At 37.8% G+C, this 72,089-nt stretch overlaps 3 protein-coding genes across 5 annotated transcripts in view; 2 read left to right on the plus strand and 1 right to left on the minus strand.

Annotated features, from left to right (window-relative positions):
* Positions 1-23,225: 23,225 nt before the first annotated feature.
* On the plus strand, positions 23,226-33,867 carry LOC126822575 (cilia- and flagella-associated protein 251; the record flags this gene model as incomplete). The annotated part of the gene is made up of 3 exons (XM_056100885.1): positions 23,226-23,301; positions 24,059-24,136; positions 33,857-33,867. Coding segments are annotated over 3 exons (165 nt in total), but the record flags the coding sequence as incomplete, so codon positions are not given.
* Positions 33,868-37,064: 3,197 nt separating this feature from the next.
* LOC126822580 (cyclic nucleotide-binding domain-containing protein 2) lies at positions 37,065-51,043 on the minus strand. Of its 2 annotated transcripts, XM_050551539.2 has the most exons (13): positions 49,732-51,043; positions 48,810-48,877; positions 48,212-48,344; positions 46,743-46,909; positions 46,328-46,401; positions 43,957-44,144; positions 42,808-43,037; positions 42,239-42,396; positions 41,567-41,725; positions 40,997-41,079; positions 40,422-40,538; positions 39,160-39,303; positions 37,065-38,337 (listed from the first exon to the last, which is right to left on the minus strand). In XM_050551539.2, the coding sequence occupies exons 1-13, from the start codon at positions 50,134-50,136 to the stop codon at positions 38,200-38,202; spliced, it is 2,064 nt and encodes a 687-aa protein (XP_050407496.1). In that variant the 5' UTR covers positions 50,137-51,043; the 3' UTR covers positions 37,065-38,199. The 2 variants fall into 2 exon arrangements, with proteins under 2 accessions (XP_050407496.1, XP_055957456.1); XM_056101481.1 differs by lacking the exons at positions 37,065-38,337; positions 39,160-39,303; positions 40,422-40,538; positions 40,997-41,079; positions 42,239-42,396 and having other exon boundaries at positions 41,604-41,725.
* A 6,399-nt stretch (positions 51,044-57,442) lies between these two features.
* Positions 57,443-72,089, plus strand: part of LOC126821641 (26S proteasome non-ATPase regulatory subunit 3) — a 22,452-nt gene continuing 7,805 nt past the window's right edge. Inside the window, exons 1-9 of one of the 2 annotated variants that reach the window (XM_056101203.1) lie at positions 57,443-57,722; positions 58,645-58,835; positions 61,219-61,359; positions 63,483-63,619; positions 64,599-64,789; positions 67,108-67,211; positions 68,424-68,538; positions 69,402-69,625; positions 71,605-71,760. In XM_056101203.1, coding sequence (XP_055957178.1) covers positions 57,596-57,722; positions 58,645-58,835; positions 61,219-61,359; positions 63,483-63,619; positions 64,599-64,789; positions 67,108-67,211; positions 68,424-68,538; positions 69,402-69,625; positions 71,605-71,760 — 1,386 coding nt within the window. In that variant the 5' untranslated portion in view covers positions 57,443-57,595. Of the gene's footprint in view, positions 57,723-58,644; positions 58,836-61,218; positions 61,360-63,482; positions 63,620-64,598; positions 64,790-67,107; positions 67,212-68,382; positions 68,539-69,401; positions 69,626-71,604; positions 71,761-72,089 lie in introns of those variants that run through there. The other variant, XM_056101204.1, reaches the window with a different exon arrangement.

Consider the following 72,089-nt stretch of genomic DNA (forward strand, 5'->3'; position numbering starts at 1 on the left):
CAGGGCGCAATTCTTCATGGATTTTCTTCAAACTTGGTATACTTATTCCTTATACCCCAAGGAAGATCCCTATTGTTTTTGGTGCATGCCCGACCCCCCGGGGCAGAGCCACGCCTATTTCTAGTATTTGTTTGTTTGTCGTCTACAGGCCACATTTCTTAACTAATAATCTTGAAACTTTGCATACACATTCTTTGTACCCTAAGGAACATCCCTATCGTTTGGGGTGCATGCCCAACCCCCAGGGGCAGAGCCACGCCCATTTTCTTTTCGTGTGTCTTTGTGTCGCCTACAGGGCGCAATTCTTACGTGATCATCTTCAAACTTGGTATACTTATTCCTTATACCCTAAGGATGATCCCTATTGTTTTTGGTGCATGCCCGACCCCCAGGGGCAGAGCCACGCCCATTTGTTGTATTTCTTTGTTTTTTATCTACAGGCCGCATTTCTTAACGTATCATAATGAAACTTTGCATACTTATTCTTTGTACCATAAGGAACATCCCTATCGTTTGGGTTGCATGCCTTACCCCCAGGGACAGAGCCACACCCATTTGATCTTTGTGTCTCTGTGAGTTGCCTACAGGCCACAATTCCTAATCGTCTTTGAACTTGGGATATGTATTCCTTATAGCCTAAGGACGACAACTGCTTGTCCCGCCCCCCAGGGGCAGAGCCACGCCCAATTTTTGTGTTTATCGTTTACAGGCCGGAGTTCTGAATGGATCAACTTTGTACTTGGCATATGTATTCCTTATAGCCTAAGGGTGTCAACTATTGATTTTGGTGAATGCCCCGACCCCCAGGGCCAGATCCACGCCCAATTTTTGCCTTTAGAGTCCGAAGGCCACAATTCTGAATGGATTATCTTGGAACTTGGAATACTTATTTCTTATACTCTAAGGACGGCACCTATTTATATTGTTCCCTATCCAACCGCCAGGGGCAGAGCCACGCCCATTTTTTGTATTTATCGTCTACAGGCTGCAATTCTGAATGGATCATCTTGGAACTTTGCATATTTATTCCTTATACCGTAAAGACAGCAACTATTTATATTATGGTGCTTGCCCCGACCTCCTGGGACAGTGTCACACCCACTTTTTGGTTATTATTTTGTCTGTAAATTTGGCAAAACAAACCCAACGCCTAGCCGTCTTTGCCTTTTATCATATTACAACCATTTCATTTTTCATTCTCTTCATTTTTAAAAGTACCATATCAATCAATGCTGGAATGTGGACGTATATTGCAGCGTTAGCGATGCTCTTGTTTAAATCATGGGATAAAGTCAATTAACAAACAATACGGGTCTACTTTATTACAAAAACATTGGTGAACTTACCATTTTGTCTAAAATCATAACGCTAATCAACAAACAATACTATTGTTCTTTATTACAAAAACATCGGTGAACTATATTGTTTTTGTACATATTGTATTTATTTATTTGTTTGTACTATATGTTATACCTGATGAGTCTTTGGCTTAAAGGAATAAAGAATTTGAACTCGAACTAATCGCTGTTGGGATGGCGAGCCAAGCTAGTTGATTATTAGGTAAATAAAACAATATAAACAACCAATGAGTAAAAGTGATCTATTCTAATCAATTAAATAATATACAAGTCAAGTACCGGTATTACCTTAACCGTGGACGGGTTAACGGACACTCAACTTACAAATATTAAATCATCGCCGTATTGGCACTGACTGACGGCACTTCGTGCAGGGACTGTTGAATTCTCGTTTAATTTATTGTGTTAATTTCACTAATGTTTAAAATGTAAACAAAATCTTATCTCGAGTACGTAGTACCGTATATCGAGCTAGTCTAGTAAGTAGTAGGCTACGTTAATCCAGACTAAAACGAAAGTCCTTTTATTGTATTAATAACATTGGCTTCTGGTAGACTCGATTGTCATCTAAGGGATTATATTTTCTTTACGCGGTCTATTTATAGAACAGTAAAACGATTGTAAATATTGGCGCGATAAAAATTTAATTATAAGACCAAGCTATTGTTGATAGAAAATAATAATGATTTACGTGTATCATAGATAATATTAAGTAACAATAGAATGAAAATACTGTTTGTTGTTTTTCGAGTTTTAGGCCATTATTACTTAATTTATGCATAATTTTGGTAGGAACTTTTTTGGACCAGTAAAATCTCATTCGGTCCAGCAATAGTTGGAATAATACCTGCCCAAATGTCCAGTAAAAAAAATATCATTTTGCATGGACTGCAGGGTACATGTATATGCAGTAGGAAATCGACAAGTTGGACGTACAAAAGAATGGAATCATTCAGAAAGTGTACTCAAAATAAGTAAATTATAACGGGGTGAAGACGAGAATTAACATACTCGTGGATATTGTATAAATATATGAGGCGCATGTAATGTACACGTATGTGTGTGTGAAATGGCTTTATTCAATATCTGCTCCCACCGAAATGAATTGGGTGACATAAAGTAGATGTATATTTTCACAGCGGATATTATTCGCCGAGTAAAACAGCGTAAGAATATACATGTAGTCCCAATCTTTTGGCGCATTTCTGACCACGTAACATACCGTTAAGCGACCCGCGGAGTGATTTACTGTACGTGCTGTATGGATGATTGATTTAGATTAACCGAAGCTGCGAGTAATGAAGTAATGTGTAAAAGCTCATCGTATATAATTTAAAGTTTGGATTTGATAGCAGGCCCAAGTTGACTGATTACATCTAAGTTATAAACGAAGATGAATTGATATGTTTAAAAAATTGTAAGTTGTTCATAGTTTGCATACATTTTGGCCGGCGCTATGTATGTATAAAGTGCGTTGGGGAAAAAATCCTAACCGATACAGAATGCCGGTACATGTCTTCCCGAGATTACCTAACTCATTTGTTATTCAAACCTGCCTGTACATTATACATGTACACGTTTCCCGGGAGCATTACTATATTACAACTCCTTTAATTTATTATAGACAATATTAGTTTGACCCTAGCTTAAGGTAGGCTCTCGAATTCCTTGCGGGAAGCACGGCAAAACAGGATGTATTCTTATCGAAACACAGTGAATTCCTAGAGAAGCACGGCGAATTCCTAGAGAAACACGGTGAATTCCTAGCGAATCTAGAGAAAAATCGCCGCGGAACCAAGCGAAATTTAACCGTGAAATCGAAGAGAATTCCGAGATTTTTTTTTCACCGTGTCACGACGATTTTGGTCCCAAAAATTTGGGAGGAACTGTAAGCGATTAAAATTTCCACCTAGCCTCGATCATCACCGCGGAACCAAGCGAAATTTCACCGTGAAATCGAAGAGAATTCCGAGATTTTTTTTTCACCGTGTCGCGGCGATTTCGGTCCCAAAAATTTGGGAGGAACTGTAAGCGATTAAAATTTCCACCTAGCCTCGATCATCACTACTAAAGTCAGTACGATAAACAGCAGTCTCGATTATCCATTTAATCGTTAAAATCGTGAAGGAAAGTTATGCAGTAAATCAGCTCATAATCCACAAAAGATCGCAGGTTAGCGATGCCATCTAGCGTTGATTATGGTTTGGATAAGTTAATTAATGTCTAATTAATAATTAAGATAACATTTCAGGCATAAAGAAAGACCTGCAATAGACAGATTTAGCTCTTGCATAGTGTATGGTTAAGGATACGAATAGCAAAAACAACACAACTCATTACCATATAAAAAAAAGCGACTACCATAAAACCCTGCCCAAATGAACTATAAAATACATGATCATGTCACTACAGAGCTGACATGCGAAGAAACATGTAGTTAACATTGAATTGAAGGTCAAACTGACTTATTTAATAAAGGGTTATGCTGATGTAATGCAGGAAGTTATTACTAGAGAATTAGCAAGTTTGGGCGACAGAATGGGTTAACGTCCATATAGTGTCAAGTGAACAGGTTAACGTCCATATAGTGTCAAGTGACGTGGTTTCAATTCCCTGCTTGTACTTGACAACACCTAGTGGGTTTACTACGGATCCTTCTGTTTCCTCCCACTGCTAAAGACCCCTACAGCGGCTACATGTATATTGTATGTTAGTCCCGAAGTTACCTAGTTTGTGTTGAGTATATGTTCAACCCCATTTCTCTCTCTAATATAGAATTAGATTATATTGTATGTTTATCTTACATTTCTAAAGAAAAATGAAATGGAATGGGGTTTAACATCCAACTGATAGTACTGTTCTGCATCATGGCTCTCAGATTTTTAATTCTAAGCCTGAAATGAAATGGGTTTTAACCAAGTGCTGAAATAAGCGTCCGGACACGGACAATGTCCAGGCGAATTAACCTCTTTTGACTGGCCAAATTGCCTTTGTCCGGACATAATTGTCCGACCGTGTTTTTGTAAAACATTAAGTCAAAAATATTCGAGTCGATCGCTATTTATCATTAGACTCGAAAGTCCAGGACCAAAAATATCAATGACCCGAGTCATAGTGAAAATGTTACTATTTATATCTCGGCCGCATGCAGATAAAATCTTCAATAATTTTTAGAATCAACTCTTTTACGCCGGTTATATCAACGACCTGAGTCATAGTAAAAATATTACTATTTATACATGTATCTCTCTCGGCCGCGTGAAGATAAAATAATGAATAATATTGAGAATCGGCTCTTTTACACTGGTTATTCGAGTCTCGTAGCTAGCTTTGCGTTACTTTCGTATATGATTAGCTCTAAATCACACCTAACATGACATGTAATTATATAAATTATTAGTAATAAAAGTAATAATATTTTAAAATTAGTTTACAAGAAAATGTTCAAGTTGACTATGGATGTAATTAGGGACAGACTTTTTATACGAAAATATCTCACTTTGTTGGACACTTCCGATGTGAATGTAAATAGAAGAGCCGTGAAAACATGTCGAATAAAATAACTTCTTACTTTTCCCAACCCTCGGACACGGATATCCCGGCTAGTGGGACCGTTCCAGAAAATTCAAAGACTGGTACTGTGTCTTAATCTTATGTCTCTCATAAAGACACTTCTAAACGGGGGCCGTCGCCGTCACCAGTTCGAAAATTACAAACACGAACCGTAGAAAAGTGGATCAAAAATGACTTGGCAGATTCTGAACCATTTACGACAACTCAAGATGTCTATTCTTTAGTTAAATTTGAATCTTAATCAGAGTTTTTAGGATTTAGTCCCCAGCCCAACCAAAGAGATTAATTACATTATTATATGAACTATAAAGTTGTATTCCATATACATATAAAAACCTAAAACTCCAGGTTGTATGTTAGTCATCAATTTATTTTATTAATAAATGTATGTATAATAATATATATGAACATAGTAAATTTCAACAGTTTTTTGGTTTAATATACTTTATAAAGTATTTGTCAGGCTGAAAATCTGAAATGTCCGGCTGAAAATCAGTTCAGCCTGACATGAACCTTAGCAGTTATTTCAAGGCTTGGTTCTAACACCCTACTCTTCTGCACCAAGTGGGCTAATGAAGACAGGCATATGCTATGCAGTGTGCTATGCAGGAATTTTGCCCAGACAGTGGCGCTACGGCCTATTGTTAAGTAATATCGAATTCCAATTGCCAAGGGATCTTTTACGTGCATGCCAATGTATACATGGGACCTCAGTTTTTCATCCCATCCGAATGACTAGACAACTGTCCTTGTCAGTCCCTCCGTCCTGCATTGATCATTTTGCTGTAGTGAGTTGACAACCTATTGAGCAAAAGACATATAAATAATTATGTTTTGACTTTCTTAGAAAATATGAAATTATCACTTTAAAGGCTAATATCTTCGCTCTCAATAGAGTAATTGGAATGAAATTTTTACATTATTCATTTTACATTATCTATTTTTGAACTATTATAGCAAGAATGGCTAGCTTTTTATCTAAATCTTACATAATGTATCTTTAATGTATGTTTAAACACAGAAAAGACAGACAACCTATCAAAAATAGCATACATGTACTAACAAAAAATGTGTACGTGTTTTGATTAATTATCCATAAAGATGAATATATCATGCAGTATAATCCAGCCATACATCATGAACAGGTAGAAACATATATTATTACCTGGGGGCAATATCAACTATATAATGTATATCATCATGAACAGGTAGAAATAATGTTATTACCTGGGGCTATATCAATTAAAGATGGGTTCCTGCATACAAACTGGGTGATTTAATGGTATATATGGACCAAAAACATATTCAAACTATTTAGTTTGTCATAATTATGCTTCAAATCCTTCTCAAACATTGTAATTGGGAGTCAGAGGAGAATTCATTGCAATCATAAGACGATGTTGTCTTTAATCGCTTATTATTTATTACAAATATCGAATCCTAATTAAATTCTCGGATTATCCACTAACCGCGTCTTTTTCCATCATTTTTATCTCAGAAAGTATTGTACGTCTAACTCTTCATAAAGCTTATCAACTTGTACATCAAGCCCTCAATGTTCGCGTGTGACCTGTGACATCACGCGTGCAGAAGTTCCTAATCGTCGGGCTGTTGATTAGGGGAACCCTTACATTTTTGTCCTGTATACGCTTCATGAGTGTTTTTCGGGGAATCCAGTATTTTTCTAGTAAGATTGGATATCTCTACTTTCCATATATACCAAAATTGCCATACTTTTATTGGAAATAACCACCCGATAAATACTTTTCTGGGAACCCATCTTTAATTGTTTACTGTACTACGATTAGGGAGGTAGGATGTCTGAATGGTTAGCGTGCGCGCGCTGTATCATAAAGTCTGTCATTGAGGCGACTGGCGTGGTTTCGAATCCCCCGTTGTACGTGACAAGGAGTAGGGTCGCCTGTCCAACCTCGTGGGTTTTCTCCGGGTCCTCCGGTTTCCTCCCACTGCTAAAGACCCCTATGCGCAATCGAATTATTGAAATAAAATTAAACCATATGTTAGTCCTGAAATGACCTAGTTGTGTCGAGTGGACGTTAAACCCCATTTCTCTCTCTCTCTCTGTACTACGATTAAGGCCAAACACATTTAATGTTTAGTTCATCCTTGTCTTGAGAAACAAATAGCCACCCATACTGCAGTCTCGTCAATCATGGTCTGTTTAAAATTTCAAAACTTAAAATATCTCCACTAAATACATTTGAGAAGATTAACCTAGAAGACCTGTTTTTTTCCAAAGAAATAGGGAGCCACGGTGGCTGGGTGGTTAAGACGCTGGCTCGCTAGCCTTTTAAATAGTCTAGTTGACAACAGGCCTTCATGTTGTACTTAGGCCCTTAGGCTATTTATTTAGTTACAGAGTTATAATACAGATTATTTGTTTATTTACACCAGAGTTGCTGTATTATATATACAGAGTATTTGTTTATTTATACTAGAGTTATAATACAGAGTATTTGTTTATTTAAACTAGAGTTATTATACAGAGTATTTGTTTGTTTACACCAGAGTTATTATATATACAGAGTATTTGTTTATTTATACTAGAGTTATAATATAGAGTATTTGTTTATTTAAACTAGAGTTATTATACAGAGTATTTGTTTATTTAAACCAGAGTTACTGTATTATATATACAGAGTATTTGTTTATTTATACTAGAGTTATAATACAGAGTATTTGTTTATTTATACTAGAGTTATAATACAATGTATTTGTTTATTTAAACTAGGGTTATAATACAGAGTATTTGTTTATTTAAACTAGAGTTACATGTACATCTATAATACAGAGTATTTGTAAAAGAACCCTTGACAGTTGTAATTACTGTCAGAGCAAACTTCTCAGATAGCACACTATATGCCCGTCTGCAATTGCCTGGATGAAGTAGGACGTTAAACCCTGTTTCATTTTATTTAATTTTTTGTAAAACAAGGTATTTGTTAACCCTTAAAGATACATTATGGGAGATTCAGTAACGAGTTGGCAGTTCTCACTATAATAGTTAAAAACTAGATAATATAAAGGCAATTTGGTGAAAATTTCATTCAAATTGATCCACGATGAACCGAGAACTAAGCGACTGAAATTCCCATAAGCCTTGGTCATCATTACTAAAGTCAGTACGATAAACAGCATAGTCTCAATTATCCATTTAATCGTTTAATCGAGAAGGAAAGTTATGCAGTAAATCGGCTTACAATCCACCAAAGATGGCAGGCTAGCGATGCCATCTAGAGTTGATTATGGTCTGGATAGGTTAATTAATGCCTAATTAATAATTTAGATAACATTTCAGGCCTAAAGAAAGACCTGCAATAGACAGATTTAGCTCTTGCATAATGTATGTTTAAACAACAAAAATTATAATCTGATCTGTATGCCCCAAATTACAGTACATACAAAAAAATAAATATACGACGACAACCCTTGTCGACCGCACGGACAATTTAGCTGCTGTGGGTGTATGTTTTGTTGCCTGGCAACCTATATTTTTTTTGTAAAACAGTGTATTTGTTTATTTACAGGTTGAAGAGGTATCGAAGATGTCGCGCTGGGCAAAACTCCAGCAATCAAATGCTCTCTTTACACAGATTCAACAAATATACAGCAATACTTTCCCACTTGAAGTTAGACATTTTCTATCAGAATGGATTGAAGAACAACCTTGGTATGTAATAATTATTGTATGTAGGGAGTAGAATTGTAAATAATGTGTGTTTTAATTTGCAGAATTTATCTCCATCCTGCACTCGTTCACAAAGCATTCTCAAAGTTAAAGGCTCAATACCACTCTTGTTGTAACTGAATAATATGTCCCAATCTTTATTCTGGTCAACAAATTGTACTATTTTAGAATATTTCAATTACATGTAATTGATGATACAAATTTCATCTTAACACACCTTATTTAAAAATTTTGAAAAATTCAACATAATGGTTTGAAACGTCTAACATAAACCTTTTCAAATGAAACTTTGATTTAAAAATATCTTTGAACCCTCTGGACAAGTAAAATAGGATGTAATGGTTAATTTACACAACAGGTAGGACACTTAATTAAACATCTAGTACTTAGAATAAGGCTATTTTTTATTTTCTGGAGCTGTGAAGCCAGCAAAAGTGTTAATGTCCCTTTAAGTTGAGAATTTATCAAACTTGTTTGCCTTATTTTAACTAAAATATAGCCCTTTATAATAATTTTGTTGTTTTAATGTATCAGATATATCAATAAGAAACTATGTGCAAAGTGTTGTGTTTCTGGATCAAAGATATTTCTCATGAACAGTGATTGAAAGTTGAGCAAATTCTCAACTTAAGTCTGAGAATGCTTTGTGAACTCGGGGGCCAGAGGAGTAATGAACAACTTTGGTATATAACCATGATAATCGAAGGCAGGCCGATGAAATATAACACCACTAATTGATAATATGTCAGCTTATTATAAATATATATTCCAAAAATAGGCTGTTAATCATCATTTTACTTTAAACAGGTAAAACAGGAAAATTATAGAAATAACACTGTAACATTGTAACATACATTGTACATACAGTACATGTATGTTCATCCCGAAATGATCTAGTTTGTGTTGAATGCATGTATTATTATTATTATTATTATTATTATGGATTTATATAGCGCCACTTCCACAGTAACTGTGCTCCAGTACGCTTTACAATATAGATATAAAAGCAAATATGAAAATAGAAAAAAAAACAAAAAAAACAAAAAAAACATAAATACAAAAAGGATATACAGGTAAGGTACAACATGCAATAGGAAAGACACATACATTTAAAATTCTTAAAACATCATCATGTAGACATGTGTAAAGAATATAAAAGAATATTAAAATAAAAGTAAGATAATTAGTAAAACACAGGAAAGACAAAAAATAAAAAAACCCAAACTATCACAGCTATAATTTATATTGTAACATCGTTTGGTGTAAATACAATGAAATTATTGAAATGCTTCATTAAAAAGATGCGTTTTGAGACGTGTTTTAAATGTAAAACCCTATTTCATCTCCACGATACTCAGTTAATGACATATCCCATGATTGTTTTCGTGTAGGTTTGAGGTCCAGGAAGACGACCCATCTCATAAACAGTACGCCCAGCAGCTGTTAACACAGTTATTAAACATAGTGGAAGCTAAAGCTGTGAGTTGTACCGGTGATCTTCTTATCATGAAATTTAAACTCCAGGAAGCAATTCTCATATTACGGGTAAGTCTAGTGTAAACGAAGAGGGAAGAGGCACTTAGGGGACTCTAAGGTCCCGTGTATACATTGGAATGCACGTAAAAGATCCCTTGGCAGTTGGAATTCGATATAAGAGTAGGCGATAGTGACGCTGCCCGGGCAAAATTTCCCTCATAGCACACTGTATGGCGTATGCCCGTCTTCCTTAGCCCAGTATAGGAGCAGACAGAACAGTAGGACATTAAACCCCATTTCATTTCATTTCCCTAGGGGACTAAATCTTATTGTAGAGTCATCCATTGAGATGTCTTGTGGTTTAGAGCGTGCGTGTGAAATCATAAGGTCTGTCATTGAGTCAAGTGGCATGGTTTTGATTCTCCGCTTGTACGTGATATAAAGAAGTAGGGTCGACTGTCCTACCTCCTGTGTTTTCTCCTGGTCTTCCGGTTTCCCCCCAATGCTATAGACTCCTAGGCACAAGCGAATTATTGCAATAAAATTGAACCATGTGTTAGTCCCGAACTGACCTAGTTTGTGTCGAGTGGATGTTAAACCCTAAGTCTCTCATTATAGCATCTATCTTTCAATAGTCTGTCAGTCGATGTGCAGTTGTCCAAAGAACAGACGTACCCAGTTTCATGTTGATCGTACTTGAATTCACAGAGCCTTGGGCTGTTTTTGAAGAGCATCAATGGGTCAGTGAGTAAGGCACTGGCTCGATAACCATAAGATCTCAGGTTTGCTCCTGGTGCTGATATATAATTATTGAATTTGTATGGGGATTTTATGTATGATGGGGGGGGTTGGATGGCCGAATGGTTAGCATGTGCGCACTGTATCATAAAGTTTGATGTAGAATTGTATAATTTTATGTATGATGTAGAATTGTATATTTTTATGTATGATGTAGAATTGTATAATTTTATGTATGATGTAGAATTGTATAATTTTATGTATGGTGTATAATTTTATGTTTGATGTAGAATTGTATAATTTTATGTATGATGTAGAATTGTATAATTTTATGTATGATGTAGAATTGTATAATTTGTATATTTGTAGAATTTGTATGAAAATAATGCAATGGGTTTGGTTCAAGTGATGAAACAATGTTTAAAGCAGGAAGAGGAATTAATACAACATGTAGAAGGGGTAAGTTATATTTTATTATCAGGACCACCATGATGGCCCTTAAAATAATCAAAATAATATTTAACATGCTGACCAAAGCCATTATTGGTTACTCCCCTTTGTCGAGGTAGCGTTGTTATATTTTATTAACAGGACCACCATGATGGCCCTTAAATTAATCAAAATGATATTTACCATGCTGACTAAATAAGCCATTATGGTTACTTCCCTTTGTCGAGGTAGCGTTGTTATATTTTATTATCAGGACCACCATGATGGCCCTTAAATTAATCAAAATAATATTTATCATGCTGACTAAAGCCATTATTGGTTACTTCCCTTTGTCGAGGTAGCGTTGTTATATTTTATTAACAGGACCACCATGATGGCCCTTAAATTAATCAAAATAATATTTACCATGCTGACTAAAGCCATTATTGGTTACTTCCCTTTGTCAAGGTAGCGTTGTTATATTTTATTAACAGGACCACCATGATGGCCCTTAAATTAATCAAAATAATATTTTCCATGCTGACTAAAGCCATTATTGGTTACTTCCCTTTGTCGAGGTAGCGTTGTTATATTTTATTATCAGGGCCACCATGATGGCCCTTGAATTAATCAAAATAATATTTACCATGCTGACTAAAGCCATTATTGGTTACTTCCCTTTGTTGAGGTAGCGTTGTTATATTTTATTATCAGGACCACCATGATGGCCCTTAAATTAATCAAAATGATATTTACCATGCTGACTAAATAAGCCATTATGGTTACTTCCCTTTGTTGAGGTAGCGTTGTTATATTTTATTATCAGGACAACCATGATGGCCCTTAAATTAATCAAAATAATATTTACCATGCTGACTAAATAAGCCATTATGGTTACTTCCCTTTGTTGAGGTAGCGTTGTTATATTTTATTATCAGGACAACCATGATGCCCCCTAAAATAATCAAACTAATATTTACCATGCTGACTAAATAAGCCATTATGGTTACTTCCCTTTGTCGAGGTAGCGTTGTTGAATTCCCTGGTTCACCAACTAGGTTGATTCCAGGGTCGAGATTGGGTATTCAATAATTTGTTTGCACGTGTAAGGAGACTGAAGGAGCCAGTGATACCCCACGAGGTATATAAAATGATGTTACTATGCTATAGTCTTGTGCTAACTACATAATACATTGTGATTACTGCCCTTAGTGATGGTAGGGCTGTTGAATGTCCCTGACTTACTAACTGGGTGAATTCCAGGCTCGATTAGGGGGTTGGTCCAAAAAATGTATATGGATTTTCTAGCCTGGTTTCATCTTGTTAGTGGGGCAGGATGTCACTGTAACCCAGGTATCATTTAATCTTGTGTATCTAGCACTAATTTCTTTCACATTTGTTTAATATCAACTCTTTGTTTAAAATTTGTAAAAATAGTTTAAAATTACTGATTAATTTTGATGAGTGTCCAATTTAAAAGTACTTAGCGATTGAATTGTAGGCCTGGCCTCGATTATCATAATTAAAGTTGGTAGGGTAAATTAAACATAGTCTCGATAATCCATTTTTGCATTTAACCATCAATGAATGTCTGGTTCAAATCCAATGAAAATCGAACACATAAGATGGATGGCATCAAGTGTTGATTATTATTATTATTATTATTATTGTTCGATTTATATAGCGCTTCATTACACGTGAAGTGTTTCTAAGCGCATATCACAAACATATACTTCCAACACACAGAAACAATCAAAATCAGGAGAACATAATTAAACACAGCTGCCTGTTAGGCGCTATTATTCAAAGGTTTATATCCAACAAAACCAACCGGCTAATCTCAATATTGAACTCAGTCGAGGTATTACCTGATGAACACCTACACCAAGTAGAGTTCAAAAATAAAAACAAAGTTTAAAAGAATCAACTTCATTAACAAAAATTAAACAATCAAAAACTAAACAGATAAATCAAATTCAAACGAAACAAATAAAACAAAGAAAATGAAAAGAGCAGTTCGTTACCATTCTACATTAACAAAATAAAGGAAATCAACTTGTGAAAATTTTTTCAAAAAATAAGAGCAAAATGGTCTAGATAAGTTAATTAACATTTGAGGCCTAAAGAAAGACCTTCAATAGACAGATTTAGCTCTTGCATAATGTATGTTTAATATATTGAAATGGTAAAGACTAATCTGTTATTTGTTTCAGAATGTACAGAATATGACAGTGGATCAAAGTACTCACGATCAAACAGGATATCTGATTACCATGGACTTAGAAAAACTCGCAGGAAAAACAGCTGTAAGTTAGTTTATTGTTAGATTATAATAAATAAACACAGGAATATGCTGACAATATCAGTAAAATTGATTCACTCTGAACGAGATATTAGCATTTGAATTTTAGGCCTAGTCTCGATCATCATTACTAAAGTTGGTATGATAAAAAAAAAAATCTCGATTATCCACTGTTACGTTTAATTATCTTTCACAAAATGTATTCCAGTCCGCTAAATATTGCAGGCTGGCGATGGCATCGAGAGTTTATTATTGTCTTGTTTTGTTAATAAATGTCTAATTAATAATTAATATAACATTTAAGGCTGAAAGAAAGACCCGCAATTGGCAGATTTAACTCTTGCATAATGCATGTTTAATTTATATAACATTTCAGGCCTAATGAAAGACCTGCAATAGGCAGATTTAGCTCTTGCATTTTGTATGTTTAAATAATCAGTTTGAATATATTTTATCATGTGTTAAGCCGTGAAAAATTTATTTTAAGAAAAATGCAAATGATACACAAAACTTTTTTTCCTTCCATTTTCAATTTTTGATTGTTTAAAGCCTTTGTGATTGGTTGAAATTATTTGTTACCAAGATAAGACGACATGTATAGTCACAAGAACATTATGGTTTAAGATTTTAGACATAATTTGGAATTGGCTTATTTTGATGGTTTATTTTTTTTTTTTTTACAGAAAAGCGATTCTGATTTGAAGAAATTACAAGAAAAGCAGGAATCCTTTATTATTCAATATCAGGATAATTTAAAGATTAATGGTAAATTTCATTTATTATTCACTTGTTGTCCGGTAGCCGCATGGTCTATCCCATGTGCTTTAGATCATATGGTCTGTTATTGAGCCGCGGTTGTACGTGACAAGGAGTAGGGTCGCCTATCCAACTTCGTGGGTTTTCTCCAGGTCCTCCGGTTTCCTCCCACTGTTAAAGACCCCTACGCGCAAGCGAATGATTGAAATAAAATTGAACCATGTGTTAGTCCCGAAATGACCTAGTTTGTGTCGAGTGGATCTTAAACCCCATTTCTCTCTCGCTATCTGTTATTGAGTCAAGTGGGATGGTTTCAATTCCCAGCTTGTATGTTAGAAAGTGTAGGGTTGCTTGATTAACCTTGTGAGTTGTTCCCACAAAACCAGGCTCTTGGTCATTTTTATAAAAATAGAGCTGGCAGTATATTTGAATAGTCCACAGCCTATAAGCTATCCAGAAATGCAATTCTTTTTAAATTTGTCTTATCATCTGGATTTCGGATCATTACAGCAAGAAGAAGGCATACAGTTTATGCTTTTGTGTAGGTAGTACAAAATGAAGTTGTGCAACAAGCGCCTGGTTTCATGGAAACAGCTGACATATAGTATCCTGTTTAGGTCTAAATATTAAGGCATACATGCCAACTATTCCGATTTTGTCGGAATCATTCCGATTTTCTGAGTCTAATTCTGAATTCCGATTTTACTCTTTATAATTCCGTTTTTGAAAATTTATTTGAAGAAATTTATTATATTTCATTCCTGACCTTTTTGATTGATAAAATCCCTCTCGTTTTATTTTTACATTGACGACTGTCTCGGCATTCTCGCTGTTTGTTGTGAATCTGATGGCGATACTGTTTATCGTAGTAGGAGTCGGTAAAACAACGAAAATAGTCGAGAACATGTGTCATGTTTTCCTTATTATGATTAATATAAAATGGAATAAGCTATTATGTCTGGACTAATCAAAATGTCATGTGGTGATTTCCGTCATTTGCCGTGTCTAATTTGCATAATTCGCGGTAAAATGACGGAAATAGCCGAAAACATGTCTCCAGTTTTCTCGCTTATTATTAATATAAAATGGAATAAGCTAATATGTCTGGAATAATCGAGATTAAAATGTCATGTGGTTATTTCGTCATTGGCCGTGCCTAATTTGCATACTTCGCGGATATTATTTGCTTCGCGGATATTATTTGCTACGTGGAGCCATTCTCGCATACACTCGTACAGTACACGGCGGGTTTACCGTTAGTTGCCACAGTAACGTTGTTAGCCATATTTCCTTCTGACTTGATAAAAAATGTTTTCAAGCTGTTTTCCATGTGTGAAAAAAACAAATTACAATTATAAATAAAACCCAGTATAAATAATTTACGACTTCTACTTCCGTGTCGATCATCAAGACAAACAAAATGGCTTCCAAAACAAATGTCAGACAAAAATACCGGGATTACTTGATTTTGGATCTAGTCATAACTTCATAAGTGTTTTAAAAAGACACATTGTTGAAGAAATGTGAGATTTATAATTTATTTTAAGGTTAAATAATATGAATATTATTACATTAAACTATTTTAAACAGTACAAGTCTTATACAGTAATTATGTTTTAAGTAGCCTCTTACAATTCACAAGACAATTTGAGAACATTTTTGTGTACATCAAGGTCGATATTTATTGTCAACTTTGAGCAAAAATATTAACTGGGATTTTTTTCTTTCTTAACTCGAGGCCTGGATTATTTAGGACTACCCCTTTAACTAACATAGTTTATATACTTAATGTCGATCCCAACTAAGCACATAGCTAATGGTAATCTATTATATTCACTTAACAACAAATTTAGTTCATGCCTACATGTAAATGACCAAAAGCATATATGCATACTTTCGTATATAAATAGGTAAAAAAAACTCAGATGCATGGACCTAAATTACCAGCTGTTTTATCCAATAATACAAGGTACTGCTTTAAATAGGTGCTAATTTCTCAACATTTTCTTGGGGCCCTTAGGCGGGCCCTTCAAGCCTCCGGCGCCTCCAGCGCTCACGGTGCTTCGCACCGATCGAACTTGGACCTGCGGTCCTCGCTCTACCCTCAATACAAGACATTCTGATTTTCAATCTTCTCAGGTTGGCATATATGTTAAGGTCACCTGCAGATTTTGTCAACGTCATGAGATGTAAACCGGGCTAATGCTAAACCTAACCCTAACCCTAGACCTAGCTCTAATCCTTACCCTACAGATTTCGTCAACATCATCAGATGTAAACAGGGCTAGTGTTAACCCTAGACCTAGCTCTAATCCTTAATCCAACCCACAATCTCATCAGCAATCACCCATCACATGCAGTAAAGTCACAGGTTAAACCCCATTTCTCCCATGATGTATGTCTGTCTTCATTAGGGGGGTTGGATGGCCGAATGGTTTGCATGTGCGTGCTGTATTATAAGGTCTGTCATTGAGTCTGGCGTAGTTTTGATTACCCGCTTGTATGTGTCAAGAAATCAGGTCGCCTGTCCAACCTCGTGGGTTTTCTCTGGGTCCTCCGGTTTCCTCCCACTGATAAAGACCCTTACATGCGAACCAATTATTGAAATAAAATTGAACCATATGTTAGTCCCGAAATGACCTAGTTTGTGTTAAACCCCATTTCCCTCTCTCTCTCTCTCATTAACTCAGTTGGTCCTGTTAAATCTGAGGTTAAAGCCCTTTTCATTATATTTCAGACCAGATGCGTCAACTAAACCAACAACACCAACAGAACCAAGTGAACAATACAGAAGAATTTACCAAGAAGAAAAAACAGTTGACGCAACAAAAAGAAAATCTTGAAATTGAATTAACACAGAAAGCTCATCAATTACTACAACTCAGAATAGTACGCTCATTCTTAATATTCAGGGGGGGTTGGATGGCTGAATGGTTAGCGTTTGCGCGCTGTATCATAAAGTCTGTCATTGAGTCGACTGGCGTGGTTTCGAATCCCTGGTTGTACGTGGCAAGGAGTAGGGTCGCCTGTCCAACCTCGTGGGTTATATCCGGGTCCTCCGGTTTCCTCCCACTGCTAAAGACCCCGAATTATGTAAATAAAATTAAACCATATGTTAGTCCCGAAATGACCTAGTTTGTGTCGAGTGGACGTTAAACCCCATTTCTCTCTCTCTCTTTTATATTCAGGGGAGCCATGAAAGTTCATCAGAATTTTCTGTAATGGTTTCCCCTTGTCAGTGGTTCAGGATGGAGGGCCTGACAAGGTCTAGTCATTCAGGTGGTCTGAAAAAACCAAGGTTCCGTGTACACATTGGCATGCATGTAATAGATCCCTTGGCAGTTGGAATTCAATATAAGAGTAGTCCGTAGCCAGGCTAAAATTTCCCTCATAGCACAGTGTATGGCATATAACCGTCTTCATTAACTAGCCAGAGCAGAACAGTAGGACGTTAAACCCCATTTCATCGCTTTATATTCAATGATTTATTTTTCAAATTTGGCTCGTCTTAAGGGAAATGAAATGAAATGGAATGGGGTTTAAAGTCCTACTGTTTTGCTCCGAACTGGGCTAATGAAGACGGGCATGCTCCATACAGTGTGCTATGAGGGAAATTTTGTCCGGGCAGCGGCGCTACTGCCTAATTTTATATCAAATTCCAACTGTCAAAGGATCTTTTACATACACGCCAATGTGTACACGGGGACCTCGGTTTTTCGTCTCATACGAATGACTAGACAGCTGTCCTTGTCAGGCCCTCCGTCCTGTAGTCTTAAGGGAGACGCCCTATTAAAATGCTCATCATTATAATGGTTAGTTATTATCCCGATCCATTGAACAGCAACAAGTGTTTTTGTACGCCCACATTTTCATGTGGACGTATTATGCCGTCGCCCCCGTCCGTCCATCTGTCCGTCCACAATTGTTTGTGGACTCTCTACAGGTCACAATTCTTATCCGATTTTGACGAAACTTGAAATATAGGTTTATCTACAAAAGATCTCGGCTGCTTTTGATATTGGCATGTATCGGATCGAAAATTCATGGATTATGGCCCCTGATTGTACGAAAAATCACGTTTTTAGCTTGTGGACCCCACAGAGGTCACAATTTTCATTCGATTTTGTTGAAACTTCAAATGTATATTGATAATCCAAAGATCTCGGTTCCTTTCGATATTCGCGCATATCGGACCGTAACTTCATGAATTATGGCCCCTGATTGTACGAAAAATCGCGTTTTTAGCTTGTGGACCCTATAGAGGTAATGATTTTTATCTGATTTAAAAAAACGTATTATTATATCACCGTTACACTCTAAGGATTGCTGAGTTCGAATTTCATGAAAATCGGCCCAAAATTGACAGACAAAATGGCCGCCGTTCGTTCTCAAATAGCGTAAAAATATGATATATCAAAGTTGTGGACCCTATAGAGGTCACAATTTTTATCCGATTTTGTTGAAACTTGAAATGTAATTTTATAACCCAAAGATCTTGGTTCCTTTTGATATTCGTGCATATCGGACCGTAACTTCCTGAATTATGGCCCTTGATTGTAGGAAAAATCACTTCCTTTTTAGCTTGTTCTCTATCCATCTCTCGAAAATGTGGGCGTATCCTGCCTGGCAGCTGCTGGTTCTTCCCTATAATAAAAATAATAATATTGTCATTTATAAAGCATGGTAATACTGAAAAAAAAAAACCCAGTTTCTATGGCACATATAAAATGTGATGATAATATCTGATTTATAGAAAATATTTACTTTTTAGAAATTAGCGGAATTTTTTGTGGAAACTGTGAAAGATTTACAAGAAGTTCAGAAGAAAGTTTTAGATGACGAGTTGATTAGATGGAAGAGAGGCCAACAATTAGCGGGAAACGGAGCTCCCTTCGACAGTAGCTTTAAATTGTTACAACAATGGTATAACTGTCTTTATTTTTAGAATGCAAGTCACCAGGGCTCGGTATCATTCGGAGTTCAGTGGCCTGATGGGCTTAACTCAACTCACCAGGGCTTAGTATGAGTCAGGGATTTGGTGGCCGGATGGGCTTAACGCAATTCACCAGGCTCGGTATGAGTCAGGGGTTCGGTGGCTGGATGATCTTAAAGCAGCTCACCAGGGCTCGGTTTCAGTCAGGGTTTGGAGGCCGGATGGTGTTAACGCAACTCACCAGGGCTCGGTAAGAGTCAGGGGTTCGGTGGCTGGATAATCTTAATGCACTTTGGATCATATGATCTGTCATCAAGTCGGTGGGTTGGATGGCCGAATGGTTAGCACGTGAGCGCTGTATCATAAGGTCTGTCATGAGTCAACTGGCATGGTTTTGATTCCCCAGTTGTACATGACAAGGAGTCAGGTCACCTGTCCAACCTTGTGTAGCACCATGGGCCTTCTGTCAGACGTGTAGAGCGGGCACGTACTAAAACCGGTCGCAACATTCTACGTATGACCCATGCATCTTTTCTTACTACATATCTTAGTAGCCTTGTGATCGTCTAGAATTAGTCTCTAGCTGTCTTTGCTTCTGCTTCACGTTGTGTATTTACTTCTTACTGTTTTCTTAAGACGTTTGTCTTACCAGGAATAACAATGCAACAGTTCGCTTTTACATTTTATATACCATACCTGCTTACATATGGATACAATGCAAAATAGAATAAATCATTCTCTCAAACCTCATCCAGTCAGACTCGCTGGGCGATTCTCCGGAATCTAATGAAAGTCTGCCATAAAAATTTACCATGATTTCTTTTATAGGACTCCTGGATATCATGCACAAAAACGCCTGTTCATAGCCTTTAACCTGTGTAATTTCTGATATGATTGGTTAAATTAAGCCAAATGATGAAATTAGTATATTTCCACTCACGTCTAATCTCGTGGTATTTTATAGACACATGTTTTGGCTCTATAACTCTTTTTATGTGTCAACCTGTCAATTTTTCACTAAGTTGATTTAAGTTATACAAGACTACATATATGTGAATCTAATAACTTGCCAAACATATTAATTAATGAAATATACTGCCACCATTAATTTCAAGAGCAAAAATTCTAGCAATTTTAATACACTTGTGGGATTCTCCGGGTCCTCTGGTTTCCTCCCACTGCTAAAGACCCCTATGTGCAAGGTTAGGGGTTAGGGTTAGGGTTTGTGTCGAGTGGACGTTAAACCCCATTTCTCTTTCTCAGTCGAGTGAAATGGTTGTGTTGAGTAGACGTTTAACCCCATTTCCTTCTCTTTCGCTGTCAACAGTCTCCTTATTTCAAACTGTCGGCGTGGATTACAAAATCTTCCGATAAACTGCTAACCCGTGCATTCTCAGTCTGTACTAATATCCAGTCTTCACAGAGCAACTACATGCCAATGAGCAGACCTTTTACAATGTGAAGCCTTCAAGGATTAGACTCTAATTTCAAAAATGGCTTTACAACTAGAAAATGACTTGAATGATAAATGAAAGATTTGTATTTTCAGGTGTGAAACTTTAGCGGAGATAATATGGAGTAACAGACAACAGATTAAAGGTGTTTTGTTACTGCGAGTTACATTACCTATAGATTTACCACCTAGACAAGTTGATCATTTACCTGACTTATTAGAAACTATAACGAGTCTTCTGTCGTCATTGGTTACCAGGTGAGATAATTATCTTTCTTTAACTAAATAGAATGACACAACTACATGGAATATAAATTAGAAGTTTATATCTGGTGATGTATGTACGAGGGATTCCTTGCTTGATAACCACACGAAAAGCCTTGTTGAAATGTCACCAGAAATAAATATACAAGAAACTTGTATTCTATATAATTGTTGTGTCATGTGTTACTTTAGATTGGGGAGGGGGGGGTTTGGAAGGCAGAATGGTTAGCGCTTGTGCGTTGTATCATAAGGTCTGACAATTGGCGTGGTATCAATTCCCAGGTTGTTACATAACGAGTAGGGTCGCCTGTTCAACCTCGTGGGTTTTCTCCTGGTCCTCCAGTTTCCTCCCACTTCTAAAGATCCCTACATGCAAGCTAATTATTGAAATAAAATTGAACCATATACAGAGGTTGATACATACAGAGGAATAACTGTGTCAAGTGCTCCTTCAAATTGATGTATTTGACCTGATATTAACGGAAACAACTCAAGGAAAAGAGGAATATTACCCTAAATGTTGTATATGGTGTGATTCATGATCAGCTATGTGCTACAACAAATCTCAATGTAGACACCTTGATGGAAAAACCTTGTATAAATAACCATTTTTATAAGACAGTAGTAAAATGCCAAGTAGAATTAAATAGCTTTTATGTAGTAGTAGAGAGAGGGAGATTTTTCTATCTTGTATTTATAGTACATTTATTTGTGATTCGCTGCGAGTGTTTGGTTTTTAGTAAGATGAAAAATTGCTACATTTATAGTGGGAGAAAGTTTTTATTGTTTTTTTTTTTAATTTATATTTGTAGTACATTTATTGTTGAGACTCAGCCGCCACAAGTTATGAAGAAAGATTCAAGATTTACGGCAAGTGTTCGGTTATTGGTCGGAGGAAAATTAAACGTTCACATGAACCCACCACAGGTCAAGGCTACTATTATCAGGTAGATTTCATTAATTATAATAAACATGTCAGATAATTGAAGAGCCCGGGGAAGAAAGATCTAAGCCACATTTTTCAACGAACCCCAGTTAATGGCGGCATCAGTTTCAGGTAAAAACGATTGGAGTCACATCGAACCAAGGCCCTTCTGAAATGGCCTCCCGGACATATACGTCCATCGTACCCTTTATTTGACCTTAATTTGCCTGAAAAGTGGAAGTCAGTTGTTGTACTGGTAATTATGATTCGTATTAAACATCATCTTGAAGTCGTAATTAAACCCACTCGTTGTTCTGTTCGTGTCAAGCTTTCTCGCCCAAAAGTCTGTTTTCCTTTTTATGTGAAAAGACAAAAATGTGACTTAGATCGTTCTTCCCTTAGACTCTTCACTTGTGGGAGTTTTCAGTTTTTTGAAAATCTCTTCAACAAAAAACTAGCAAACGACATTCTTTAAAACTACTTGTAATATAATGAAAACACTCTCTACTTTGGTGTTTCGGACCACTTGAGCATTGAACATTTGTTTGTTTACCATAATACATAAATAATTGTTAATTTTCATTATTTACCTGTCAGAAGTCGTCTGTGCTTGGTTTACGTCTTGAGCTTTCGTTATGTGTTATGTGATTAGCTACACACGACCAATCAAATCGGCATTCGAATTATCGACACTTAGCGCTAATCGCATGTGCATTTCGCGGGTAAGTGGGTATATAAGCATCTGAATTCATCACTTGTCCTTGTACCGCGACCTGAAATACGTATGGGAATAGTAACTATTCCGATTATTAGCTGGGAATTTAGCTTTTCCGCCATGCTAATAAACTAAATTTAATTGTGGCTTTTATTTATTGATGATTTATGATGTATTTAAACGTTGTGATTTAGTTAAGTTTAGTTATGAATTTTACGGGCTTATAAATTAAGCATTTGAAGTGGCAACAGAGAATCAGACTTGAAAAATCTTCTTGACCCACTTTCTAGGCAAGATGCCCAAGTTCAGCTCCCCTGATATTTAACGAACTTGGTGATATTAAAAATTTAATTTCAGTGAGAATCAGGCGAAGAATTTACTACAGACAGATGTTAAAGCGAAGAATGAAACTAGCGGTGAAATATTAAACAACGTCGGTACGATGGAGTATCAGCAGACAACTGGACAACTTAGTATAAATTTTAGAAACATGGTGAGACTAGTTTACAGCCTCCATTTTCAGAATCGGGCGTGCAAATAAACAGTTTTATTTGGGGGGAGAGATGAGAGGGAGAGGCAGAAAGGGAGGAAGAGAGGAAGGGGGTGGGAAAGAGGGGGTGGGAAAGAGAGCGGGGGAAAGAGAGAGAAGAGGCAGAAAGAGAGGAAGGGGGTGGGAAAGAGGGGGGTGGGAAAGAGAGCGGGGGAAAGAGAGAGAAGAGGGAGAAAGAATGGCGAGAGAGGAGGGGGAGAAAGAATGGGGAGAGAGCAGGGGAAAGAGAGAGGAGGGGGAGAAAGAATGGGGAGAGAGCAGGGGAAAGAGAGAGGAGGGGGAGAAAGAATGGGGAGAGAGCAGGGGAAAGAGAGAGGAGGTGGAGAAAGAATGGGGAGAGAGCAGGGGAAAGAGAGAGGAGGGGGAGAAAGAATGGGGAGAGAGCAGGGGAAAGAGAGAGGAGGGGGAGAAAGAATGGGGAGAGAGGAGGGGAAAGAGAGAGGAGGGAGAGAAAGAATGGGGAGAGAGCAGGGGAAAGAGAGAGGAGGGGGAGAAAGAATGGGGAGAGAGCAGGGGGAGAAAGAATGGGGAGAGAGCAGGGGAAAGAGAGAGGAGGGGGAGAAAGAATGGGGAGAGAGCAGGGGAAAGAGAGAGGAGAGGGAGAAAGAATGGGGAGAGAGCAGGGGAAAGAGAGAGGAGGGGGAGAAAGAATGGGGAGAGAGCAGGGGAAAGAGAGAGGAGAGGGAGAAAGAATGGGGAGAGAGCAGGGGAAAGAATGGGGAGAGAGCAGGGGAAAGAGAGAGGAGGGGGAGAAAGAATGGGGAGAGAGCAGGGGAAAGAGAGAGGAGGGGGAGAAAGAATGGGGAGAGAGCAGGGGAAAGAGAGAGGAGGGGGAGAAAGAATGGGGAGAGAGCAGGGGAAAGAGAGAGGAGGGGGAGAAAGAATGGGGAGAGAGCAGGGGAAAGAGAGAGGAGGGGGAGAAAGAGAGAGGAGGGGGAGAAAGAATGGGGAGAGAGCAGGGGAAAGAGAGAGGAGGGGGAGAAAGAATGGGGAGAGAGCAGGGGAAAGAGAGAGGAGGGGGAGAAAGAATGGGGAGAGAGCAGGGGAAAGAGAGAGGAGGGGGAGAAAGAATGGGGAGAGAGCAGGGGAAAGAGAGAGGAGGGGGAGAAAGAATGGGGAGAGAGCAGGGGAAAGAATGGGGAGAGAGCAGGGGAAAGAGAGAGGAGGGGGAGAAAGAATGGGGAGAGAGGAGGGGGAGAAAGAATGGGGAGAGAGGAGGGGGAGAAAGAGAGAGGAGGGGGAGAAAGAATGGGGAGAGAGCAGGGGAAAGACCGAGGAGGGGGAGAAAGAGAGAGGAGGGGGAGAAAGAATGGGGAGAGAGGAGGGGGAGAAAGAGAGAGGAGGGGGAGAAAGAATGGGGAGAGAGCAGGGGAAAGAGAGAGGAGGGGGAGAAAGAATGGGGAGAGAGCAAGGGAAAGAGAGAGGAGGGGGAGAAAGAATGGGGAGAGAGCAGGGGAAAGACCGAGGAGGGGGAGAAAGAGAGAGGAGGGGGAGAAAGGATGGTGAGATAGAAGGAAGAGACAGAGACACAGATTATAAATAATTAAATTAAAAACCCACCGATCAAATGTGACACAACCATATTTATTTGCGACACTCTCACGTCATTAAGACATGATAAAAACACGATCCTCGGTAATTAATAGAATTTATCTGCATCTATCAATTCGTTTATGCAAAAACAACATTTAATATTAATATCTCACAGTATAAATTTAAGGGACACATTGTGATTAGTTTGTCACCACCATTGCCTGAATCAGGGCCTGGAAATAACCGTTTTAGTTGAGCCGAAGAAATTTACTTTTCTGCCCCACACGGAAAAAAAAGACAATTTACAGGCACAAGAATAACTCATTTTAGGCCTATTGCTTATATTTTTAGAGAACACTAGATCGCAGATGGTCCTGCACATTTGACGTCATATGTGGATTGTGGGTTGGGGTTAGGCTTGGTCCAGGATTAGAATTAACACTAGCTCTGTTTATATCAGGAGACTTTGACGAAATCTACAGGTCCAAACCCTAACCTAACCAACAATCCATATATGACTTTGTATGTGCTAAAATGTGCAGGACCGCTTCCAGTCATTGTTTTTTAAGGTGAGCTATCGCTCTCGAGCGCCTGCTGCTCACCTGAATGTCAACCGAGGGGAGGTTTTTCTCCCTCCCCTTAAAATTAAAAATCGCTCTCCTTTACAAAGTCATCGGGGGTTTATTGTCTTTTATGAAACCAGGAATGATCCTCTAATATGCAGTTATTGATCTTCAGAACCATTTCCTATACACACAACTAATCACCCTCCCTAATAGCAGATCACTCTCCTTAATTTTTAAATCATTCTTCTTACCGAAACTGGGAAAGCTTTTTTAGGGGCGCGATTTTTTCAATATGTTAATTAAGGGGAGCTTTTTAGAGCTCTCCCCTAAAATACAAACAACGACTGCGTTTCCGATCTGGAGTTCTCCTGTTTTTTTATACACTGCTTTTATATCAGATTGTCCATTAAGACGGAATACTCCCGTTTTGTAATAAATATTTTATTTATATTTTATTTATTTATATTTTACAGCAGTTAAAACGTATCAAGCGATCAGATCGTAAAGGAACTGATGTAAGTATAAAACAAGAGTTATCTTCCCTACAGGGATTGTCGGCGATATCACTTCGGTAGAAGGGGCCGTTAAATCTATTTTACACACTCTACAGGGATGGATTATTTAATGACCAGTGTTCACATGGCCCATATTATACAAATAAACATTGAATTTACCTGCTATCTTCATTAGCCCAGCTGGAGCAGAACAGTAGGACTTTAATCCCCATTTCATTTTATTTTGAATTTACCTAACAAAATAGGACTAATGTTCACATCATTAGGACCTTGGTTTAATTTTTTGAAATTTTGGAATACTCCTTAAACAATACGATTTTTGGCCACAATGTACAGCCGTAATATTTTGATATTATTTTGTATTTTGCAGGCGGTAACAGAAGAAAAGTTCTGTATATTATTTCAATCTGATTTTAGTATTGGTGGAAACGAATTGGTTTTCCAAGTTTGGGTAAGTTTAGTCTGTCCGTCTGTCTGTCTCTCTCTCTCTCTCTGCTTTGTCAATGTTGAAATATTTGAGTCCACTGAACATTTCATGACAACCCGATGGACCAGGATGTATGTAAATATGCTTAAATTGTTTAAGTAGCATTTAGTCACTGGATGAGAATAACACATGCCACAATTATATAGAATACAAGTTACTTGAAGAGTTTAGGGGGATTGGATGGCCGAATGGTTAGCACGTGCGTGCTGTATCATAAGACCTATCATTGAGTCAACTGGCGTGGTTTTGAATCCCCCGGTTGTACGTGACAAGGAGTAGGGTTGACTGTCCAACCTCGTTGGTTTCTCCGGGTCCCCCGGTTTTCTCCCACTGCTAAACACCCCAACGTCCAACCTCGTGGGTTTTCTCCCGGTCCTCCGGTTTCCTTCCATTGCTAAAGACCCCTACGCGCAAGCGAATTATTGTAATGAAATTAAACCATATGTTAGTCCCGAAATGACCTAGTTATTTCAGCGACGTTTCAACGAGGATTCTCTCGTCTTTATCAAGCAAAAAACGATAAAGACGGAAGAAACCTCTTTGAAACGTCGCTGAAATAAATCCTTCAAATAACTTGTATTCCATATAATTGTGTCGTGTGTTAAGTAATACGCTTGTAGGGAATTCATGTCTCTTACAGTGAATTCATCGTTATATTCTACCAATTAAAACTGTGTCTATGATTCGCTGCTTGTAATCGTTGTAGTCATGGTAGAGTTTGATTTTTTTTGATTTATACAGGAAGTTGAGGTCTCCGGGTAGTAGATTGTCGGATAAGTGGACTGTATTTGATCTTGTTATATAAATGTCTGGAAAACAAAGTTCAATCTTTGATAAAACAGACGAAGTAAAATAAATCAGCCATATTTTTGTTTTTTTGCAGAGTTTATCATTACCTGTTGTTGTAACTGTCCATGGCAACCAGGAATCTAACGCCTTAGCAACAGTATTGTGGGATAATGCATTCTCAGAACATGTAAGATATATTAATTTACAATTTTTTTAACCTACAAAAATTGGTAGATTAAAGGTCACCGGAAAAGCATCAATTTTTTTTTAAATAATGCAAGTAATTATGTCAACATATCCTTTCCATAAGTATAACCCGAACCCAAATGGCAATATTACTTGCAACAGGTAAATTTCAACGTTAGTAATTTCCGCTGTTCTCCGTGGGTAGTCGTAACTTTCCGTAAATAAGCAATCCGTGACGTCATTTTAGTCCTTCTGCACATAGAAATATAGAATAGAATATGAGCAGAAGGACTAAAATGACGTCACAGATTGTTTATTTACGGAAACTTACGACTACCTACGGAGAATGGCGGAAATTACTAATGTTGAAATTGAGCTGTTGCAGGTAATATTGACATTCAGGTTCGTGTTATATTTTTTGGAAAGGATATGTTGACATAATTACTTGAATTGTTTAAAAAATTTATGAACCTTTTCTGGTGACCTTTAATAATATCGGCTGAAATCTTATGTGTATTACCTTTGAAGTTTTAATTCTTGTAGGGAGCTGTTGTGATTTACTAACTTTGAGTTCCTAGGTTAAATCCTGATGTTCCTTGAGATTTTCAGCATGGTTTCCCCTTGTCAGTGATACAGACAGGGCTAATGAAGACGGGCATACGCCATACAATGTGCTATGATGAAAATTTTGCCCGGGCAGCGGCGCTACAGCATACTCTTATATTAAATTCCAACTGCCGAGGGATCTTTTACGTGCACGCCAATATGTACAAGAGACCTCTGTTATTCATCCTATCCAAATGTCTAGACAGCTGTCATTGTCAGGCCCTCCGTCCTGCTCCTCTGAAAAGTGGAAAGCACGTCGGAAAATGCTGATCAAATTTCTCGGCTAACCCCGGGATCAAACCCTCACTATTTCTAGAACATCTGATACCACTTTTATACTCATGTTTAAATCCGATTTATTTTAGGGTCGTGTTCCATTCCAAGTTCCAGAGTCAGTGCCGTGGCCGAAATTAGCAGAGCAGTTAAATATCAAGTTTCAGTCGGGAACCGGACGAGGTTTGAGTGATGACAATATTCAGTATCTTGCCTCAAAAATATTTAGTAAGTTATAAACTCAGTTGTTTTTTTTTGTAAAAACTTTTCATTCATGACCCTGAATTGGTTGAATGTCTTTTATATTTATTAGTAAGTGCAGACAGCACTACATGCAAACAAAATGGATAAGACAAACCTGTGGACAACACAAACCTACGGACAGGACAAACCTGTGGACACAACACAAACCTGTGGACACAACACAAACCTGCGGACAACACAAACCTGCGGACAGCACAGACTACTACACAAACATTGTAAGAAATAAACAACACAATATCAAATCAAGTGAAAGGATCAGGAGGCCAGCTGTATAATTTTGGTTTTGTCTCCAGTGTAATGTATGTGATGATATATTTTGTAGATGGTCCAATAGGAGACGATTATAATTCACGTCTGGTATCATGGAGTCAGTTTAACAAAGATGCACTTCCTGCTCGTAATTTTAGCTTCTGGGAATGGTTTTACGCCATGTATAAATTAACCATGCAGCATCTTAAAGAACAGTGGAATGATGGGTAAATACCATTATTTAACACAAATCTCAATCCATGCTGATATCTACATAGATTATTTGATATTTCATTAAAGGGGTTGGGTTGCCGAATGGTTAGGCTAACGTGTTGTATCATAAGGTCTGTTATTGAGTCAAGTGGCTTTGTTTTAATTCCCCGCTTGTACGTGAAAAGGAGAAGGATCGCCTGTCCAACTTCGTGGGTTTTCTCCAGGTCCTCTGGCCTCCTCCCACTTCTAAAGACCCCTACGTGCAAGCAAATTATTGAAATAAAATTGAACGATATGTTAGTCCCAAAATTACCAAGTTTGTATCGAGTGGACGTTAAACCCCATTTCCCTCTCTTTATTTAATTAAAAAGACAAATTTCCAGATTGGATTTAGTCAGATTTAAAATAGGCAGATCAATTTGATTCACAACAAATAAAGATGGCAGTTACATAAGAAGCAGCATAGATCTATGGAATTTTCAATACATGATATTATATTTGTAAATATTAAACCATTATTGATATAATATCCCTGTCATATATTTTACCCTCTCCTTAATGACATACATAATATTTAATATCCCTATGGTGTTTTTCAGGTCTATTCTGGGATTTGTAAGTAAAGCCAAGGCTCAAGAATGGTTGTTAGCACGGCCGAATGGAACATTCCTGTTGCGATTCAGTGATTCTGAGATCGGTGGTATAACCATTGCATGGGTTCAAGGTTAGTCTACTATACAGTGAGCCTCGGTGGCTAAGTGAGTAAGACGCTGGCTCGCTAATCTGGAGTTCGTGGTGTTGGCCAAGAAAGTTCATCAGGATTTTCCCGCGTGTTTTCCACATGTCAGTGGTGCAGAACAGGACAATGTATAGTCGTTCGGTTCAGTTGGAACGAAAAACTGAGGTCCCCTTTACACAACGTCGTGCATTTAAAAGAACCGGGTAAATAATAGATATATGACGGATTGGAATTAAATAATTGGGATCAAAGTTCAATACTCTAGATTCCGTCAACCAGTGGCAATACTCACTAATTTTCGCTAAGTAGACAACCAAGTCTTCAATGATTGTTCATGCGACTTACAGGTGGCTGTGGTTAGCATTGGATTAGCCCTTCTTTACGTTAAATGTCAGATTCTTTTGTAATTTTTCTCCTTTTTTTTTTTTGATTGTAGCGGAAACAGGGGTTTGGAATTTGGCCCCGTTTGTAGCGAAAGATTTTGTAATAAGATCACTGTCTGATCGTATAAAAGATCTAAGTAATTTAGTCTGGTTGTATCCTGATGTTCCAAAAGATTCAGCCTTCAGTAAATATTACACACTGACCATTGGTACGTATAATAATATCTTAATTCATTAACCCCTTAACTGCGTAGTTTTTAAAACGTTAACTACCCCCTATTGTGTAATCATTTTTGGACCTATTTATTCCTGAATAGAAATTTTAGTGGTCTGAAACCATATTAAAACTAACGGTAAATAGAGTTGTCTCCCTTCAATTAGATTTCCTCGACCAGGCGTAATATAACGTCCTACACATGCTGCGATTGTGTTCAAAGAATAGTTTGGGGAAAATACCTCCAAGGCGTTATATTACGTCCTACACACGGTGAGTGGCAGTTGTCCAGGACGTTATATAACGTCCTACGCAGTTAACGGGTTAAATAACAAAGAACAAAACTTTCAGTTTGCGTGGCCAAACTTTTAAATATGTATATTAATCTAGAAATATGTGTATGTATTTAGAAATATTTATATTAATTTAGAAATATGTAATTAGAAATATATATTTAGAAATATTTATATTAATTTAGAAATATTTATATTAATTTAGAAATATTTATATTAATTTAGAAATATGTAATTAGAAATATGTATATGAATTTAGAAACATTCATATTAATTTAGAAGTATGTATTTTAATTTAGGAATGTATATTAATTTAGAAATTTGTATATTAATTTGGAAGTATGTATACTAATTTAGAAATTTGAATAGTTTAAGCTTAGGTATTTGCAATATTCTCTAATAATGCCCAGACATGTCACAATGACTAGTATATAAACTGTACAGACATGTAATATATAAATAATAAGTAATATATAATATAATGATTAGTAATATATAATATAATAACTAGTAATATATAATATAATGACTAGTAATATATAAACTGTTACAATGACTAGTATAAACTAGGATATATTTGTATATTTTCAGATCAACCTCATCAATCTGCTGATGGTTATATCAAACCACATCTAGTTAATGTTATAAACTGGTTAGTACTATATATCTCCCTTAGCAACTATTCATGTTTACACACCTCCAGACTATCTCCCATAGCAACTATTCATGTTTACACACCTCCAGACTATATCTCCTATAGCAACTATTGATGTTTACACACCTCCAGACTATATCTCCTATAGCAACTATTCATGTTTACACACCTCCAGACTATATCTCCCATAGCAACTATTGATGTTTACACACCTCCAGACTATATCTCCCATAGCAACTATTGATGTTTACACACCTCCAGACTATATCTCCTATAGCAACTATTCATGTTTACACACCTCCAGACTATATCTCCCATAGCAACTATTCATGTTTACACACCTCCAGACTATATCTCCCATAGCAACTATTCATGTTTACACACCTCCAGTCTATCTCCTATAGCAACTATTCATGTTTACACACCTTCAGACTATCTCCCATAGCAACAATTGATGTTTTACACACCTCCAGACTTATATCTCCTATAGCAACTATTCATGTTTACACACCTTCAGACGTTATCTCCCATAGCAACTATTCATGTTTACACACCTCCAGACTATCTCCTATAGCAACTATTCATGTTTTACAGACTATTCCCCAATATCAACCTTCTGTAAAGTCATTATGGGTTGATATTGATAATCACATGCTTTGAATTTGATTTACACAAGGTAAACAGCGGTTGATACTAGGCAATATTCTTTATAGTTTGTGTCGATGTACAAGTCAGATAGCAACCTATTTCCACTCTTGTTCGGTATAGAACCGGCTAGCCCTTAAAGGGTCAATCCCGGATAATATTTTGGAGAATAAAACTGCTTAATTTTGTGTTAAAATCCCTTAAAATCCTCTTCCTAAGGGCAGAGCAACTAACTCAATATATGTGATATATTTTCAAACAACTTAAACCTGTCAGTCTTCATCTGGGAATGGAGACTGGTGTCCCAAGCTGTTTATGGGGTGTCTGGATAAAACCAGGCTTTGATTTTATAAAAATTACGTGTAATTGAAGTTTACCTTTCGTTATCAAGTACAGCACATTGGTCATTCATTGTATAGACCTCTAAAGGAACGGGAATCAATTATCAGGTCACCTAACAAAAAATTGACCCGAAATCTTAAAAGGGTTATGTGTCCGGATAAGCAGTTTTGACGTTCACGCCCAAACGACTTAATATTTTGAACTGAAACTTTGAGACAAGGTAAATACACCATTCCTCTATATTTTGGCACTTACATTTCATACGTACTCAGACTTTTATTTTTAAGACTTTGTTCTAATCGGGATAGTCCCTTTAAACCCCCTTTCTCTGTCTAAACTGAAAGACGATGACCGACCTTGATGTTAATTATTTGATTATTTCAGGAGTACAGATAATCCTCAGACCCCTCAGATCATGAATCCCATGTCACCAAGTAATTCACTCTATGATGCGTCCAGTCCTGTGTCAAGCTGGAATGATGCACAGTAAGTAGTCAGTCATTGCTTCACCTCTTTCTATGAAATGAAATGAAATGGGGTTTAACGTCCTACTGTTCTGTCCAACCTCGTGTGTTTTCTCCGGGTCCTCCGGTTTCCTCCCACTGCTAAAGACCCCTACGCGCATGCAAATTATTGAAATAAAATGAAACCATATGTTAGTCCCAAAATGACCTAGTTTGTGTCGAGTGGACATTAAACCCCATTTCTCTCTCTCTCCCTACTGTTCTGCTCCAAACTGGGCTAATGAAGACGGTCATACGCTATGCAATGTGCTATGAGGGAAATTTTGCTCGGATAGCGGCACTACGTCCTACTCTTGCATCGAGTTCCAACTGTCAAGGGATCATTTTCATGCACATCACTATGTACACGGGACCTCAGTCGTTTGTCCCATCCGAACGACTAGAGAGCTGTCCTTGTCAGGTGCTCCGTCCTCCATCACTCACAAGAGGGACCCACGCCAGAAAATCTGGATGAACTTTCTCGGCTAATACAGGGATCGAACACCCGACCTCCAGGCTAGCGAGCCAGCGTCTTACTCACTTAGCCCCCTTGACCCCTCCATCTGTCTATAAAAGGGGGGGTGGTATTCACTCAACGATGCATCCAGTCCCATGACAAACTTAAATGATAGACAGTAAGTAGTCAGTCAATGAAAGAGGGGTTGACCAGTGGTCGAACGCATGCTGTTTAAAGGAGCATGCTGTTTAATCTCACAGTATCAACCTAAGAAACACAGTGAGATTATTTTGTCACCACCATTTGTGTCCATTTTAAGGTACCAAAGAATGTGTGACCAGGAGAAAGGTCAGCTGACTACCCCCCACTGTTTTTGTCTGGGTCCCCTGATTTCCTACCACTGGTAAAGGTCTCTAGGCACAAATGAATTATTGAAATAAGATTAACCTCAAAAGACCTAGTTTGTGTTAAGTGGATATTTAACCCCATCTCTCTCTCTCTCTCTCTGTTGTATTTTGCGGGGGGGGGGGGGGGGGGGTTGGATGACCGAATGGTTAGCGCATGCGTGTTGTATCTTATCATAAGGTCTGTCATTGCATCAACTGGCATGGTTTTGATTTCCTGGTTGTATGTGACAAGTAGGGGGGCTTGGCCAACCTTGTGGGTTTTCTCCGGTTTCCTCTCATTTATGGTATAAATTAAAGGGAGACAACAGGTTATTCCATTTGATTTAATTTACGTTTTATCTTTGTTGTATTTTTAGGTTGCCGATGAATCTTGCTGATAATTTTGAGATGGACGAGATCACAATGATGCAGTCAAACACTGACTATAACCCAGACGACATTGATTCTATTAATGTCAACGAACTTTTAACAAACTGTTATCCCAACCATACTGGCGTGTAATCGGGTTATTCCAACCAGACATGTGTATCATTGCGCTGTTTTTACTAAGAGGATACGAACTAGGTTGTTATACAGCATAGCTCGTATATGTATATTTATGCGTTTGTTTTTTTTGTGAAAAGAGTCAACACTTTGTTTTATATTCCACATTTAAACAAGATTTTTTTCTGGCGTTTGTTTAGAAATGTGAGAAATTTACGATAAAAATTTAAATGCTGTGTTTGTTTGTAAAAAGTTTCCACTTTTTAAAAGTGATTTGTATATATTTTGTTGTATATAATATTTACAGATGGAGCGAGACAAATTGGCGTTCTAATGTCTGATCACAAGAAGCCACAGAGAAAGTTAATTATGTGCTAATTTCTGATTGTAAATAATGTGTAGAGAGTACTATCTATTTCGAGAATAGAATAGATCTCTGTCCTAAAGTGGCTGCCATATCCAAAAATTAGTATACTATTTAAATTCCATGTGCCTAATGGCAATGCTCTTGTCACTTCGGTGGAAGCGGACGTTGAATAAAGCTATTTCACACACAAAGGCAATGCATACTCTTTTATTTCCTTGGCAGTAATATTATCTGTAAATCGTCTTCCCATGACAATAACGTTGCAAGGGAAACTGGGTTTCCCTTTGCCATCGTTGGCGTGCTGAGGGGATTCGGGTAAAGCTTAGAAAGGTAAAAGAACCAAAACAATTTCAATCCCATCAATTTGTAGAAAAGATGCGGGATCGAAAGAATTGCTATTAATAGAAACGACAACATCCGCTCAATGTTTGATTATCCAGTCACGCCAAAGGACATCCGCTTAAAAACCGCCTGGCAGTACGCGTCTCAAAGTATTTTTAGTAACAACAGTTGGAACTGGAAAGACACGCCGCGTGCGCAATAGTGCATCAATATGAAGGCATACAAATTGTTTACGGCTTTTTATATTAATATTACGATATTCAATTATTTCTGATTAAATTATTTTTTATATTTGCGCGAGTACTTAATCACTCACGTACCCATAAAGATTAAATAAATTTTTTCAATTTTATTCAATAGAAGGAGAATAAATACTTAACAAAAGTCTCAAAGTATACTTCGTGTTTTTGACTATAATCGTTGATTTAGGAATTAAAATGACGGTCCACTAACTTAATGTCTGTTCTGAAGTAGCTAACTGTAGACAGACAGTGTTAGTTAAATATGGGATCCACAGAGAGAAAGTGGGGTTAATTATGTACTAATATGTAATAGTAAATCATGTTCATTTCTTTAGATCATGGGGGGGTTGGATGCCTGAATGGTTAGCGTGCGCGCGTTGTATCATAAAGTCTGTCATTGAGTCGACTGGCGTGGTTTCGAATCCCCGGTTGTACGTGACAAGGAGTAGGGTCGCCTGTCCAACCTCGTGGGTTTTCTCCGGGTCCTCCGGTTTCCTCCCACTGCTAAAGACCCCTACGCCCAAGCGAATTATTGAAATAAAATTTTAAAAAAAAACATGTTAGTCCCGAAATGACCTAGTTTGTGTCGAGTGGACGTTAAACCCCATTTCTCTCTCTCTCTATTTAGATTATAGTAAGTTTTGTCTTCATCAGCCCAAGAGGAGAGCAGAACAGTAGGACTTTAAACCCCATTTCATTTCATTCTGGATCATAAAGTTTGGCCGGGTGGGGGGGGGCTTTAGATCATAAAAAAGAGAGAAAGGGGGGGGGGGTAACTACCATGTCCACTCGACACAAACAAGTTCATTTTGAGACTAACATATGGTTCAATTTCATTTCAATTATTCGCTTGATCGTAGGGGTCTTTAGCAGTTTTAGATCATAAGGTTTGTCAGATGGTCATACACTTTAGATCACACGATCTGTCATTGACAGGGGGGGGGGGGGGGTGACCGAATGGTTAGCATGTGTACGCTGTATCATAAGGCCTGTCATTGAGTCAACTGGCATGGTTTCGAATCCCCGGTTGTACTTGTCAAGGATTAGGGTCGCCTGTCCAACCTCGTGGTTTTTCTCTGGGTCCTCCGGTTTCCTCCCACTGCTAAAGACCTCTACCCACAAACGAATTATTGAAATAAAATTGAACCATATGTTTGTCCCGAAATGACCTAGTTTGTGTCGAGTGGATGTTAAACCCCATCTCTCTCTCTCCCTCTCTCTCTCTGTCATTGAGTCAAGTGGCATGGTTTTGATGCTAAGTCTGTACATGACAGGGAGTAGGGTTGCCTGGCCAACATTTACTATCGGGTTTCTCTCATTGTTAAGGGCCGCTTAAACCTGTCTCTCCCGGTCTTATTCTACATTTACATCATACCAAGATGAATATACCAGAAATATATATGGTGACTTTAAGGCATCTGGGGTGGTTTGGTGATAGTGTCGGGTCTTGTCGAACGTACTATTCCTAAATTTGCCTTATTCGTTCGTTCGTGGAGTTTTACGTCCACTTCCACCAAGGGTGATATCGTGGACAAGTGTTTCCTAAAAAACTAGTGTAGGATAAAGCACGCGACTGAGGTTATGGGGAAAGAAAGACTGAAGAAAATAACCCAAGAAAAAGAAAAACCGAGGTTTTTCTGTCAAGGGTTTTTTTTCTGAAGTCTTTCTTCTCCCAGCATAACCTCAGTCAGGGACTTTATCTTGCTTATAAACCGTCTATGTTTACATGTACGCAAGATGAGAATATCCCAGAATTCCCGTAAGAAAAACCTACCCTGGAAGAATAACCCGTTACAGGTTTAAAGAAAAACTTTCAGAAGAATAACCCCAAATTTACCTGTATATATCCAAAACCTCCCCCGACTTTCAGACCACAAGTTATTCCGGGCATAGAATATACCCCAAAGATCAAAGAGATTTAATTACCGTTACAGGTTTATAAACCACAAAAATAGGCTTGATCCAGCTTTTTTGGGTAAGACACAATGTCTGTTTGTGTCTGGATTTATACACCCACAGCGGAATTCGGTCGTATATTGTAGTCACCATTGTCTGTCGTGTTGACACTCTAGAAACCAAAGTTATCATCCGATTAAGGTCATGAGCCGAAGAAGCCTATTGATTTTTAACGATAGTTATGTCTGAGAAATTTGTATTTTAATCATATTTGATGTACAAAATGAGATCTGATGTGTCCTGTATAAATATCATCACTTATAAATATATACCATAGGTTTCCTCCAATCAGAGTAGGTTTTCCTCCAATCAGAGTAAGTTTCCTCTAATCAGTGTAGGTTTCCTCCAATCAGAGTAGGTTTCTCTCCAGTCAGTGTAGGTTTCCTCCAATCAGAGTAGGTTTCCCTCCAGTCAGAGTAACTTTCCTCCAATCAGAGTAAGTTTCCTCTAATCAGAGTAACTTTCCTCCAATCAGTGTAGGTTTACCTCCAATCAGAGTAGGTCTACTCCAATCAGAGTAAGTTTCCTCTAATCAGAGTAGGTTTCCTCCAATCAGTGTAGGTTTACCTCCAATCAGTGTAGGTTTCCTCCAATCAGAGTAGGTTTCCCTCCAGTCAGAGTAACTTTCCTCCAATCAGAGTAGGTTTACCTCCAATCAGAGTAGGTCTACTCCAATCAGAGTAAGTTTCCTCTAATCAGAGTAGGTTTCCTCCAATCAGAGTAAGTTTCCTCCAATCAGAGTAAGTTTCCCTCCAGTCAGAGTAACTTTCCTCCAATCAGAGTAGGTTTCCTCCAATCAGAGTAAGTTTCCTCCAATCAGAGTAAGTTTCCTCCAATCAGAGTAGGTTTCCTTTAATCATGTTATAAATATAGAAAACATCATTAATGAATCTCGTTGCCTTTTTGTAAAAAATATTTATTAAACCAGCGCGACCACAAGGACGATGCACGAGACGTTAAATAACTTAATCAAATTTCAAAATGTAAAGGTCTATATTTCCATGTAGTCACATGGGTGTCATTGTGTTCCTGAAGCAACGACCACGAGTTGTACAACATCTAGGCATTGCTACACTGCTTTACAATTCACAATCTTATAGCTACGGTATCTCCCTTTACAGAATACACGTGAACAGTAGCGTCCAATCAGAGGTTGTGACACTAACAGACTCAAATCAAACATGGCCGACGCCACGGTAACCTTGACATTTGACGAAACTTGTACTTAGCAACCCGATTATCACAGGTAGACATTTTATATGAAAACCGCGAGACTTGGTATTCTAATAATGGCTGTAGTATGGCGACGCTAATGTTTCCAGGCCACGTTTTGAACATGTTTATTAAAGTCTATAAAATCTAAAATTGTTAGATTTTTAAATTCTTCCCAGTCGATCTGTGTTTGTAGTTTCTGACGTAATCTTTCCTCAGACGGGAAGGGTTGAATCTACAATTTAAAAAAAAAGAAGAAAAATTCCTCTGTTTACATACAAGGACATTAATTTGACGGATACAAAGAATCAAATGAAATGAAATGAGGTTTAACGTCCTACTGTTCTGCGCCGACTGGGCTAATGAAGATGGGCATACGCCATACAGTGTGTTATCTGGGGCATTTTTCACAGGCAGTAGTGGGCTCTGAGAGACATTTTTCACAGACAGCAGTGGGCCATGAGGGACATTTTGCACGTAAACGGGTGGGCCTCAGTTCTTTGTTTGATCCATGTCATGCCCTCCTTTCGTTAGTGTTAAAGGCTTCCTCGGCAAACGTCGACATCGAAACCGGGTATTCCTGGTTAGTGAGCTAATGCCAGCAACCGGGGCTCCCTAGAAGAGACCCTCGCAGGTTTTTTTCCGTTTTGCCCCCACTAATAAATAATGGAGAAAATAGAACCATGTGTTGGTTCTGAAATTGGGCGGGAGTGGCCGGATGGTTAGCGCTTGCGCGTTGTATCAATAAGTCTGTCATTGAGTCAACTCGGTTGTACATGACAAAGAGTAGGGATGCCTGTCCAACCTCATGGGTTTTCTCCGGGTCCTCCGTTTTCCTCCCACTGCTAAAGACCCCTACGCGCAAGCGAATTATTGAAATAAAAAATTCAACCATATGTTAGTCTTGAAATGACCTAGTTTCTGTCGAGTGGACGGTAAACCACATTTCTCTCTTTCTCTCTGGTTCCGAAACGACCTGGTTTGTCTCGAGTGGACGAACGCGAAGATCGAGACACGAGCACATAACCATGACGCATCTTGTGTGAGAATTATTTACCTTTTTTCTGATTTGATTAGCCGATTGTTGTGTGAGATATTTGCGGAAGAATTGTTTGTTTATGATGATGCATTCTGCTCCCTCTGATATGAGGGTACTGCTGGTTGATTCACCAATACCCTTCAATACAACCTGCTCCAGCCCCTGATAAAAACAATACATAATATTTATAATAATATCAGGGTACTATATCCTTTAACTTTAAAGAGACAATAAAACTCTTGCTGGCTTGGCAGCTCCAGAAAATAAATAATAGCCTTATTCTAAGTACTGGATGTTTAAGTGTCCTACCTGTTGTGTAAATTATCCATTACATCCTATTTTACTTGTCCAGAGGGTTCGAAAATATCTTTACATCCAAGTCACATTTGAAAAGGTTTACGTTAGGCTTTTCAAATCATTTAGTTGAATTTTTCCAATTTTTTAAATTAGGTGTGTTAAGATGAAATTTGTATCATCATTTAATTGGAATATTGTAAAATAGTACAATTTGTTGACCAGAATAAAGATTGGGACATATTATTCAGTTACAACAAGAGTGGTATTGAGCCTTTAAAACAGCTTGAACCCAACCGGCTAAATCTATTTGACAAGGTCAGTTCAATGTTTGTCAAGGCCGATAGGATGTAAATAAAGACCTCTACGCGCAAACGAATTATAGAAATAAAATTGAACCATATTTTAGTCCCGAAATGACCTGGTTTGTGTCGAGTGGACGTTACAGCCCCCTCCCATTGTTATACGCCCATGTTTACAGCCCCCTCTATAGCCATACGCCCATGGTTTCAGCCCCCGCCCCCTATTCACAGAGTAAAAATACTATTGCATACATACGCCCATGATTACAGCTCCCTCTATAGCCATACGCCCATGGTTACAGCCCCTCTATTGCCATATCTCCATGGTTACAGCCCCGCCCCCTATTGCCATACATAAACCCATGGTTACAGCCCCCTCTATAGCCATATGCCCATTGTTACAGCCCCCCGTCCGCTATTGCCATACATTCATCCTTCCGATTCAATACCATTTAACATTTACATTAGTTTCTGTTTATAAATAAAATAATAATAATTCAGCCATTCTCTTCGTCTAGCCTATTCTTTGTCAAGCTATTTTTAAATTGTTGGTGTGCTAGAATTATATATAATGTAATAACAACGGCCTTTGTCTTAAAATAGTAGGCAAAGTAGGCCTACATATTTCTGACTTTTGAGGCATGCGCGAATAAACTGGTCTGTCTTTAAAATCAAGTCACTTACAAAAACATCTCCACGTCCTAATTTGGTCATCTGTATGTAAATTTGATCCTGTACGTCTGCTTGATGATGCTGAGCCATGGTGTAACCGGACATGCTGGTATTTGGTTCAGAAATATCCTGTGTTCAAAATACAAAAGTTCAAATTAAATGAAATGGGGTTTAACGTCCTACTCTTCTGGTCCGACTGGGTTAATGAAGACGGGCGGACGCCATACAGACATTTTCCGGACAGCGGCGCTATGGCCTACTCTTATATCGAATTCCAACTGCCAAGGCATCTTTTACATGCAAGCCAATGTATACGCGGGACCTCGGTTGTTTATCGTCCCATCCGAACGACTAGACAGCTGTCCTTGTCAGGCCCTCCTTCCTGCACCACTGACTAGGGAAAACTATGTCGGAAAATTCCGGTCAACTTTCTCGGCCAATGCAGGGATCGAACACGCGACCCCTAGGCTAGCGAGCCAGCGTCTTACCCACTTAGAAACGGTGGCTCCCTTTTATTTATAACTCATGCTCATGTTTTGGTCTATTGGGGGTGGGGATGTAAAACATCGTTTATTGATAAAACTCACGTTTTGATCTATTGGTGGTAAAACATGTCTCCGCTTAAAGACATCATTTATAATATTCATATGTTCTTCAGCATCATCAGCAACTACAAATATAAACACAATTGATGATGATGCTGCTGCTGCTGCTGATGGATGATGGATGATGATGGATGATGATGATGATGAAAGTATTTGTATGCCTCGTTGGTCTCTCGAGAAACTGGGCATTTCAAAAAGTCAAAACTTTTGATTCAAGAGCCTAAAGTATGCATTTAGAATCTAGATTATAATTAACTACTTTTTTTTAAAAAAATAAATTCAGTTTGTCAGTCTTTATTAGACCCAATGGTACAGAGAAGCAGGGCGGTAAACTTCATTTCATTTCATATCCTTTATATTGATGCATTAGTTTTAATACTGATGTGGTGTTTTAATACTGACCTTGATGTGGTGTTTGAATACTGACCTTGTTATGGTGTTTTAATACTGACCTTGATGTGGTGTTTTAATACTGACCTTGATGTAGTGTTTTAATACTGACCTAGATGTAGTGTTTTAATACTGACCTTGATGTAGTGTTTTAATACTGACCTTGTTGTGGTGTTTTTCTAGCTATGGTTGATAGAATAGTACTAGATCGACTCAATGCTATGTCAGCTTCTAGTTTAGATTTAGTTGGTAGCTGTATAGCACCAGGCGTTGATTTCTTCTCTCTGGTTAATGTCCTCCGAACTTTTATATTTTCTGTTCCTTAAATTAACCCAAAGAATTCATCAAAGTTTAATTTAAAACGAGTTTTATCTTGGGCATGGCGGAATCATAAGAATTGGATCGTGATTTCTGAGCGCTGCACGTGCTATATTCATCCCCTGGCCAGGAACTTGACTAAAGGTTAGATTATGATCTGGAACACGGAAATGAAATGACATGAAATGGGATTTAACGTCCTATCGTTCTGCTCCGACCGACTTGACTAATGAATGCTGACAGACTCCATACATTGTGCTATGAGGGCAATTTTGCCCGGACAGCGGCTTACCGCCTACTCTTATATCGAATTTCAACTGCCAAGGAATGTTTTTCATGCACGTTAATGTGTACACGGGACCTCGGTTTCTCGTCCCATCCAAACGACTAGACTGCTGCCATCGCCAGGCCCTCCGTCCTGCACCACTGACAAAGAGGAAAATATACATCAGCACAACATAAATTATTTGCAAACATGAGAAGTGTTATAGGGTGTTCTAGAAGTATATAACTTACTGTTAGTTCTGGGTGTATGTAGACCATAATCTCTGACCTCTGACCTGTACAGTTTAGGTTTGACTGCAGGTAATGATTTGATAACACGACAGGTGCCCGTCATTATTACAAATATTAACTCGGAATTATTACTGTCTTCACACAAAATAGTTTCTCTCCTGGTAATAAAAACAACAAACAGATAAACAGCTTCTCAATCTAATTAAAATACAGATCTATATTTCGTTTCGTTTTTTAATACTTTCGATTGCCTACACTACATGAAGATCTGCTCAGTTGTACTGGGAGGTCGCGTCAGGAGTCATACAAGCGACTTTTGACCCTTTGATGACGCCATTGATTAATCAATTAGCGTTGGCGTTTCTATGGGTTTACCCACAGTTCCGTAACAGACCGTTTCATTGGCTAATTCCTCACATCAACTAGAACGCCTGTTATATAACAACTCTTCCAGATCCCAGTGTAGTAAAGACAAGTAAAACGAAATTTTGAACTATAAAAACGAAACGAAATAGTATCTGTATTTTATTTAGATTGCCTATTTTACCAAATTATGGATAGTTATTTACCTGACGTAAGTGAAGGCACAAATTGTCGGATCATTCCACGGTATTTTATCCAATGCGAATCCTTTAAATATATTCATTCTCTTGAGGAATTGGATATGTTCCGGTTCCTTGCCTCGTTCAGCTTTCATGAATATATTAATATAATCAGTTCTATCTAAGGCCAATAACTCTACTGGTGTACGACATGTGACCGTGGCTGTTCTGATGGAACCTTGTATCAATGCTATCTCCTGTTCACAAAATAAACAAATGGTTACAATAAACGAGCAGTGGTAATAAGTGTTCTATAAAGAGGAAGCACACACCACCTCGTACACGACACCCAATCATCACGACTGACATCAGGTGCAATGGTCTGGGTGTAGATAGAGGGAGAGAGAAATGGGGTTTAACGTCGACTCGACACAAACTAGGTCATTTTGGGACTAACACATGGTTCAATCCTATTTCAGCATATTCGCTTGCGCGTAGGGGTCTTTAGCAGTGGGAGGAAACCGGAGGACCCGGAGGAAACCCATGAGGCTGGACAGGCGACCCGACTCCTTGTCACGTACAACCGGGGAATAGTTCCCAACAACTTTCTAACGTTATTCTGAATGTCTAATACGAGGCGCCAATCGCCCAAAGGCCAATAGGTGGCCAATAGGGAGCGGGTAGTGCCTCTTCTTAGTGACCAATCGAACAGACTCAAAGTGCAGGAGAACCGCTCAACATGGAAAACAAATCCTGAGGACAAACTACATAAACATATATCAAATCAAGTGAATGAATCCGGGAGCACGCGGTAAGCGTCCATTGCGCTGTATAGTACCGGACAGGGGCGTGGTGACCCATGATTTTGCACGAGGAATAAGATTCTGTCCTGGCCTCCAAAAAACAATATTTATATGTGTGTGGGGGGAGGGGGTCGATTTGTAGTATATCTGACCCACGGTATATATTTGACACTGGTTGAGTATTATGATTATGATTATAATGTGGAAAGCCGTATTAAAACCATGTGATTTTTTGTCAATTGAAGGGGGCGCAAAAAGTCAAAACCATGACGCAAAGCTCGTCAATGCGTCTCTCTCACTTAGCCCCTGCGGGTCTGTAGTGATAAAGCACATTTCTTTCTGAAAGTTATTGGGTCAATGGAACGTAACGCACCCCAAAACTTGATCCTTTATGAAGAATATCGGCCGTTCTAACATATTGTTCTTCTTTCTCGTCGTCGTCTTCTCCTTCTTCCATTATATCACCTAACACGTCATGGTCGTCTGCTGATGGCAGTCGCTGATGAACTTCGTGTGTTGACGTCTTCGTCCTTGGTTTATTCTCTAATATAGTAACCACCGCTGTGACGAACAAGAACAGAATTTCAAGACTTAGCGTTAATTACAAGAGACACAAACTAGATCATTTCAGGTCCCTTTAGAGGAAAAAAATGTGCTGGGCTAGACCTTTTTTGCGCCCCGCCCCTTCCTTTCCAACACTAGTCACATAATTAATTTACTAGAAGATTGCGATAAAGCGAAAATAAATGAAATGGGGTTTAACGTCCTACTGTTCTGCTCCGACTGGACTAATGAAGACGGGCATACGTCATACAGTGTGCTATGAGGGACATTTTGCCCGGACAGCGGCACTATGGCCTACTCTTATATCGAATTCCAACTGCCAAGGGATCTTTATCAATAGGAGGAAACGGGAGGACCCGGAGAAACACCACGAGGTTAGACGGGCGGCCCTATATGCCTTTCCACTGACAAGTCAACAGAATCAATGACAGTCTTAACGATCTATAGAGCATGGTAAATAATTGGACCGAGACCATCAGCGGCCAACACGCGATTCTCAAAAGGCCAATTGCAATGCCAATAGATACTTTAGGGTTGAATACATCCGCCCCCTCAAACTCCCAAAGCAGCTCTTTATTTTGAAAAATTAAAGATACATTATGGGAGATAAGATAACGAGATGGCAGTTCTCCCTATAATAGTTAAAAACTAGATAGTGTAAAGGTAATTTGCTGAAAATTTCAGTCAAATTGATCCACTATGAGCCGAGAAAGAAGCCGGTGAAATTTTTGCATAGTCTCGGTTATCATTACTAAAATCATTAATATAAACAGCATAGTCTCGATTATCCGCTTTTTCTGATTTAATTATCTTTGGCCGTTAGCGGCATATAGGAATCTAATCCAGCCAACATCGAAGGCTAGCCTTGACATCGAGAGTTTATTATGGTCTGGATAAGTTAATTAATGTCTAATTGATAATTTAGATAACATTTCAGGCCTAAAGAAAGACTTGTAATAAGCAGATTTTGCTCTTGCATAATGCATGTTTAAGGGGAGGTTCCCGTAAAACCCACACATCGACAATGTTCCTATAGTACACAATCGGATTAAAACACAGATCATATTTCGTTTTTTATAGCTCAAAATTCGTTTTACTTGTCTTTAAAGGCTCAATACCACTTTTGTTGTAACTGAATAATATGTCCCAATCTTTATTCTGGTCAACAAATTGTACTATTTTACAATATTCCAATTAATTGATGATACAATTTCATCTTGACACACCTAATTTAAAAAGTTGGAAAAATTCAACTAAATGATTTGAAAACCATAACGTAAACCTTTTCAAATGTGACTTGAATTTAGAAATATTTTCGAACCCTCTGGACAAGTAAAATAGGATGTAATGGATAATTTACACAACAGGTAGGACACATAACATATCTAAACATCTAATACTTAGAATAAGGCTATTATTTATTCCAGCAAGAGTGTTATTGTCCCTTTAATACACTAAGATCTGGAAGAGTTGTTGCTGGATGATGTGAGGGGTTACCCAATGAAACGGTCGTTACAGCGAATTTTGGCGTGAGGTGCACCACGGAACTGTGGGCAACCTACTAGAAACATCAACGCTGGTTGGTTAATCAAATGTTTGACATCATAAGGTCAAAAATCGCTCGTATGATCTCTGACGTGACCTTTCACTGTAACTGGTTAGATCTTCATGTAACGAAATGGGGGATCACGTGGCTAAGTGGGTAAGACACTGGCTCGCTAGCCTGGAGGTCGGGTGTTCGATCCCTGCATTGGCCGAGAAAGTTCATCCAGATTTTCCAGCGTGGTTTCCCCTTGGTAGTGATGCAGGACGGAGGGCCTGACATGGACAGCTGTCTAGTCGTTCGGATGGGACGAAAAACCGAGGTCCCGTGTACACATTGGCGTGCACGTAAAAGATCCCTTGGCAGTTGGAATTCGATATAAGAGTAGGCCGCAGTGCCGCTGCCCGGGCAAAATTGCCCTCATAGCACACTGTATGGCGTATGCCCGTCTTCATTAGCTCAGTTAGGAGCAGAACATTAGGACGTTAAACTCCATTTCATTTCATTTCACGAAATGAAATATCAGATTGTAAAGAACATAAAAGTCGTTCTGAATACATGGACAGTGAACGACCTTGTTATTGATAAGCTCGTGACACGGCAGGCAATTCACCCCTTCCATAGTAACAATACCTACCTGCTCCTGACAATATCAAATAAAAGTTATCTGCCCTTTGACCTTGTCTTATAATAACACGTCCAGGGTCAAATCTATAAGTAAAATTAAAACTCAAATAATTCATTTATACCAGTATCTATATATAGAGAGGAATGGGGTTTAATGTCCACTCGAGACAAACTAGGCATATGGTTCAATATCATTATTTCAATAATTCGCTTGGGTGTACAGGTCTTGAGGTTGGACAGGCGACCCTACTCCGTGTCGTGTACAACCGGGGAATCGAAACAACTCCAGTTGACTTAATGACAGACCGTATGATCCAACACGCACGCGCTAACCCCCCCCCCCCAAGATTATGGTGTCCCCATATTATATATAATATGTAATTTTTAAAAAAAAAACGATGTTACGAAATTAAAGGCAGACTTACTTTTCATACCAGCCGACTTGAACTAAAGATGTCTGCATCTTGATGGGAAACTCACTGAAGGCTGGTATCATGGTATTTAGAGATACCAGACAATGTCTGATCTGTTCCCCCGTTCTCTCTACTGGATTTAAACACAACGCGTCTATAGCATCGTTAGATATATGACCCTGGAATGAAACAACGGATAAATGTGGTTTAACGTCCTACTATTGCATCGTTAGATATATGACCCTGGAACGAAACAAATGGATAAATGGGATTTAACGTCCTACTATAGCATCGTTAGATATATGACCCTGGAATGAAACAACGAATAAATGGGGTTTAACGTCCCACTATAGCATCGTTAGATATATGACCCTGGAATGAAACAACGGATAAATGGGATTTAACGTCCTACTATTGCATCGTTAGATATATGACCCTGGAAGGAAACAACAGATAAATGGGGTTTAACGTCCTACTATAGCATCGTTAGATATATGACCCTGGAATGAAACAACAGATAAATGGGGTTTAACGTCCTACTATAGCATCGTTAGATATATGACCCTGGAATGAAACAACGGATAAATGGGGTTTAACGTCCTACTATAGCATCGTTAGATATATGACCCTGGAATGAAACAACGAATAAATGGGGTTTAACGTCCCACTATAGCATCGTTAGATATATGACCCTAGAATGAAACAACGGATAAATGGGGTTTAACGTCCCACTATAGCATCGTTAGATATATGACCCTGGAATGAAACAACGGATAAATGGGATTTAACGTCCTACTATAGCATCGTTAGATATATGACCCTGGAATGAAACAACAGATAAATGGGATTTAACGTCCGACTATTCTCAATCGGATTAAAACACAGATCTTATTTTATTTTCGGGTTTTTTTTGGTGTTTTTACTACACAAGATCTGGAAGAGTTGTTATATAACCTCCGTTCTGGATGATGTGAGGGATCCACCCCTGTAATCATTTTGAAAGATTAAGGGGGTGGATTGTCCCCAACCCCATAAACCCCACACCCCGACATTTTCCCTATAGAACACAATTTGATTAAACCACAGATCCTTGTTTCGTTTCGTTTTTTATACAATTCAAAATTTCGTTTTACTTGTCTGTACTACACTAGGATGTGGATGAGGTGTTATATAACCCACGTTCTGGATGATGTGAGGAATTAGCCAATGAAACGATCTGTTACGGTGAGTTTATGGCGTGAGGTGCACGGAACTGTGGGTGACCCACTAGAAACATCATGGCTGATTGGTTAATCAAATGTCTGGCGTCATAGGTCAAAAGCTGATGCGATCTTCCGACTATCAAGAGTTCGTCTACGTACATGTGTAAGCGGGACCTTAGATTTTCGGACAATCCGAACGACTAGACGCTGTCCTTATATGACAATTGAATAAACACATCTATCAACTAACAAGAGATTGAAAGTTCTAAATACTTATACCTTTTTCTTGACCTTGAAATCAGTAGGGTCAAAGGTTAATCCTAGATTTGCATAGTTCGTCCTGGTTAAACCAAGGTCATCACATATGGTAGTCCAGGATAACATATCTTTATCGGTTTCCTTTGGTCTCTCCCTATATGGGAAATAAAGAACAATATGTGTTAACCCTTTGGTCTCCCTGTATGGAAAATAAAGAACAATATGTGTTAACCCTTTGGTCTCTCCCTGTATGGAAAATAAAGAACAATACGTGTAAACTCTTTCTTGAGACTGACACAATCACGTCATTTAATCCTCCTATTTTGTATTAGGTAACGACGTAATCCAATACCCAAGCAAAAAATAATATACATTCAGTCGCACGCCCCTTATTTTTTCCAAATGTTAAATAAAATTATAAATTGATTCTAAATAGTGTATGATACGATATGGTGCATTATCCATGTAAGACGCCCTGACCCTTCCGCGGCAAAACAACCCCAAACAATTTGAATTTCGGACAAGGTGCCACTTTCGGCTTTCACATTATTGATGTTTCTATCACATTCTTTTGGGCTTAGAATTTTAAATGGCGCCCATATTTTCCCTGTGCACTCACCTTCCTTTACCAACAACACGTACCATTATCATGATTTTTCTAACAGCTTTCTGAAACCTCTTCAACGGCTGAAATACAATCACGTTGTTTACATCAATCAACCAGGCGAGAGAGAGAGAGAGAGAGAGAGAGAGGGTTTAACGTCTACCCAACACAAACTAGGTCATTTCAGGACTAACATGGTTTAATTTTTATTTCAATAATTCGCTTGCGCATAGGGGTCTTTAGTAGTGAGAGGAAACGGGACGACTCTGAGAAAACCCACGAGGTTTGGAAAGCGACGACCTTACTCCTTGTCAAGTACAACCAGGGAATCTAAACCACGCCAGTTGACTCAATGACAGACCTTATGATGCAAAGCACACGCGCTAACCATTCGGCCATCCACCCACCCCCCCTCACGCCACCATTGCCGGAATTTGTCTCGAAATGAATTCTATTGACAGACATTAATTCCAATCTGATAAAATATTGTTGAACTCTAGGGACGCAATGGGGTAGAAGGCCTCCGAGCCTAGTCCCGTGGGCGTGATAAATGTGGCAAGCTTACCAATTCATCAAAAAAAACCGTTAATTCAAGACTAGATGCGTGGCAATAAAACTACAAAAAATCCCATAAACTGTGTGAGTAACTTTAGTCCACTCCTGACTTTTCACTTGTAATTCAAATGACCAGAAATGGGTTTTAACGTCTACTGTTCTGCTTCGATTGGGCTAAAGAAGACAGGCATACGTCATTCATTGTGCTGTGAAGTAAATTTTGCCCAGGCAGCGGCCCTATGACCTACTCTTATATCGAATTCCAACTGCGAAGGGGTCTTTTATGTTCATGCCAATGTGTATATGTATGGGACCTCGATTTATTGTCTCATCCGAACGGACTATACTTTGTGCCTTGCCAAACCCCCTGTCTTGTACTTACCTCAACACAAGCACTGGCTCTTCCCTCAATTATTGATTCTTGTTGACTTGAAGAACACACAATATTTCTTCGTTTAGTTTTCGTTGCTCGAAAATTATCATTACCCTCCGATCCCATAGAGTCAAATAAATCAGGCTTCGCGGTCGATTTATAATTTCGAGTTTTTTCTTTATTCTTCACAAAACTACCAGATTTGTTTAAACTTGACGATTCGCGTCTCTTTATAAAGTGAGATTCTAGAACCCTCTGAGGATTCGATGGGGGATGAAGGGGGCGTTGAAAATAGCCGCTGTCGCCCAAATTTTTCCCGCGATTCTTTTGTTTCTCTAAACGCATAAGCGCCGTTATGGACGTACCCACAGTTTTCAAAGACATCATTTTACTTCTTTCAATTTTCGCGCACATGATTTTTGCTTTTATCAGCTTTCTTGATTTTAAAAATTAAAAATCCCAAGCGAACAAAAAATCCCTATAGTTGATCTTTTAGTTTCAACTTTTTCTTTCTTGCGTTAACGTCCGCTTTAAAATTAAATATACAAGTGTTTCCGAATAAATTTTTCAAAAGCGGTCAAACGTGATTGTTTCGACCCGTTTCCAGCCTTTTACCCAACCTTCTAATAGTATCCACTAGGCAGAGTATGCTTACTCTTTATAGAACACCTAATAACACCTTTTGTTGAGTTATAAGTGGTTCTGACTGATGTGTACTAGGCAAGGGATCTTTACTCTTTCTAGAACATCTGTTACCACGTCTTGTTGAGTTATAAGTATAACGGTTGGTGTAGTACTTCAGACAGGGTATGCTTACTATTTCTAGAACATCTGTTACCACGTCTTGTTGAGTTATAAGTAGTGATGGGTGTAGTACTTCAGACAGGGTATGGTTACTATTTCTAGAACATCTGATATCACTTCTTGTTGAGTTATAAGTAGTGCTGTGCACCATAAAGGTCGTGCTTACGTGTTTAGTTGTAAGTAGTGCTGACTGATGTGTACCACGCAGTGTATGGTTACTCTTTCTAGAAGGCCTGATATCACTTCCCATTAATGTTACACTTTTCCATTTATATCAAGCTACGTTCAAACTTTATCTCCAGTTTGCTAATAACTTTTCACGTGTGTCGTACACCTCATTCCACAACAGCTAGGCATATCTCCATGTTGAATATTAGACAGTGATTAGACGTGACGTCTATATTGTACTGTAAGGTATCGTACACGAAGCAGGGTAGACTTATACTTAGTCTTCCTAAAACACCAAATGTCACTAGTCATTTATATATGGCCTCCACACTATTCCACAACTCGACTGGTTGACTGACTACCGGCATGAGACAGTGATTATTGTTGACAATAAGATCTATGTCTAAAGTAAACCAGGCCTGATAGATAAAACTGCCCTGAGTTCAACTAAACAACAAAACACGCGTCTTATAATAACTAATATAGAAAGTACAATAGGTATATAAATATAATAGATAGTTTGACTTATATACTGGCTATACAACATGACAGTTATTGTTAATAGTACCAAATAATTGAATAAACGGTTTATTATATACGCAAAAAAAATATAGGGGCGTACAATGGATATATGGTTAGGTGGGCGTGTATTCTGCACATATACACCCATCTACTTCATACTTCGAGAATAAATCTCTGTTCTAAATATCCGCCATATCTAAAAATTTTGTAATGCAGTTCTACATGTACTTCGTTTCGAAATGAAATGGTGTTCAACGCCCTACTGTTCTGCCTACTCCCTTTCACATATGTCAAACACGCAAAGACTAAATAAACTTTTTCAATTTTATTAAATGGAAGCAGAATAAATCCTTCACAAAATTCTCTAAGTATATAACTTTGTATTTTCGGCTAAAATCGTCGATTAAGGACTTAAAATGTTGGCCAACTATAGCTTAGTGTCTGTTCTCTAGGCGGAGCTAACTGTAGACAGACAGCCTAAGTTTAGTATGATAGGAGTGTGGACTCGGACTAACATATGGTTTAATTTTATTTCAATAATTCGCTTGTGCATAGGGGTCTTTAGCAGTGGGAGGAAACCGGAGGACCCGGAGAAAACCCACGAGGTTGGACAGGCGAGTGGACTCGGAGAAGAACATTTGGAATAAATTGAGTTGCCATTGGCGATTTCTAGCGCATATCTGGACCCAAATATAAGAATCAATTTCATCCTCGCAAACATCACATTGATCAAATTTACATGTTCCATACAAACAGAATTATAAGAGATTTTTTATACTTTCATTTAGCGGGGGCCCGTGCCCCTTCGACCCCTATCACCCGACTGGATCCGCCACTGAACAAATCGTTTTATGTAATGAAACATAATCACTGTCAGCAATTAATTGTAATTTTATTTTATAGGCCTATATTCAAAATAACCCCTACTATATATTTAGAATGAAAGGGTTTTGTTAAAGGGGCTAAATCGCTAATATTTGCGACCTAGAAATTGACACAAATGGGTCACAACGCATATAATAATGTAATATGAATGTATATAAACTGATTTACATTCAATTGTTTCCGTTTTTACTCTAATTTCTAATCAGTTATGTTCGGCGAAATACGCCAGAAGTCTCAATCTCTAGTGTCTGGTTATTCCAGCCTACACCGATAGTATTTATTGCGCATACTCTCGATATAAGATAATGGTGACACCGTTTGACATGACTTGTGAAATATGTCTAGCCTCGTTACAAATGGCGCCGAAACGCATTCTTGTGCATTTGTAAAATGTGAAATTTTGTCTGAAATATTGGATACTAGCAGGATACTCTCATTCAAAGTGCATCAGTTACTGATATTCAAATATCAGATCACTATCTCGTTTCAACCCTATGGAATTTTGAAAAACCGAAGTTGCAGCCAGTTACCATTTCGTTTAGGAAGATTAAATCATTAGACAGGGAAGCTTTCAGCAACGACCTGAAGTCTTCAGATCTCCTATCAAATACACCTATAGAGCTTAACGAACTGTGCGGTAAATTTAATAGCACTTTACTTGCCCTACTTGATAAGCATGCCCCTATTGTGACTAAGAAGGTATATCTCCGGCCTGGCAGGTCTTGGTACAATAAAGATGTTCTCATAGCAAAAGAAGATCGTCGTAAAGCGGAACGAAAATATCGCCATTCTCTGCTAGAAGTCCATCGTCAAATCTACCGAAAAGCAAGAGGTGCATACTCAAAGACAATCAAAGATGCAAAATCCGCATACTGCGTTCAAAAGCTAACGGATGAATTTAAGTCTCCCAATCAGTGTCATAATTTTATGAAATCACTACTTGGTACTACAACTGAGATAATTCTACCAAAATCTGACGATGATGACAATCTTGCAAACTCTTTCTGTCAATTCTTTTCATCCAAAATAAATCAAATACGTGAACAATTAGATCACTCCAGTGAAAATGAAGAAGCTGAAGGCATTACACCTTTTTCAGCCACATGTGGAGATTATCTAACATATTTTGAGTCATTCTCTAACGATGAAATTGAAAAACTTATCAAATCATCTAAGAAGACAACTTGTCTACTCGATCCTCTTCCAACAAATATCCTTGTTGAATATCTTGATCTGCTTCTTCCAGTCATTACTCAGATTGTGAACACAAGTCTTAGTACAGGAGTATTTCCTTTAATATATAAAGATGCCGTTGTAAGACCCCTTATTAAGAAAACTTCTCTTGACCGGAATGTGCTTAAGAATTACAGACCCGTCTCAAATTTGTCATTCCTCTCCAAAATCATTGAAAAGGCAATAAACAATCGACTACAGTCCTTCGTAGTTTCTCGAAATCTTTTAGACAAATTTCAATCTGCTTACAGACCACATCATAGCACTGAGACAACTATCCTTTGTGTGCTAAATGATCTGCTGCGCTCCGTAGATAGTGGTAAACTTGTGTCCTTGACCCTGTTAGATTTGTCTGCCGCATTCGATACTGTCGATCATGAAATTCTCTTAAGAAGACTTTATCAAACTTTTCACATAACTGGTACGGCCTTACAATGGATTAAATCTTATCTTACTGACAGAAGACAGAAGATCATTATAAACAAATCTCATTCCGAGTTTGCAAACCTTAATTGTGGAGTGCCTCAAGGATCTGTTCTTGGACCGGTATTGTTTATACTGTACACACGATGTCTGGGGGATGTTATAGACCAGTTTGATATAAGCCATTTCTCCTACGCTGATGATACACAGTTAATCAGTAAGTTTAAACAAGACAATGCTCATGATTCCTTTGAAAATACCACTCGCTGCTCCAAAGCTGTTAAATCCTGGATGAATAATAATAAATTGAAGTTAAACGATGAAAAAACAGAAGCAATACTTGTTGGAACACCACAGCGTCTCGCATCAACTCCTGATTCTCGTCTTGTAATTTGCGACTCTAGTATTGAATTTGCAACAAGGGTTAAAAATCTAGGTGTTATATTTGATCCGTCTTTAACAATGGAAAAACAGGTTGATCAGTTATGCCGTGTTTGTAATTTTCATCTCCGTAGTATAGGAAACATTCGTCATCTATTGACTACTGCTGCTTGTCATCTTTTGGTGCGGTCTCTAATTTTTTCAAGATTGGACTATTGTAATAGTGCCTTGGCTGGAATATCTCAACATTTATTAAAGCGACTTCAAATAATTCAGAACAACTGTGCCAGAATCATCACAAGAACAGCAAAACGTCAACATATAACATCTGTCCTTAAATCGCTTCACTGGTTACCAATAGAGGCTCGTATAAACTTTAAAATCTTAACACTGGTCTACAAGTCTCAGCATGATTCAGCTCCATCCTATATCACAGATCTTATGCAGCCTTATGTACCAAACCGACCACTCCGTTCACAGAATAATCTATCACTTGTTGTACCTTCAACTAAATTAAAATCTTTTGGTGATAAAGCCTTCAGTGTATATGGTCCACGACTATGGAATGACTTACCTGACAAAATAAAGTGTTCAGAAACAGTTGCTCAATTTCGATCTAGACTTAAGACGCATATGTTCACGATGTATTATCCACAGAAGCCATTAACTTACAGCGCTTAGAGCATGCTCATGGATGGATTAAGCGCTATATAAATGTACATTATTATTATTATTATGAAGGCGGGTCTATCATGCAGTGTGCTATGTGGAAACATTTGACAGGGCAGTGGCGCTACAACCTAATCTTATGTCGAATTCCGACGTTCAATGTGTTAGTGCACACCAACGTGTACACGTGACCACGGGTTTTTTCGTTCCATCCGAACGACTAGACTGAAAAACCCAGGGGAGCTTTCTCGGCCAACCAGGTTAGCGAGCCAGCTGGACTCTAGTTTTTTGTTAAACTAATTGAAAAGATCTGGCTGTTCTCGCTATAATATTTCAAAAATAAATAATGCAAAATGAATATGTTGAAAATTTATTTCAAATTATTTTATTTTGAGCGAAATTATCAATGATTGTAGTTTTGACAAGACGTGTGCAGTGATCGTAACCACCGAACTGGTTATTCGAGTCTTAGCCTTGCTTCTCTATTTTTAAATTAAATCAATAAATGGTCGAATCGTTCTAATCTACTTAAAATCGGGGCCATCCAATTATGGTATCGAGATGGTATTCTGGGGTTGTCATGATAATAAATGTCTAATTAATAAATTATATATAACATTTAAGGCATGAAAAATACAGATTTAGCGTTTTACCCCCCGTACTTGGTAAAGGATATGTTTTACCCTTTTAACTTGATAAAATTGGTATGTTTACACCCCCCCCCCCTCCTGCTTAGTAAGTAGCGTACGTTTTATATTTGGTAAAAGTATGCGTTTACTTATTTTTTACCCCATGTACTTGGTAAAGGGTAGGCTATGTTTTAATGTGTATCTATTAATGCCAGAATTTTCATTTCCAATCGAAATTATTGGCCCTGCCTACTTAAAAATAGCTTGTTCACCAGAAAAACTGGAACGAAGGAGTCAAACGGTCCAGGACATAAGTCAAAGAAACCAGCCATCTAGAACGCGTAGTTTTTATTTTCTTCACTGATCTAATGAAAACATTTTCTTTGAATAATCCCCCCTTGATTGGTTGAACACACAATATGGCAACCAATGTCAAGAAATATCGGGTAAGCTCAGCTGCAAAAAAAAAAAAAAAATGATAAAAAAATATTATGGCTAAAAAAAAAAGGGGGGGGGGGTAAAAATCAGCGTAATTGTTTTCGGGTTAGTAGCCTCCTTTGTTTGTTTAATTTTAAGTTTACCCCTTGTTCATCCCGATCTACGTTGCCCGAATTGTTTTACGGTGCGCTCAGACCGACTATTTCAGCGCCAGTTTTAGGATGCTGTACATATTACTGTCCGAGACGTACCCTGGGTATTTAGTTAGTTATTTATTATTTTCATTTGACGGCTTGCCTTCATTTGACCGCATCTTGAATACAGCTGATCGAAGTTACTCAGTAACTGCAGTCTTTCTGGAATTCAGGTTGCCAATATTTAGAGACCATAGGGTGGTATTTCGGTTGGACCACATTTTAGTTGCTGTACTCACAGGTTAGAACAGCAGAAAAACGCGTTTGCGTGGCCGTCAAATTGCCTGTTTGAGACACCATGAACATCAGATACCCCCCCCCCCCCTCCGCATCCATCGGGCTTGTTGTTGTAACTAACGCCTATGCGAACAATTCCACTGCACAGCACATATTTGCCGGTAAAATCCCTTTTTGATCAGAAAGAACTCATTAACGCAAAAAAAAACAAAAAAAAAAAACGAAAAAAAAACCCCAAAATAAATCCCAACATTTTATTAGAGAGAGAGACAAATAGGGTTTAACGTCCACTCGACACAAACTAGGTCATTTCGGGACTAACGTATGGTTTAATTTTATTTCAATAACTCGCTTGCGCGTAGGGGTCTTTATAGCAGTGGGAGGAAACCGGAGGACCCGGAAAAAACCCGCGAGGTTGGACCGGCGACCCCACTCCTTGTCACATACAACCGGGGAATCGAAACAACGCCAGTTGACTCAATGGCAGACCTTATGATACAGCGTGCAGGTGCTAACCATTCGGTCATCCAACGCCAATGCGAGCAATTCCACTGCACAACACATATTTATCGGTAAATCCCTGTTTGATAAGAACGAACTAAAAAAAAACCAACAAAAACAACAAAAACCTATTTTATTAGAGGACAAAATAAATTCATGTATCAATGCTAAGCCAAGGTATAACACGGGAGGGTTTATTAATAGCTTAATATACATTCAACATAAATCAAGAACCGAAGAATTCAATTTTCTGCCCGATATTTACAAATAGAAATGGAAAAAAATCAATGCTGCAATGAATTGTAGTGAAATTTCTAAAATACATACATACACCACACGAAACAATTCAAGAACGCAAATAACTCCAACCTGGTTTTATAATAATAGAGCTACCAGAAGCAGACGATTTTTTTTATGACATGTCACAGAACAATGATTTCTCCCGCACTCCGATTTTCATTCTTTCTTTTATTTCATTGGTTGAAAATAAATCCTTATTTAAAAACAAATTCCATTTGGAACCTAAAATATTTTTATAGTGATAAATAATATTTGTGTACCAGATATTGACAAAAAGAGGGTTTATTGATTCATACATAAATCTTTTAAAGTTTTTAGTCAACTTCCGCCCCGAGATTACATCCACCATTTTGTTGAAATTTTGCAGATCATGCCGAGATGAAATTGGTCTGTCTTTGTTGATAAATGTTCACTTAAATCTCCTTAAACGGGTCCTTTATAGAAAGAACTTTATAAGACTGTTGTATTTATCAAATTAGTAGACTCAAAATGGTGAAGAACACGAGTACAGATGTTGAAATGAAAGATGCGTCTAGCCCAGCGTCCACTGGCGCGGACGAACCAACAGAAACGAAAGAAGAAACCAAAAAGGATCCAGATTTGCTAACTTTAGAAGGTACTAAATTATTCAGTAATCGGTGTCTTTAGTTGAGTAGAAAATGTTAGATTGTTGTTTTATTGCTTCTATTTTAAAAAGCATAACTAATGTTAACGACGCAGTTTATTGACACTGAGATGTCAGATTCAGACTAAAAAGTTTGTGTTGCTGCCAAAAAAGTTATTTTTAGACCAGTTAATCAAGTGGTCAGCATGTTAATTACCTTCTATAGGTGGTAATAGTTTAGTTTAGAGGAGGTGCTAATTAGTGGTTAATCATTTCAATACTCAATCTAAACAAATCAAGGCAAGAGAGAACTGGCTACTGAAAAAGTACTGAGTCTGAAAAAAAGCCATGCATGGATTGGTGGTTGTTATATTTTATACCACTGAATACCAGTTAAATAAGAAAGTCAAATTGAAAGATGAGAATTTCTTGACATTTTTTTATTTGTTGTTTACTACAGATGTGAAATTCCCTACCAGAACAAATCAACCCCAGGGAGTAGGCCTACAGTAATCAAAAAATTTGTTTTCAATTCATCATCAATGCATAAACTTTCATCTTGTATAGTACTCTCTAATGACGAATGTATGTCTGTGTGCACTTATAAGAACCCTTTTCATTTGGAACTCTTATCTATGAAAGGAGCCACGGTAGCTAAGTGGGTAAGACCCTGGCTCGCTAGCCTGGAGGTCGGGTGTTTGATTCCTGCATGGGCCGAGAAAGTTCATCAAGATTTCCCGACGTGGTTTCCCCCTTGTTAGTGGTGCAGGACGGAGGGCCTGACAAGGAAAGCGCTGTCTAGTCCTTCGGATGGGACGAAACATCGAGGTCCCACGTAAACATTGGCATGCAAACTGTATTCATTAGACTGATTGATGCAAATAAAAAACACAATAAAACTAAACCACATTCCATTTCATTTTAAATTTTACAGATATCAAAGAACAAATTCGACATATCGAAAAGGCTGTGGCTACAAAGGAACCTAGGTTTATGTCCAGGGTGATTCGTGGTCTTGTTTCAGTCCGCAGAAAATTATCATCAAATATTTTACGTAAATTAATTCATGGATACTACACAGCAGCATCACAACAAAAAGAGGATCTCACACCATTTTTAACAGAGGTAAATTTAAAAAGGGTTACAAGAGAACAAATCTTTATGGCAATTAGTGTTTGGTATACTGGAGTACTGTTTCAGATTGTGGATGCAACTTTACATGTGGTTTATGCAAAAGGGCAATGGACTATATTTTATACTGGTCATACCCCGGACATATTCTGGCTTTATGCAGTGGATACCTCATGGGTTTTCCAACCTTGTGGGTTTTCTCCGGTTTCCTCCCACTGCTAAAGACCCCTATGCGCAAGCACATTCTTGAAATGAAATTGAACCATATGTTAGTCCCGAAATTATCTAGCTTGTGTCAAGTGTTAATCAATCTCTCTCTCTCTCTCTCTCTCTCAGTGGCTTTCCTGTACTAATACTATATTTATCTTAGACATATAATAATAATAATAACGAAATTTATATTGCTCAACAATTCATCCCACTTGGGGATGCTCAGCTCTAAGCAAATGAAGGTGTTCACATCAGTTAAATATAGTGCCTAAACAGCCAGGTTTTCACACTTGATTTGAAGATAGACAATCAGTCGTTGTTTTTTGTATTTTAGAGGAGAGCCGAAAAAAGCTCCCCTTAATGAACAAATTGAAAAAATCGCTCCCCTAAAAAAGCTCTCCCAGTTTCGATAAGAAGAGTGATTTAGAAATTAAGGAGAATGATCTGATATTAAGGAGTGTGATTAGTTGTTTGTATGGGAAATGGTTCTGAAGATCAATAACTGCGTGTAAGGGTCATTCTTTGTTACGTGTACATATAAATGATAATTAAATAAACATCGTCTGCTAAATAGCACTCGTGTAGTCGTACAGTCAAGTCAAACTTCTACTGTCGTCTATAACTACAGTACATACGGTATTCCAAGAGAAATACTTGTCGACATTTCTAAATATATATTTAGCTTGTATAAATTTTGTTTAAAAACATAACCCCTATTCAAAATATAATCATAAATGCTTGAAAATTCCATTAAAATATAATCTATTTTTTCCGGAATTATTCTCATTGGAAATTTTCATGTGCCCTCTCTCGTAATTTCTCACGTCTCGCGAGAGTTGTACTTTTCATTTCAGTTAAATTAACCAATGATGCACAGTCGCCATCTATTTTTAGCAACATATTCATCGGAATTTTATTACCCTGTGCGATCACATTATACTAATCGAATACACCAAATAAATGTTCACAATGACAGCATGGTGACGCTCGGAATGTGAGTCTTTCACACTCTTTTGAAAAAACCCAAATATATACATGTCCATGATTTACAAATATGGAGAGCGATTTTCAATTTTAAGGCGAGGGAGAAAAACCTCCCCTCAGTCGACATTCGGGTGCTCGACAGGCGCTCGAGAGCGATCACACACCTCAAAAAACAATGACTGGACAATGTTTCACATTTTTGAATGGAAGGTGGCAGCGAATTCCATAGAATTGATGCATTATACTGAAAAGTCCTTGAACCAAATCTCTTCATCTTATAAACCAGTACATTGAACAATAATTTATTCTCGCATTTCAGTGACCTTTTTGGTTGGTAGTGTGTCAAGAGATTCTGAAGATATCTTGGTGCTGTTTTATTTAATACTTTGTATGTCAGAGTTAAAATTTTAAAATGGCATATAGTGAAATTATATCTACAGTTTCGGCCCTTGTCATGTACATGTATGTGTAGCCAACAACATATATCATTTGATCATCTGCTTGGAATCAATATGTATTGTTCTAATTAGTGACCATTCATTAGCCAGGATGAAACAGAAAAATAGGTCATTAAACCCCCATTTCATTTCATTTCAAATTACATGTAGTTAAAGATACATTACATGTATGTAAGATTTAGATAAAGAGCTAGCCATTCTTGCTATAATACTAATAATAGTTAGAAAAAAGATAATGTAAAATGAATAATTTGAAAATTTCATTCAAATTACTCTATTGCGAGGGAAGATATTAGCCTTTGAAGGTTTGACAAGACGTGTGCAATAATTTCAACCATCGTACTTGTTGTTCGAAACTAAATCTCGCTCCTCCATTTTTAGCTTAAATCAAAATATGGCTGAACCGTTCTAATCTATTTAATATCGGAGAAATCCGATGCCATCGAGAGTTGATTATGGCCTGGATAAGTTAATTAATGTCTAATTAATAATTTAGAAAACATTTCAGGCCTAAAGAAAGACCTGCAATAGGCATATTTAGCTCTTGCATAATGTATGTTTAAATGAAGAATGTTATTGTATTTCAACAATTTCCATTTTTTTCTTCTGTATACACTGTCCTTAGTTTCTTTATTACAGAATCTTGTGAACATTCTATAGGTAATGTCATCATATGGTCCACTAACGAAATATTTTCATTTTGACGGTTGATATCTATTTTTCAGCCTGGTACAGTAAATGGAATAGGAACACCATTTCGACCAAGATCCGGGAAAGCAGCAACCCTACCATTATTACCAGAATTAGAAATCTATTTTAATCTCTTGGTGGTCATATATCTCATAGATCAGAAAAAATATAAAGAGGTTTGTCTGTTAATTTATCATTTTAATTTGGTGGAATGGATTAAACGTGGTGTTGTCTCAATCTGATTAAAACACGCATCCTATTTATTTTAGTTCAAAATTTCGTTTTACTTGTCTTCACAACACTACACTGTAACCCAGGTATCATTTAATCTTGTGTATCTAGCACTAATTTCTTTCACATTCATTTATTATCAAATCTTTGTTTAAAAATTTGGAAAAACTGTTTAAAATCACCAAAAATCATCTAATTTGTACTTGTGTCCAGTTTAAAGCTGACCATTCAATTTTAATAATGAGTGTCCAATTAACAAGTATTTAATTTCTCGATCACTGTTAAAAAATAAACAACCCAATTGATTAATTTTTGAACAAGGGTCAGGAAATTAAATACTTGTAAATTGGACACTCATTATCAAAATTAATCAGTCAGCTTTAAACTGGACACAAGTACAAATTAGATGATTTTTGGTGATTTTAAACAATTTTTACGAATTTCTAAACAAAGATTTGATATTAACCGAATGTAAAAGAAATTAGTGCTAGATACACAAGATTAAATGATACCTGGGTTACAGTGCTAGGATCTGGAAGAGTTGTTATATAACCCATATTCTGCTTGGTGTGAGAGATTAGCCAAAAAAATGGTCTGTTACAACCCGTTCTTGACGTGCTCTGTGCGGTACTGTGGGTAAACGACTAGAAACGTCAACGCTGATTGATTAATCAATGTCTGACATCATAGGGCCATAAGTCGGTCTTTTGACCCCTGACGTGACCTATTGCTATAACTTGTCAGATCTTCATGTAGTGTAGGCCATCGAAAGTATAAAAAAACGAAACGAAATATATATCTGTATTTTAATCAGATTGGGTGTTGTCTAGGCTATAACTACTCAGCAGAGATTTAAACGAAACGTACAACAAAATTGTACATTTTCAAAATATATCGGGAGCCTTATTCAGGATAACATAAACTGAAATATTTCAAATATATGCAGCCTTTTCATTTGTTGAGATTTAACATCCTAGTACAAACTGTAACTCTTCGCCAATATCAGTGATGCAAGATGGATTTTGGGATTGCGCGGGAGACATTAGTCTTAATGTTTGATTATTACTAATATACTTTTACATGTCTATTATATGTTGTAAAAGCGCCATAGAGCAGCTTTTTCCAGCTGGATTCTGGCGCTATATAAGTTTAATAAATTATTATTAATTTTACACCGTGGCTATTCTTACGACGAGACGTAAGAATTATTGATGGACTATTCTTATGACAGGGTTGAAGTTCCGGTTCCGGTAGCGCATGAGCAAGTTACAAAATTTTGGACTTGGCAAGAGGGAATGTCATAAGAATAGGCAATGTTTTATCTTTACGACAGATCCTCATAGGAATAGGAGACAGGCTATTTTTACGACGACTACTTTGTCTGACACCAGAAGGGGTCATCTCGGGACCGTAATTATAATATATATATATGATATATATAAATTCAGTTTTAATATCTTAAATTATTATTTTAAAGAAAGCTCACATAACATAGCTTAAATAAGAGAAGCACACAGCGAAAAGCTCCAGAAGATAAAAGTATTATGCTTTCGGAAAAAAATAAATCATTTTAATAGAGTAAAATGGGCCTTATCAAAGAATAAGGGGCATACAGTCACTTTGACATTTAAAAGTGCCCCATTTTAAGTTTTATGGAAATTACTTTTCAAATCTAAGAATCAGAACATTTGAGTATTTGCTGGATTAGATTCAAAGTTAATAAAAAACTTTTAAAAATCTACAATAGTTTACAGCCTAGACTACTTCTTAAAATGTCGTAAGAATGGGAAACCGGCTTTTTTTTATGACGATCTCGTAAAAATAAAGCATTGCCTATTCTTACGACATCCTCTCTTTCAAACTGCAAAATAGTACAAGTCCAACATTGTGTAACTTGCGCATGTGCTGCCAGAACTTCCACCATGTCGTAAGAATTGTCCATCAATAATTCTTACGCCTCGTTGTGTAAACGTTCTATCAGCTAATAAATAAGATAGTAATTAATGTTTATGTGTATTTAAGGGTGTAAAATAAGATAGTATTTTATATTTATGTGTGTATATTTTAGGCTGTGAAATGTTCTGGTCAGTTAGTTAATAAGATTGGGTTATTAAACCGTAGAACATTAGATATGCTAGCTGCTAAATGTTACTATTATCATTCACGGGCATACGAACTTACCAACAATCTGGAAGTTATCAGAGGGTAGGTAATTTAAATATTCTACTATATATACACAGTATATTTCATCGGTGTTCAGCATTCGCGCTGTATCATAAAGTCTGTCATTGAGTCGACTGGCGTGGTTTCGAATCCCTGGTTGTACGTGGCAAGGAGTAGGGTGGCCTGTCCAACCTCGTGGGTTTTCTCTGGGTACTCCGGTTTCTTCCCACTGCTAAAGACCCCTACGCGCAAGCGAATTATGTAAATAAAATTAAACCATATGTTAGTCCCGAAATGACCTAGTTTTTGTCGAGTGGACGTTAAACCCCATTTCTTTCTCTTTCTCAGCATAAGCTTTAGATCATAAGGTCTGTCATTTAGTCGAAGTGGCATGGTTTCGATCCCACCCTGGTACCTGACAAGGGTAAGAGTCTCCGGATTAACATCGTGGTTTTTCTCCAGGTCCTCCGGTTTCCTTCCACTGCTAAAGATCCCTACTCACAAACAAATTATTGAAATAAAATTAAACTATATGTTAGTTCAGAAATGACCTAGTTTGTGTTGAGATGATGTTACCCCATTTCTCTTTCATCCATGGGGGGGGGGATCACGGTGGCTAAGTGGGTAAGATGCTGCCTCGCTAGCCTTCAGGTCGGGTGTTTGATCCCTTCATTGGCCTAGAAAGTTCATCAGATTTTCCGGCATGGTTCTCCTATGTCAGTGATGCAGGACGGAGGGGCTGACGAGGACAGCTGTCTAGTCGTTCGGATGGGACGAAAAACCGAGGTCCCGTGTGCACGTACAAGATCCCTTGACAGTTGGAGTGGTTTCGATTCCCGGGTTGTATACGTGACAAGGAGTAGGGTTGCCTGTCAAACCTCGTGGGTTTTCTCCAGGTCCTCCACTTTCCTCCCACTGCTAAAGACCCCTATATGCAAGCGAATTATGGAAATAAAATTGAACCATATGTTAGTCCCGAAATGACTCTCTCTCATTCATTTTAAAACTTCTTTTACTTCAGATTTTTACACGCGAGACTGAGAACCGCAACATTAAGAAGTGATTTTGAAGGTCAAGCTACATTAATTAACCTGTTATTGAGAAATTATCTACATTATAATCTGTATGAACAAGCTGATAAACTTATCTCTAAATCTACCTTTCCGGAAAGTTCTTCAAATAATGAGTGGGCTAGATATCTATATTATTTAGGTAAGTCAATCAGGGTCTACTGTCAACCTCACTCAGCAATCCTCCCCAGATTCCAGTACCCTACATCTGGCCTCGGCTGTATGATGAAATCCACCATTGAAACTACTTTCGAGTTCCCGGATTAAAAATGGCGTTGCCCATGACGACGCCTTTGAACAATGTTTTATCATACAAAGATTTCAAACTCTGAAGCTGTTTTTCTCTCTCCGACGTGGTTTCCCCTTGTCAGTGATGCAGGACGGAGGGCCTGACAAGGACAGCTGTCTAGTCCTTTGGATGATACGAAAAACCGAGGTCCCGTGTATACATTGGAATGCATGTAAAAGATCCCTTGGCAGTTGGAATTCGATATAAGAGTAGGCGATAGTGCCGCTGCCCGGGCAAAATTTTCCTCATAGCACACTGTATGGCGTATGCCCGTCTTCATTAGCCCAGCATAGGAGCAGAACAGTAGGACGTTAAACCCCATTTCATTTCATTTCATCTGTTTTTCTCTCAGGTTTATCCGATTTTCTTTAGACAATGATAATTAACTTTGCACTGAAAATTCTACATACCCTTAGAACGACGCAATTGTGAGAACGTCTTTCTAAAAGCGGCAAGTTTACCTATTAAGTAAACCGGTGCGGCATCGCAATTGTATAGGCGTAGGTACATATCACTTACCGTCATACATCCGGGGCTAGATGTAGGGTACCGGAATCTGCTGAGGTTTGCCGAGTGCTGCCAACTCCTCAATTGAGGGCTAACGTAAATACTAATATTATGTAACGGACATTGCCCGAGTAGAGCAAGCTTTGCCGAGTGCTGCCAACTCCTCAATTGAGGGCTAACGTAAATACGGTGATTCTAATATTATGTAACAGAGATTGCCTGAGAAGAGCGAAACTAATGTGATTGTTGTTAAATATAAAACCTTCATAAGTTTCTCAAGTGATACAAATATTTTTTTTAAAATTCGTTAAGTTCAAATTGATTTTAAATTAGATCTAAGTTTTATAATTAATTTTGTTTTAAAAAAAAAAGTGTGAGAATTATTTTCATTGACGTCAAAAATATGTGATGTCATTGATCAGACACGTTTTGCCCAGTGTATTCGGTTCCGATCTGTCGGTGACAGTTTTAGTTACGTTCCTGTGTTATCAGAAAAGAGCCTTGCTCAAGCACCATGATTTGCGCGATGTTTTAGAGCTTCGCTTTATATTATGCTATTTGAACTGGTTTCTCAATAACTGGTCCTTAAGTGCTATTCATCATGCTGTTGTGGTTTTTGCGAGTGAGGACAGTGGGTAGTAGCGCGCGAGTGTGGAAGGTCTGTCATTGAATCAAGGTTTGTCATTGAGTCAACTGGTGTGGTTTCGATTCCCCGGTTGTACGTGACAAGGAGTAGGGTCGCCTGTCCAACCTCGTGGGTTTCTCCCGGTCTTCCGGTCTCCTCCCACTGCTAAAGACCCCTATGCACAAGTGAATTATTGAAATAAGATTGAACCATGTATTAGTCCCGAAATGACCTGGTTTGCGTTGAGTGAACGTTAAACCCCATTTCTATCTCTATAGTGTATTTATCTACCCAGTTACTAAATATCACTACAAGAATAAAAGTATTATGATTTGAAATTTATAGCCTCTGGAAATCTGAAAATGCACTAATAATGATAAAACAGTTAAAGATACATTATGTAAGATTTAGATAAAGAGCTAGTCATTCTTGCTATAATAGTTCGAACATAGATAATTTAAAATGATTAAATTGAAAATTTCATTCAAATTACTCTATTGCGAGCGAAGATATTAGCCTTTGAAGGTTTGACAAGACGTGTGCAATAATTTCAACCACCATACTGGTTGTTCAGAGCTAAATCTCCTCCTCCATTTTTACCTTAAATCAAAATATGGCTGAACTGTTCTAATCTATTTAATATCCGAGAAATCAGATGCCATCGAGAGTTGATTATGGCCTGGATAAGTTAATTAATGTCTCATTAATAATTTAGAAACATTTCAGGCCTAAAGAAAGACCTGCAATAGGCAGATTTAGCTCTTGCAAAATATATGTTTAATTTGGATATTCGAAGTGCATTTAAATAATGAATTAGAATATTTAATTTGACCACTAACAAGAGTTTAAACTAGTCTTCTCTCTACCTCTTGTTGACAAGAGTTTAAACTGCTATGCTCTCTACCTGTTCTTGAGAGGGATGTTTTCCCTAAACTAAATGAACTCATCAATTGAACAGATGTTTTGGGTTGCACCAAATATATTTGAATTTTTTCACTGGTTGTTTTATATTGTTGACGAGTTATTGTATTTATTTTAGGACGTATAAAAGCTGCCCAGTTAGAATATTCCGAAGCCCACAAACATTTAGTCCAGGCATTAAGAAAAGCTCCACAGTACAGTGCTATTGGTTTTAAACAAACAGTAAGTAGGCTTTTTAAATGAAAACTTGTCTGATGGAATCAGTTAATTGTGTGGATACTAAATAGAAGGGGTTTGTTAACTGAATGGTCTAAGGCATGCACTTTAGATCATAAGTTCTGCAATGGAGTCGAGTGGCGTGTTTCGTCTGTCCATCCTCGTGGGTTTCTCCTTTTCCACCAGTTTCCTCCAACTGCTAAAGATCTCTATGCACAATCTAATTATTGAAATAAAATTGAACCAGATGTTAGTCCCATAATGACTATGAAACCAGTACAAAATCAATTAGAATGAATCTTCCATCCCAAACAATTTTACCATATCGTAATCGCCGTGCTACGACTTATGCATTGACAAGACTTCAATTATTGATGAAAATTATGGCTGATCATTAGCGCGGATATCATGGATGGATGAGCTTATTATTAAGAATTATGTTACAGGTACACAGTGGTGGCGCCAGGGGGGGGGGGCAAGGGGGGGCATTTGCCCCCCAATTAATCTGGTCTGCCCTCTGTTTGCCCCCCCAATAATTTTAGAAAATAAAAAAAGTATTTGTGATACGTTTCGGTTATCAATACCTTCTACGGTGAATAAATCCCACATCCCCATTCAGTCATAAACTTGCATGTTGTAGAGCATTTCCGACAGTCTATTTTTCAAAATTTTCTTGGTGAGGTCCCCAATGGACTCGCTACTTTGGCACTCACAAGGGGAATTCGTTGAGGTTCGCAAGTCCATTCGTATGACATTTTGTTCTCTAGTCGGATAAACTAGTGATCGGGCGACGAACGGTATCTGGGCAGATCTATTTATCTCGACGATCGGTGCCTGACAGAATACTTTAAGACAGCATTTCCAGCAGTCTATTTTTCAAAATTTTCTGGGGGAGGACTCCCTACTTTGACGCTCGTGAGTGGGCTTCGTCGTGATTCTTAAGTCCGGTCGTTTGACACTTTACCTCATCGATCAGTGCCTGAAATACCAGGCTGCATTTCCGGCAACCTGTTTTTCAAAATTTTCTGGGGGAGGCCCCCTACCCCTAGTTGAAGCTCGTGCCTTTGCCCCCTTAACCTTGGACTTTGCCCCAGGTTTGCCCCTCCAATCACCGACGGCTGGCGCCACCACTGCAGGTACATTGATTGGCTATAGTTGTAGAATTATTATATTACAGGTACAGCGATTGGCTATAGTTGTAGAATTATTATATTACAGGTACAGCGATTGGCTATAGTTGTAGAATTATTATTAGGTGATATTCCGGACCGACTCACGTTTAGACAAACCAACATGAAGAGAACATTAGCTCCGTATTTCCTACTTACGCAAGGTGAGTTAAATACTTGTCAACAATAATTCTACTGAAGCTGGACAGCAGACAAAGAACCGTGTCCAGGTGTTTGTTTGGTACAAAATCCCAATTTCGTTTCCAATTACCCAGATAAAAATGTAATAAACAGTAGTTGTATATAGCACGGAGATATCCTGGTGAATCATGTTACATGAACCCAACGCAAGACAACATCAGTCTCACAAAGGATTTGTTAATTTTCTTCAGATTACTATAGAGTTATCTCCCCTTGTTCAGTGACTGTTATGGCCAAAATAAAGTGACGATGAAACCTTTCTTTTGACTTATCAAAAGTTTATCACCCTAAGATCTTGTTCCTTTCGATATTGGCATGTATCGGACTGTAACATCTCTTGTAAAATGTGAGCGTATCCTGCCTGGCAGTCGCTGGTTAACTCCTTCACTGGAACTAGTTGATTGAATACAAAAAAAAAATTTAAGACCTGATACCTGCGTGGTGCTTTTCAGATTTCATCAAATAAGGGACATTAAATGATTCTAAACATTGTTCTAAGCATATTTGGTAGTTATATAGTTTGGGTGCCGTTATTGTGATTTGTTAATATGAATTTGATCAACCCCATAGTAGAAGAGGTGGGATACATTAACAGGAAAATTACTAGCCTTACCCAACCCACTGATGGATGATAAAGGTAGAATTACTAGCCTTACCCAACCCACTGATGGAAGATAAAGGTCAAATTGCTAGCCTTACCCAACCCACTGATGGACGATAATGGTAGAATTGCTAGCCTTACCCAACACACTGATGAACGATAAAGCCTATTTGGACTGGTTTTAATTCAGTATATATTTAATCACATAATTATACTATCTTTCAGCTGTTCGAGGTGGAAATTTAAACAAATTTAATTCTGTTTTGGCCAAATTTGGTTCTAAATTTCAAGCAGAAGATACGTATACATTGATCATCCGTTTACGACATAACGTTATTAAAACTGGTGTACGCATGATCAGTTTATCCTACTCTCGTATATCATTGGTTGATGTCGCCAATAAACTTGTCCTTGATAGTCCAGAAGATGCTGAATATATCGTAGCTAAGGTGAGTAAAATAATTCTTGATTTGTATCGTGGGGTGTAGTGAATCTAACACCTGATTAATGTTCCCTAGTCTTCCAAATTCCCGATCTGTCAGGCTCAACTGTTTATCAACCTTATTAACAGAGGCTAAAAATGAAAAAAACAGGCTCCAGCAGGTAGGGATTCCAATGAGGGTAATATCGCAGACCCACTCCCTCCATTAGTCGTGTTGAACTGTTTATAAGCCTTATTAACAGAGGCTACAAAAGAAAAGTAGTGTTGAATGTTCGTTTCCACTGAGAGTGATATCTCAACTCCTCCCCCCCCTCCATCAGTCGTGCAACTGTTTATGAGCTTGACTAACAATATATCCCATTTGCTTCATGGTATTATTATAAGTAAAGTTATCTATTACTTTGGAAAGCCTCTATTCATTTGTCGGGGGGGTTGGATGGCTGAATGGTTAGCGTGCACGCGCTGTATCATAAAGTCTGTCATTGAGTCGACTGGCATGGTTTCGAATTATTTAAATAAAATTAAACCATATGTTAGTCCGGAAATGACCTAGTTTGTGTCGAGTGGATGTTAAACCCCATTTCTCTCACTCTCTCTATTCATTTGTCTTGTCAGGATCATATGTAGAAGTTTCTTCTTAAATGCGATGTACACTTATCACATACAGATATGGGATTTAGTTAACACTAGTTAGCCCAACGACAGACCTAAAGGGCATGCGTTGAACCAGTACTTGTCTTTTGATAATTATAAATTTCTCAGTTAAATAAATTTATTGTTTGCATAGAAATAAACTTTATGCAGTGGCTTAGGATGTTGTTTTTATAAACTTATAGTTGTAATATTACAGGCTATATGTGATGGTGTGATCATGTTATATATATTATAATCATGTTGTATATTATATTACAGGCTATACGTGATGCTATATATTGCAGGCTATACTTGATTGTGTGATCATGTTATATATTATATTACAGGCTATATGTGATGGTGTGATCATGTTATATATTATATTACAGGCTATACGTGATGGTGTGATCATGTTATATATTATATTACAGGCTATACGTGATGGTGTGATCATGTTATATATTATATTACAGGCTATACGTGATGGTGTGATCATGTTATATATTATATTACAGGCTATATGTGATGGTGTGATCATGTTATATATTATATTACAGGCTATATGTGATGGTGTGATCATGTTATATATTATATTACAGGCTATATGTGATGGTGTGATCATGTTATATATTATATTACAGGCTATACGTGATTGTGTGATCATGTTATATATTATATTACAGGCTATACGTGATGGTGTGATCATGTTATATATTATATTACAGGCTATACGTGATTGTGTGATCATGTTATATATTATTATATTACAGGCTATACGTGATCATGTTATATATATATTATATTACAGGCTATACGTGATGGTGTGATCATGTTATATATTATATTACAGGCTATACGTGATGGTGTGATCATGTTATATATTATATTACAGGCTATACGTGATGGTGTGATCATGTTATATATTATATTACAGGCTATATGTGATGGTGTGATCATGTTATATATTATATTACAGGCTATATGTGATGGTGTGATCATGTTATATATTATATTACAGGCTATATGTGATGGTGTGATCATGTTATATATTATATTACAGGCTATATTTGATGGTGTGATCATGTTATATATTATATTACAGGCTATACGTGATGGTGTGATCATGTTATATATTATATTACAGGCTATATGTGATGGTGTGATCATGTTATATATTATATTACAGGCTATACGTGATTGTGTGATCATGTTATATATTATATTACAGGCTATACGTGATGGTGTGATCATGTTATATATTATATTACAGGCTATACGTGATTGTGTGATCATGTTATATATTATTATATTACAGGCTATACGTGATCATGTTATATATATATTATATTACAGGCTATACGTGATGGTGTGATAGAAGCTAGAATAGATCATGAGAAGGGTTATGTACAATCTAAAGAAACTAGTGATATCTATACTACAAAAGAACCAATGTCTGCCTTCCATCAAAGAATTAGTTTTTGTTTGGGAATTCACAATCATTCAGTTAAGGTATGTAAACGTAGATATTTTACTGTTTAATATAAAATATAGAGCTGTCGTATTGATATAGAGCCGCTATATTAATATAGAATCACCATATTGATATACAGTCCCCATATTGATATATGGCTGCCATATTGATATATGGCTGCCATATTGATATGGAGCCGCTATATTAATATAGAATCGCCATATTGATATACAGTCACCATGTTAATATACAGCCGCCATATTGATATACAGCTGCCATATTGATATATAGAGATGCCATATTGATATATGGCTGCCACGTTGATATAGAGCTGCCATATTGATATACCCATGTGGTATACAGCCGC

This window comes from Patella vulgata, chromosome 5 (genome assembly GCF_932274485.2).
Source record: "Patella vulgata chromosome 5, xgPatVulg1.2, whole genome shotgun sequence".
NCBI classification, from domain to species: domain Eukaryota; kingdom Metazoa; phylum Mollusca; class Gastropoda; family Patellidae; genus Patella; species Patella vulgata.

Excerpts from the sequence above, each read along its gene's own strand:
- LOC126822580 (XM_050551539.2), bottom strand. The coding sequence starts at position 50,136 with ATGTGCGCGAAAATTGAAAGAAGTAAAATGATGTCTTTGAAAACTGTG. Across the intron at positions 43,038-43,956 it reads ATAAAGGATCAAGTTTTGGG|GAGATAGCATTGATACAAGG; the intron begins GTGCGTTACGTT and ends TTTTGTGAACAG. Across the intron at positions 38,338-39,159 it reads CTAATCAAATCAGAAAAAAG|ATTCAACCCTTCCCGTCTGA; the intron begins GTAAATAATTCT and ends TTTAAATTGTAG.